General features: G+C 38.2%; 3 protein-coding genes across 3 annotated transcripts; 1 reads left to right on the forward strand and 2 right to left on the reverse strand.

The window, feature by feature from the left end:
- Nucleotides 1-1,011: 1,011 nt before the first annotated feature.
- Nucleotides 1,012-15,064, reverse strand: RIBC2 (RIB43A domain with coiled-coils 2). Its single transcript, XM_068402132.1, has 7 exons — nt 14,948-15,064; nt 11,224-11,305; nt 9,320-9,664; nt 8,533-8,651; nt 3,799-4,026; nt 2,078-2,244; nt 1,012-1,093 (listed from the first exon to the last, which is right to left on the reverse strand). Exons 1-7 carry the CDS (start codon nt 15,062-15,064, stop codon nt 1,012-1,014), a joined length of 1,140 nt encoding a protein of 379 aa, XP_068258233.1.
- A 378-nt stretch (nt 15,065-15,442) lies between these two features.
- On the forward strand, nt 15,443-53,391 carry SMC1B (structural maintenance of chromosomes 1B). The gene is made up of 25 exons (XM_068401480.1): nt 15,443-15,551; nt 17,376-17,564; nt 18,109-18,221; nt 19,389-19,592; nt 19,977-20,215; nt 20,673-20,931; nt 22,370-22,510; nt 24,731-24,813; nt 25,827-26,034; nt 29,247-29,432; nt 31,823-32,002; nt 33,031-33,177; nt 33,807-33,944; nt 34,443-34,559; nt 37,691-37,797; nt 39,504-39,645; nt 41,066-41,211; nt 42,449-42,602; nt 44,040-44,138; nt 45,058-45,214; nt 45,984-46,138; nt 48,651-48,802; nt 49,037-49,106; nt 52,890-53,000; nt 53,281-53,391. The coding sequence occupies exons 1-25, from the start codon at nt 15,443-15,445 to the stop codon at nt 53,389-53,391; spliced, it is 3,717 nt and encodes a 1,238-aa protein (XP_068257581.1).
- A 4,026-nt stretch (nt 53,392-57,417) lies between these two features.
- FAM118A (family with sequence similarity 118 member A) lies at nt 57,418-69,449 on the reverse strand. Its single transcript, XM_068401136.1, is given in 10 exon segments — nt 57,418-58,097; nt 59,504-59,536; nt 62,050-62,335; nt 63,080-63,208; nt 63,850-64,022; nt 64,025-64,067; nt 65,344-65,409; nt 65,411-65,597; nt 66,840-66,895; nt 69,350-69,449. Coding segments are annotated over 9 exon segments (1,062 nt in total). The 5' UTR covers nt 66,887-66,895; nt 69,350-69,449; the 3' UTR covers nt 57,418-57,999.
- Nucleotides 69,450-72,089: the final 2,640 nt, after the last annotated feature.

Consider the following 72,089-nt stretch of genomic DNA (forward strand, 5'->3'; position numbering starts at 1 on the left):
TGTATGTCATCTCTTTCCCTTCTGGATTTCATTTTCTGGTTATCTCCATCATCCGTTTCTCTTGTGCAGTTTGTTTCTTACATTGCTTCTATGTACTTCCTTCCCATGTGTTTCACTTGTCCATTTTTCAAATATCATTGCCTGGCTCTTCCATTGCTAAGTCAATTCTGTAACCATAGAGACAGGAAGCAAACTGTTTCCCTGAATTACCCTCACAAGCTGAAATTTTTCTCCTTGATTTTGTTTGGTGCATGCCTGCTTTTTCCCTCCTCTTCCATCACATCTGTAAACTCTCCCTACAATCTCCTTTAGAGGCACGCTGCCCTTAAATTTTCACCGTTATTTCTAATTAGTGACGGTGTATGTAGGAATACTTTCCCCCATACTTTTCCCCACTTACTGTAACACACATTCCATTTCTGTGTCATGCCTCAATGCTATAATCACCTCAGTAACTATCGAAATCTTCTCTTCTTATTCCTAATATTCAGGAAATAAAAGCAATATTTCTGACCCACTTGTCCATTTCTTCCTCTTTGCTTGCTTTTGTGTCTGGCTGCTTTTTTTGCTTAAAAAAAAAAAATAAAAATGCCTAGGTCATCTCTCTTCACTCCCATAGAATCTGCTAAGTGTGCATCACTCGTTGTCTATGTCAGGCAGCATTCCTCTCTGACCAAGTTGCATAAAGTAGCATTATATTTTAAATTGTGGTTCCCTTCCAGAAATTGATTTCTAAAGGCATGGATAATGTAAATATTACCGTTAAGCCTGAGACACAATAGTCAAACAACCTACTACTGAATCTACTTTTTAGAAAAACAAGTTTAAAAATTATTACAATGTTTTCCTCTTCTTAGAACAGATGTGGCCTAGCAAACTGTCCTTTAGTTTGAGTCCACTGTTTGAACAGAGTAGGGAACAGATAAACATAATAAAACATGGGACTGCTCAATTAAAGATTTTAATATGCCCACATACTTCTGTATATTTCAGGTTGATTTATCCAGAATGTCATCGGCTGGTTGTATTAAACTGTGCATAATACTGGCCTGTTGGAATATTTGAATATGCTTCTTCTTTAAGATAAATGTTCCTAGCAATAAATAAAAAAATGCAGTTAGTATATGTTTTCTCATTATAATACAGAAGTAACCTGAGAAACCTAAAGAAGATGTAATGCATAAACACTCATAAATGCTCAAAAAATTCAGAATTATTAGAAATTGAATTTAATATAACTAGATATTTTTCTCCAGAATGTCTGCCATCTCTCAATATAGCAGACTTTTTTTTTTATCCTAAAATAACCTTTCAAAAAATCTCATGGTGAAAAACTAAATTCACACAATTACAAATTTTTGCTTTCATAATACGACAGCATCAGGTACTGGAAATTCTTTTGCAAAATGTATGTATGCATGCATGATGGAAAAAAAAAAGAAAAAAAAAGAAAAGAAAAAGACTGGAAGAATAGAACACCAAATCACTTGGTTTGATTTTTTTTTTCCTTCACACATTATCTTCCTTCTTTCTCATTGGAGCAGACACAAGACCTGTCCACCAAGACATGTCCAGTGCTTTGCTAAAGAATCATCTAGTTTTGTCATACATAGTGGAAAAGCTCCGTTTGTGCCATTACCTTAACCCTGAGCTATCAGAAACTGGCAGTTCTGCTGATACCCATCCTTTTTTTGTTTCATAAAACTAAGGTAAATCAAAGAAATACATACTGGTTTACACCTGATAATATAATTCTCTGCATAGTTAATTACATTTATTCTCTATTTTGCTATATATATAAACTGTCTGTTGTCAGTGGAACACTTTTAAGAATTCCAGCTACTAATTCATACATGTAAGTCAGTAACAATCGTAAGCTACTCTTTGAAGGTTGTTTAAATAGTACTGAAAAACACACTTAAGCTGACTTGTTGCTTTTTTTTTTAAGTATAAACTTCTAACAAGTGTATTAGAAAAGTAACAAACAATACGAGTAAAAAAGCTATTTGAAAGCAAAGCTATTGTGTTAATGGCTAAGAATTTTATTTGAAAAGAAGAAAACTCTTTCGGTACTTACTTTGATTTCTGCTCCTGAGATAGCACTGCGTTTATGTTATCTAAAGCTTGGCGGCATTCCCGATTCTGTCGTTGTTGGTGCCGCTCTAAAACCAACTGTGCTCTTGCAGCCTGTATACTTTGCCTGTCCCATGCAGCATCTCTTTGGCGTTCTTCCTCTTTTAGTCTCTACAGGAGTGAAAAAAATGCTTAATTTTCTCTTTGTTCAAAGATGAAACAGTCTGTATAAATCTGATTGGTAAATTCATCCAAACAAACTTGCTTGCCTTTACTGAACACTAGGGGTAGCATTTGAAATAGGGAGAAAAAATAAGCACTTCCAAACTAGGCAGGAGCCCATGCATTAGGCAGAAGTAAGATACTGCGGATGAAAAAACTATCCTTTTCCAGGGAGAAAGACAGACTCCTACCACTGCACAAGGTAAGAAAATTAGGATCTGCTGCCTAGAAGAAGTAAACTAATCAGCAGATTATTATTTCTCTCTGACATATTAGCTCTCTCTAAAAAACCAGAGCAGCAAGACAGACATTTTTTTAAGCTCTTGTTAGCAAGATTTGTAACTTCTTGAGGTCAGAAGTTAGTAGACATCAGTATGGCTTATAATACAGCTAACTCAGTGTAATAACCAAGCCACCAACACCAGATGAGTAGACCCAAACTGTTTTTTCCTCTGCAACTGTTATACTATCACTTCCTCACTTCTTGTCTGATATCACATTGAACTGATTCAAGAAATCAGGCCTGCAAAAAAATCACTTTTCTTGGTAGGGCTCATTTTCTGCCAGCTTAACTACTCGAATGGGTTCACTTTAGGGTCATAAGAGAGACAGGAAAATGACAATTCTATCTTCAGCTTTAATAGCGGAAGATAAGACATAGTGTAGCATACGGTAGCATAGGGATTAAAAAATAAAATCCAACAGCTATTCATTAGCTGTTACGAATCCAACCTCCGAACTGAATGAGGTAAGTATCTTCCTACTTCACAATGCCTAGACCTGCACACTCGTGACTGCATAGGAAGGGTAGATGTCTTCATTTTGACTGCCTGCTTCCATATACCTTTAGAGCAGCAATTATTAGCAATATTTAGTTTTTCTATTGTAATTCTGTCCCAGAGCATGGCTCATAGTTGTGTGGGCCGGTAGAAAGGAAATTCTGCTGCACTCATGAACTTTTAAGACTATGAAATATCCATGAGCAGGATCACCGGACCTGCTTTATTTGTCCTGCTTGAGTACCCTTGAGCATGATAACACTGCTCCAGCCTGCCCTGCTTTCACCCTCAGCTCCTGGCTCTTCTTCCCCTATGGAGCAGCCCACTCCTGCTCATCCCTTGCAGGCAGCTCATGCAGTCTAAATTCCTAAACTGCACCATGAACTCTGGGTCTCGGGCTGTGCAGGACCTTGCTCCTCAGCTGGGCCACCATGGAACATACCCCAAGATTCCCCAGGCTCCTTGGCCCTGGGCTCCACAGCAACCTTCCTCCCAGCCCAATGCCAGGGCTCCAGCCCACTCCTGCTTCTCCATGACATTTCCCAGCTGCTTCAGAGACACTGTGTTCAGTTTGATTGATTAAAGTTTGGGTAAAATTCAGATCAATGGAAAACACAGTCTTATAACAGCATGTGCAGGGCAAACAATAATATTTTCTTCTACAAACACTGTCTATAATATTACTACAACCAGGAATACAGAATATGCATGTAAGCTTAAATACCAGTTTCTCCAGAACTTGTTGCTGTTGAGAGTGACGGATTGCCATCAGCTGATCCTGATTCATTCCCTTCCATCGATCTGTGATCACACGATGTCTACCAAAGGAACTGACTGCTTGTTCAGGGTTTTCTGAAAGTAAGTCTCCTTGAAGGAGGCTGGAAATTTCATCCATGTCATCTTTCATTTTTTGATACTTTTCCAACATCTTTCTCTCAGCTAGTTCAGCAGCCTAAATTCAGTGAAAGTAGAGAACTGGTAGTTTTTCCAAGAGAAAATTTTAACTAAGGGATGCAACAAAGTTAGTACATCATAACAGATTTCTTTCCAACTTGCAGACAGTTGTCAACAGCATCACAAATGAATACTATGATCATGGTCCTATTGGCTAAGATTGAAAATCTAATAGTATACATTTCTTTAATGTTGTCATATCACATAGAGCAAATAATTTGGGGAAAAATAATTTTGCATAAGAAAAGACAGAATTAAATAAAAAAATAATTTCAGATTTATCCACAAGCAAACACCAGTTGATATTTGGAGGCCAGACACAATATGGAAGAAATTTATGATAAAAATTTACAATCTTGAATCACTAGCCTTGTTATATATTACATATTAAATCTACTTGGAGAGCATGGTTAAGCACTCAAAACAAACAAACAAACATGAGATGCCTATGTTAAGCCTGAAGATGCAGCCTTGAATCTGTTCTCTTTGCTGATACAAAATGCAAACTTGAATCATATGTGAACATATCTGTAGTATTAGAAATCATAATATGCATTTCCTATGGAAATCACTGTTCCTAATGTCCACTATAAAGTCATAGTCTTCTATTCAGAGGAAATTTTCCCCTTATAAAACTCCAGAAAGCAAATATGATGATTTTACTTTTAAGTAATTACCTTCCAAAGAAGAATTAGACCAAGTAAACTAATTCCAAGTAGAATGATAATGCTATGCATCATCCATTTCTAATCCTGTCTCATTCTTCTGTAATGCATAACTAAACCATCTGGAACAATGCACAGTGCCGGCTTCCATCTGGACAGAGGACAGGTAATCTTCTCTTGCTAGGACACAAAGAGCGCAGGTTGCCAGACCTGTCTCTCGTATATGTAGCTTTACGCATATATCTTGACTGCAACAGACCACTGGAAACCTGTCTCTCCAGTTTGTCCAGGGTTGTCTCATGCTCTGTTCAAAAGTCACTGGCTTGAGAATATTCACTTTACGAACTAAATAGAACAGCTCTGTACTTTTCTTGCCAATTACCAGTTCACTGGTTGGCACACACACGTTTAGAAAGTGGATGAGGACAAATGAAAAATGAAGGGTTATGCATGAAGAAAGTCATAGCAGGTAAAATAGTCTTCTGTGGCATACAAGGTGAAGTTGAAAATTAGTAGGCAGAGTAACTAGAAGATATAAACAACTGAGAATTACAGGACTATGCTAGACACATGTATGGGAACCTGCTCCTTTGCAAATGTTATGGAGAAGAATCCTAACTCAGCAAGCACAGTGATCTATGCCACCAGAGGAGACTGCTAACCTGGATTTATCTCTACATTTATATTTATGGACTTCGAGTTTGAATGACAGCAGTTCTCCCAAGCATCAGGCCTGGAGACTGTCAAAAGAGCGACTTCTATTTGCTCCAAGCAAACACGCACAACAGCCTGTCAAGAGACTGGACAGAAGAAGAAATAACAAATAATACTAAGTACCATATCCTAGATTAATAAATTCCATGGCTGAAAACAGCCTTGTGGTTTCCATTAAAATAACAAAAGTATTTGATGTGCAAACAAACTAATAAAAGATAAATTCTTTTTTTTTTAGAATTATTAATTAGCTAAGCCACAATTCAACTTAGACGATGCAGAAAACCTTGTATTTAGAAGTACTTACCAGTCATCTAATAGGAACATACACTCTACAGTAGAAAAAGAAATGTCTACTTTTAGACAAATGGAAAAACTTAAGCAAATCAAATTTCACATGGCAAAGCATCAACTTCAGATCTAGTAATTACCGGCTCTGCCGCCATAACATGGAATAATACATTGGCAACTAAAGGCCACTTTTTCATCTCACTGAAGTCAGTGAGAACAATTTTTACCAGAAGTTTAAAGCAATTTTTTAAATCCAAAATGTGTTTCCCTGAAGTTTTTTTTTTTCTCCAGAAGAGTCAATAATAACTTGAGAGGAACTACGACATTACAATTTCCAAGTAAAAAAGAAAACAAAAAACCCAAAGATTTTCAATCATTTTATATTTTTGGGACACTGAACCAGAATATCTGGGTATGTACTTTTAGCTTATTAGTACTATGAATTATTTTAGTTCTGAAAATGCTCCAGAGTAAATCACATTTTGGATGGACCTCACATAATTACTGGCCTTGAAGCTTAAAATGTGTAATTTTTATTTAGATCACTTTATTAATGTCACTCCACTGTGATCTAGCAACAGATCCAAAAAAGGCACTTAGACCTTGAAACTGTAACCTTCTCAGTAAGAGGGAGAGCCTAAAATTTCTAAGTTGCCTGGGAATCTTACTGGAAGAAACTCCCAGCTCCATGCACAGCCGTGCATGTAGCACTAATATGCAGTGATTAATGACACTGCAAAATAAAGATTTTAAACTCAGAAAATGCATCAGATTTAACCTATCAAGTCAAATCTCTAACAAAACATAATTCATTGGTGCAGCATGGAAAAAAAAACAGATGCACAAATACATGCTCCTTCATTATTTTGATTTGTGATCCATCATTGTATATCTTCCCTACTACTAAATGCTTCCTTTTGCTGTTGATTCAAGTCATAAAGCAAAAGAAGAAATGCACATAGAAGCATTACAAGGCCAGGACTTCACATGCTTGAATAACACCAAGTCTCAAGTGCATGAGGAACTAACTGCTGCCAACACAGGACTAAAGGAATGCACAGCTTCTGAAGTCCTTATCACTAAGTCACAAATCTCACATATGACCAGAGTGACCTATCCAGGGTCTTAAGAACTTGTGAAAGAAGTATTATTAATCGGTATAGTAAATACAATTTCTTTATCTGTATCATACAGATACTTATCTCAAGTAGAGAACCGCACGTGAGCACATTCAAGCTAGGAACTTCTGCTAAGCAAGGTCTGTTAAAAATCAGTACATGCACTACGTTTCCTCATGCCTGAAAATGTGGTAAACTTCTGTGAAGTTCATTCTGAGGCTGAATGCCCTAGTTTTCTGTCTTGGGAAAAAGATGTATAGAAAATCCCTCTGTAACATAGCTTTCTCTTAAAGACAACATCACTGAAAGGCCTGGCAAACTGAAACCTCTTGCATGTTTAATAAAAGAAAAGCAGCAACTGTGCCAGCACATCATTGCAGGGGAAAGAAGAGCTTTTCTCAATCATTCAGGAAAAAAAAAAAAAGGAAAAGCTGAAAACAGTATCTAAAAAAGAAAAAAGTAAACTTAACTACCTACCTCAGAAAGAAAACAAAAGAGCTGCAAGCTGTAACTTCAAGCTATACAACATAGCAAGGGACAATAAGAACTAAGAGGACACTGTTACCCCAACGGCCATTATAATGCCCTTATGTTAGAAAAAAAACAAAGAGCAAGACTTTTTCATATATTTAATACACACCAGTTGAGTAGAATGTATATGCCCAAACACTAAAAACCACACCACACACAAACCTCCCACCCCATCCCCAAACCCTCTCACAAATTCAGGAATTTTTATGTGAAATCAAGTGGTCTGACAACAATTATTTGGGATACTACTGCTACCCTAAATGCACCAGCCACTTAGGGTACTTTTGTGGCTGTCCATATAAACTACTGTTCAGTAGCCATGACTTCAAGCAGCAAAAGCCCTTCAATTACCTTGGGCTATCTATAAACAAAATTATACGCCAAATGTGCCCTGAAAGGCTCAAGCGTCACTTACACACAGACTTGCACACTTCTATAATTAAACCAAAAGATACCATATATGATGTAGGTAATTTTAATGTAACTAAATAAATTTAAAGCTAAGTCACACCAAATATAGTTTAACCAAACTAATAGTGTCCAGGTAGTCCTTTGAGCTGTATGTATAAGCTGCACAGTAAAAAAAAACCTGTGCAGTAAGATGAAGAACTGGAGCATGACAAATAATGGTACTAAGATAGAGAAAGGTTCATGTCATGTTTCAATAGGTTCTAAAGCACGCTTGGTAAACGACCAAGAGACATACACAAATATCAAGGAAGCAGCCAAAGTGCCCAAAAAACAGTGGTTGTGGGGAATTAACATAAGCAATAAAGACAAAAAGCTGCTGGTAGCAATGTTTCCACACAAGCAAAAAGAAAAGCAGGCAGACACAGCTAAGGTTATCCAAGGACTGGTATAAAACCAGAAGGAAGCATGGGAGGCTTTTGTTGTACCCCAGTTCACAGTCCTTGAGAGACTGAGGAGTTGTTGCTGCCCTCTAGTCAGCAAGCTAAGAACCAGGAGGGAGAATTTTGACAGAGGGTAACAAGATAAAGGATAGCTAGATCCTTGGAGAGGACAAAGTGAATAAATTCTATTTTCCACTTACTGAAACAACCTTGGAAGTGAGCTGCTGAGAAACCTCTGTGAAAACATCATTGCTCATTCCACTTTTGTGCATCTTATTTTCCTTCTGTGTCTCCACTTTTTTTAAAAACAAACCAACCCAATATTAATTTATACCTGGGTTCTGTTGAAATCTTTAGTAGCTGTACAAACAGCACGCCTCTTTTCTTCTTCTTTTCGTTGTTGCTCCATAGTCTTTTGGTCAAGTTCAATCCTATTCTTGTCATAAAGATCATCTAAATGAGATTAAAATGAAACTTAGTCAATATTCATGGACATGATGTGCCATATGAGTAAGCCACTATAAGACAGACAGAGAGAGACAGACAGACAGACAGAGGAGCTACAGATACAGTAAGCTGAATTATATAACTATTTTCAAATCCTACCACCAAAGCTTTCCATCTTGGAATTTCAGGTTACTCATGAAATCAGTTTATTATGTAACCCATCTTGTCTTAACAGTTAAAGTTAAAATGAAAAAGTATGTTAAGTACTGCAGGAAAAATGTTTAATTGCAAGCTAGAACAGAAAAATCAGTATTAGTTTGTCTACTGTAGAACAGTAAAGACTGGACAATTAGGTCTGATGAAGTAAACATACCATCTAGCACACAAAACAGATGTTTTTTCAGAATGCTCTGATACTTCATTTGAGGCGTAAACCAAAAACGAAACCTAGGTAATATTACAATCATCACATGTTATTAAATATAGATTTCTTAAGTGAGATATTGAATACATTAGAGCTTGTAAACACTGCTGTAGAATTTCTAAAAGTTACATATTGAATCCACTGAAATACTGCTATGTCAAACTGACACAATAGGCTATACCATATTTTTGTCAGATACATCAGAATTTCAGAAAAAGCAGATGAAAACCTTATTATCTTCTTTTGTTACCTGCAAATTTTTGATCAGCTAATGCATTCTTCCAGTCTCTCTGTTGCTGAAGAGACCACTCTCTTAACTGCTCCTTTTGAAATTTCATCCTCTGATCATAGTTTAAGTCTTCACCCATAAACTTCTGCAAGCCGGAGACAGTACATTGAGGATCATTGTCTGAAAGTCGAGCAGGTCTATCCTTCTTTAGGGCTTGTGGATCAGACAGGTCAAATTCACGTCTTGTTTCTGGCTTCTGAAAATTCTTCTGAAATTCATTGATAGCCTTATTTATGTTTCTGATATCATTTTTCTGTCGTTGTTCTAACATACACATGATCTTGTCATTTTGCTTCATTTCATTAGCTAGAGAAAAATGAACACAACGAAAATACAACTCTTAGAAGTGCACATGCCATGGAAGTGCACATGTAAGATTGAAGATAAAATTTTGAAGAGGAATAAATAGAATATAAGTCTTCAAACTTTTACACCTTAGGACAGAGTATTTGATCTATGAGTACCAGCCCAGCAGACACTCTAATGTTAGTAATATTTACTTATAAAATACTTTGGTTTTTAGGTATCAATTTTCTTATTAATGTTACAATGAAATATATGCATGTGAAACAAAGACAATAATAAATACTTCTAGAACTATGAAGTTTCATTTGATTAAAACCTGCAATAACATATGAAATGTACTGTACACTAATTCTTCCCATTCACTCTTAGTTTACAGTTACACATTAAGTTGCTTATTAAGAAACAAAAAAAAAAAATCAGGCTCCCAATGAGAGGAACAGAGATAGTTGTTTCATAGTTCCAATGATTTTTCTAACCACAGCACTAAAATAATTGGCTTGCACTAATAGTTTTTGAAGACCTTAATAGCTCTTGCCCATGATTTAATCAAAATGCTGTAATTGATTTAGTTTTAAAGAAAAACAAACAAACAACAAAAAAACCCCACCCAAAACTAGCCATTTTAGCCATTTAAATATAATTTACAAGAAAAGATCATTTCCTCTGCTGCCAGAGTACACATTGCTTCTGGCAGTTTCCTAGGCATCATAGTCTGACAGGTATTCTGCCATGAAAATCACAAGGAGCTGTAGAAGCACAGCATGGAAGCTAGCAGCTTCATTCTACCTCTTCTTGAAACCCACAGAGGGCTCAGTCTGTGGGACCTTTCACATGATACCACAGGAAAGCATTCCAAACACAGAGAGCCACAAAGGGTTTTGAGGTCAGGGGACACAGATGAAGCATTTGTGTGGCTCTGTGTTCTGACTCAGCAATGGCTCCTACTTACAGCCCTACTTTAAGCTGTACATGACTCGTGCTTCTACCAATAATAATCTATACAGAATTCTATAGAATCTATATATTCTATTGAATAATGGCCAGACAGAACATGGGCTTACTCTAGAAGAAAGCAATCAAACAAATTTGCCACTACTATTCTGAAAGGCACAGTATTAAGTAATTAATTTTTTTTTAAAATGTTCCTGTGTCTTCAGGTCTCTAAACAATACTATTTGTCAACGTTTATTACAAGAAAACACTGAAAATTCTGGCCTATTAGGAAATGTATACCAGTTTAATCATGTCAATATAAATCTTCAGATACTGAGGAAAACACATACTGTACAGATGCAAGTGTATGAATATAAATAGGACTACACACTGTAGTATTCAGTTTGTATGTCTGAATTCAGAGAAAAGCCTACAGTTGTGCTTATATATATATCTTGATTAACAGATTTATATAGATAGAGCTATATAGCAAGATTCCAGGACACAGGCTCCATTTGGAAATAAATATGGCAGTTGGAAATACATGAAGGGTAAAAGAAAGCAGGAAACAGATGGTAAATTACATTTAACTCTTCACAGAAATATGATAGTATCTATGAATGTACCAAGTTCTTCATTTCGTGCTTTTTCAGATGCTTCTTGAATTTTCCTGTCCTTGACCTGGGTGTCCAATGCATCTTTATCAACCTATTAAAATGAAAAAAACCCAGCTCTTTAAGAGACACTGTGTTTGAACAATTAAAAACAGGCATTGTCAAGCTACATTGATTCATGGTTGTGCAAGGTAGATATAAAACCACTACCAACAGAGTATATACACATCGCTATTTAATGTAGGTAACATAAAAAGAAAATCCAGAAACAGCAATATTTGTGCTTGTTTCCTTCGTTTTAATAACGATAGGTATACTCTTGCACCAAATCACAACAAAGCACCACATTTACATGATATATAGAGCTATAAATATAAACATTTTAAGCTGCATTACACAGAATATGTTTTCCCCATTATAGCTAGCACTTTTACTTAGTTTTTCTGGTTTTTTTCTGCTTTCATTTATAAAGTGGGTAAGTATTTTGACAGTCAAGATGACAGGAAGTTGTAATAGTTCAGATTTGAAAAAAATATAGGTGGTTCACTAAAAGTACATTGAAGAAATAATGGGGAATGGAATGAAATTTTCCTGTCTTATCTGATAGAGAGTGGGATTCATGTAGTTGCCAAAATGCAATATTGGGTGCCACTTGGGATACATGCAGACACCTACAAAGAGCTGATACATACGATAACAGACTATTCACATCCCTGGAAATGGTAGCTGAGCAAAGCATAATACCCTAAGGCACATCATCAAATGGTAGCAGCCACCCACATTTTAGGCAAGAGTCAGGTCCCATATTTGTTGACAGAAGGTGGCAAATTAATAGGCAGAAACCTGGATTTTATTTCTTCTTTTTTTTTTTTTTTTTACTAGTCAAGTCACTTAATGTCTTTAAAAGATTTATCAAAAAACAATGACAATTCTTCAAGAATCCGGTAAACTATTTTGATGGTCTTTGCCTAAAAACTATTCAGATCGAGATACAAAGACCTAAACAGATCATAGCTAAAAAAATACACATTGTTAATGCTGTAAAGGACTACTGACTATACAAATCAGGCAACAAGATAAATCTGTAAGCAAAGGTGAAACCATAAAGAATTCTACAGATTATCATTGTCCAAAAACAATGGCGTTGTGGGCGTTAAATATCAACTCATTTAGAGGTCTCATTGGGGAAACCAAGCTTTCAGTGTAACTATAGGAAACACTGTTAAGAGAAATTAAATACGACTTCATTAGTAGTTTCTGGCAATAATACAGGTAAGTCAATGTATTGAATTGTGTGTGCATATTCAGTTACGCTATCAGCTCTCTCCCATTTGAACAGCTTTCACTTGACAAGAATACATCCCTACAACAACCATTCCTAGTCACATAAAGCTACAGGTTTAACTTTTAAGCATTAAAATAACAAATTCTTACTATGACCAGTTTGAAGCAGTTAAGTTCTAATCTACTTGTATTTATGTATAATAGTTCATATCTAAATGGAAAGTAATTTTTCTTTTGGGCTACTCATCTGAACTCTTCTGGGCAATTACTGATTTTACTGAGGATAAAATCTTGAATTGTAAGTGAAGAGAGCAGAATCTTACTTTTCCATTACTCAGATGAAGAAACACATACAGAAGTCAAAGCAATAATAAAACTGGTAATAATCAAGAAAAGAAAATTAAAATCTCTGTTCCTATTCTGCTTTCGAGTCAGCATATTACCTCCATGTTTTTAAACTACTCAATCCCTGCTTAAGGATTTGTGGTGTCTAAGTCAAATATCACCTCGATTTTTTAATTTTCTCAGAGACAGCTGCTCAGCTACACTGGTGAGAGAGAGAGAGAGAAAGCAAAGACTCTAAAACCACATCAGAAATACTGATATAGTATATCTCTGTACAGAGTTGTTGACTCTACATGCTTTGGACTTGGCCTAACTTCAAAGTACAAGTATAGCCCCTTCTGTCAGCAGTCATTGTTTAGCCAATGAATAAGGTACATTGAATGTTGTTAATCAAAATATTTACAAAATTCCTCCAGTGGGCTCTCCTTCATTTTAGATGTTTGTCTCATGTAAATGGATCTATCAAAACCTGTCTGATAAGTTATTTCTGCGAAAGTATTTGGGAAAGACTTTCAGATGGTGTACTTCAGTATTGCTCAATAAAGTACACCGAGATACACTATTTCATTCTCAGCTATTTCATTAGCTGAGAATTTATGGTTTACATTCCATTTTTAAGGCTCTAGAAAAGCCATCTTGCAGAGAAATTATGTGTTTCCAGATGAAGAAAGTTGAACTTATTGTACCCATCCCACTTCTGTTAAAAAAAGGTTATTAGCTCCTTCCATTTAAGTATATTGTTGGCTGCTGTGTCAGGATGCTTTATCAGGTGGACAACATGTCCTGTTTGTTAAGTGGGAACTGCTACTTTGCTGTGCAACTACGATGACTCTTGTGTAAGAGGGACAAGAATAAATCCAAGGCACTGTCAGAGATAAAGTGAAGATATCCTTACACTGACTTGAGACACATTTCCATACCTGAGACAAGATGGATCAAATTGACGTCAGCTGCAATTCTAACAGTCCAGTGAAGTCAACAGATTGGACTTATTTTCAGCAATTCTAAATTTGGTTCTATGCTAGTTAATGCTACAGCACATACACATGATATATGCATCAGCATAGAGCACTCAAAATACTTTACAAGCAAAATTTAAATTAACTTCACCTCATGGCACTCTTCCCTCCATGCACACAGAATCTTAAAGAGTGCCTTTGGACGTGATATACGGAATTTAAATGAACTACTGCAACCAAAATTTAAACAGGTATAAAATACAACATCATTTCCTGACATTCAGGGTGCAAACTGCATAGATGACTCTAGAGAAAACCCACCAGACTGAAGCTAACATCCCCACAAATCTTCACAGACCGAAGGGTGTTCGCATTCTGACATTCACTCCAAGAGAAACCAGACATGACAATTAATTCCATATGCATAAAGATGGCCTGATGGATCTGTCTTATTTTGCCTGATGCAAAATAGGGACCAGCTGCAGGATCCCTTTCAGCAATAAATCTCTCTCAGCACCGATTCTAGTGAGAATCAAACAGGTGAGGGAAGCATCAGCACAGCAGAGAGGTAAAAACCACTTATTTGTTTATGCCACATTGTGTGAGCTGACTTTGCAAAGTTTCTGGCTTACCCCAAAGTAAAGCGTACTACATTAAGTTAGCTCCTACACAGATACAGAAACACAGGGCTTGGTCTTTTTGTCAAGGAAAAATGAAATCTTGCCCTGGAACCCTACAGCAGTGAGACACAAGTCCCCCTCAGACTCTCTCTCACCCACACCCCGTCCCCCCCCGCGACAGCTGCCAAAAGTAACTGTTGACGATGCCTAGAAAGCACCAACTCGCTTTCACCAGCAACTTCTTAAAAGCGCCTCAGCCCTCTAAAAGACGCAATAGGGAGTTTTCTCCCCGTTTCCCCCCTACCTGGGAACCAGCTCGCAGACACTGAGGAGGCGCTGAGGGGGCGCACGCTCCCGGCAGCCATTGGGGCGGCCGCCTCCCGCCCTCCCCCAGAGCCGGGCTCCCGACCCTCGCCCGCCCAGACCGGCCTGGCTACCCCCCGCCCCCGGCCTGCCCCAGGGATCGCCCCCGCTTTAGACCGGTCCCCTCAGAACACATGGGAGCAGGGGGAGCGCCGCCGCCCTCACCCCTATGGTCCGGACTCGCGCGTTGAAGATGCGGCTCTGCCGCTGCAGCTCCCGCTGCCGCCGCCGCTCCAGGGCGGCAGCCTCCCGCAGGTCTCGCTCCAGCCCCAGCCTGCTCATGGCGCCCAGAGGGGAACCTGCCGCCGGGGCTGCGCGGGAGGACGGCCAGGAGCGGAGCGCGGCGGGAACAGCTGCCCGCCAGGGGAACAACACACGGGGTCGCCGTGGGAACGGGAGCCCCGCCCCCTCCGCGCGCCGTCACCGCCCAACGTGGCCAGGCTGCGTGGCCGCAAGCACGAGGCGGGCGGCCATTGAGGGCGCGGCGGCGCCTGTCGCCTGCTGAGGGGGGGCCGGCCGGGCGCACGCGGAGGGGGTCTGCCCTCTCTCAGAAGACAAACTAGTAAAATATACTCGTTGGTTATTTAAATCCTGTGGGGAGGAGCGGGAAGTTCCCGGGCTAACGGCCTCAGCTGCTCCTCGCCTGCTGCTGCAGCAGCAATGGGTTACCTGAAGCTGCTGGTGATGAAGGACTTCAAGTCGTGGCGGGGGCTGCAGGTTATCGGCCCCTTCATGAGGTTCAACTGCATCATCGGGCCCAATGGATCAGGTAGCAGGCTGGGGGGTGGGGGAGGTCTGTGGGCAGCTGGTGGCCCTGCTTCTCCACGGTAGCTGTTAGGATTGGGGTTTGTTTTGGGGTCTGCCAGGTCTTTTCTGTGAACACCACAGGCCTGACGGGGAGGAAAGAGCAGCAGGGCAGGTGCAGGCCCAGGAATAGGGCCAGCATGGCTGCACTGAATGGGTGAGGATGTTGATAGCTTGCCTGTTGAGGAGTGGAGTTGCAGGGCTTTGCAGAGGGGAAGTAAAGACTCTTAGGGGCCTGCTTAAGGTCTCTTCATATGCACCAGAGGGGGTGGCAGCACAAGTAAAAGTTTTGGAGGCTCCTGATCTGCCATCGCATCTTTAACTGGAAGTACCGATTTTCTTCCATCATGGAAGGACAGAGGTGGGGTGGTTGAAGGAATTTTCATTTCTAGTTGTCTTCTCTATCCAGCCATTGTACAAGTGGTTTGCAAACAACACACCTGGCCTTTGCCACTCCAGTTTGTAGCTCAGCTTACTAAGGTCACATAAAGATATTTTTAATTTAATACTCCAGGTTGTAAACTGTATTAATGGAAAGCTGCTTCTTGATTTGAGTCTGTGGTCTTTACCATATGAGTAAATGCCTCTGGGAAAGAGTAGCTTTGTGGGATGGTAACTGCTTTGTAGTTCAGCCCACAAGAGCCTTCGTTTGTAGATGTGACTCAGCATTGTTATGCTGTGGGTGCTGGAACTTCTTAAAATTTGATGCACTTCTTCTGAAAGTTCCATTCAACAAATGGGATTTTATCTTTTATTTGCCAGAGAACAATATGATAGTAGGTGAGGGCTGCCCTAACAAAGAGCCCCAAGGATGGACTTAGCATTTGGTCCTAGTTTCCCCAGTCTGTTAATGATTTAGTCTATGGTTTAGATTTTTAGATCCTGTTGTTTCTTCACTTATCTAATTGAAATGAGATCTATGAATGTAAATACTATTTAGCATTATTATAATATTCTTTATCATTCTATCCCTACTGTTCCATATTGGAAAGATTGAAAATTGTGGATACTTGTTCCAAGTACTCTTCCAGTTAAATCTGAATACATTTTATAGTTGAATCCAGGGAGAAGAATTGTGAATATTGTGAATTTTAAAAATTGTGAATAACCTCTCTGAATTGAGGTTTTTATTTATCTATTTTCCCCCCAGTATTCTTCCTTTTCTGATATTTTATTGAATAAGTCAAAATATTGCTAAAGTAGCAAGGTTGAAGGCAGAAAATAATTAAGGTGTCAACAGAAATGCTCAAGACTAAAGGGGAAAAGCAAACAGAGGATTCAATTAAGAGAATTTTTGTCTAAGGAGCATGATCAGAGAACTTTGTTGCTGTAGTGAATGGATCTGGGAAAGTACTTGTGTTCTTTATAACACTGGAGTTCTAGTGGAAAAGTTCTAATTATGTGATAGAGTGCTTACGCAGCAAACCTCACTGACTGCATTATATAAAGGAAATTACCAAGTAAGGATTATGATGTTACTCGGTTTAAGTAATGACCTCTAGAGGTGCCTGTGTAATGAAAATTTGTTCAACAAGGCTTATCAAATAACAAGTCAGTTTTGTGATATTTTTGTTACAGACAGGCTTATTATCTGCTGCCAGTGTGTTACATCTTAGAAATGTATTTCTTTATTATGTGCAATATTTTTTCCTCAATGAAATATGGAATTAGAAATAGAATTAATAAAGATTTTTGCATTTAGGCATATATGTTTTAGTTAATTGTTAATCAGCTGCCTCCTTGCATTTCTGCCATATCAAACCAATTTATTTATTTTTTTTTTTTTAAGGAAAATCTAACATAATGGATGCTGTTAGTTTTGTGATGTGTGAAAAGATATCTAATTTGCGAGTTAAAAGCATTCGAGAACTTATTCATGGAGCACATGTTGGAAAACCAGTTTCTACTACAGCTAGTGTGAAGATAATATATTGTGAAGAAGATGGGGAGGAAAAAACATTTTCAAGAGTTATCCGTGGTAGGTGGTAGATTCTGTTGCATGTACTTTCTCTCATCTGATTTCTAAAAAATGGAGACCAAGAATATTCAACTTTGAATTTCAGGTGCCTGATATTCTTTCATATGTGAGTGGATTAATCCCATGAGTATTGCAATACTTCTTATAGTCCTTCAGTAGCATTTTGATAGCAGAGTGTTATAATTGGAAAAACATACTGAGGCAAAGTTAAAAATTAAACAAGTGATTAATGTATGTTCTTTGCTTCGTACTTTTATCAGTAGATTTTCACTTGGAATTTGTAAATGTTGTAGGCTCTAGAAAATGGGGTCTGACACCTTGCTGCAGCCGCAAGCACTTAAGCATCTGTCAGTACCTTTTGGAAGTATGCAGCTAGAATTTTCATACAGAAAAATGAAATAATTGAAATTACTAAGGGGATAATTAAACTCTGTTCTGTTCTTTGAGGAAATGCTCAGTTAAATTGTTCCACTAGTTTTGTTCTTTTCCTATGGATTTTGTGTTTTAGCCATTTTAAAGTAATTTTTTTTCTTTCCTCCTTTAGGTAATTGTTCTGAATTTCTTTTCAATGATAAATCTGTCAGCCGATCTACTTACATATCTGAGCTTGAAAAAATAGACATACTTGTCAAAGTTAGCAATTGTCTTATTTTTCAGGTGAGCATTTAAGGTACTTGGTAAAGAAAATAAAAGCTTCTGAGATTATTTCATAGCAGTACAGAGTTATCTGTTTGATGGAAAAGAGGGCACCCTTAGCTAATTTCAAGCCAATACATTTTTTTCCTGACCTCAGCCAAGAATTACAAGACTGCAGAATGGAAATAATGGGGTTTATGTGTACATGAGTGCACTGGTAAGAAAGAAGCTAATCTGGAAGAAATTGAGTATTTGTGTTATTCAGAGTATATAAGATGGGTCTCTATTTATATGTGGGTCTCTATTTATATGTTTAGTGGATTAAATTCTATGAGTATTACCAAGAGGAAAAGATAATTTCATCTTAAAACACTCCTATTAGCCAAGATGCATGTAAATTTATAGGATTTTTTGTTAAGACTGAGGGATTGAAAATCCTACTGGGTTATTAGTTCACAGGTATTTAGCGATGTAGGTCAGAAATGTCATGTACTTATGATGAATGTATTTCACAGGACTGTCTTCCTTACAGTTGCTGAGGAAAACTCCCAAGGAAGAACTTTTTCCCTTCATAGAAACCCTATATATGGATTCTTATTGTGATATTAGTTTCTGTGATGAGGGCATTTACCCACTATACAAATAGAATAAAATCACAAAACTTATTTACTGCGCTTTACTGAAAATGGTAATTCATTCAGATCAGTGAGGATTTGAGTAGCTAATGCATGGACAAAAGCTGTGCACCCATTAACTTTGGGAGTTATGTAGTCTTCTGGTGCATTGGTTTCAGCTGTTTTGAAATACTAGGGAGGGTGTTAGTTAATTTTTCATTCAAAATGAGTTTCAGTTCAAGAGGCTAAGATCTAATTTTGTCAGAAGATGCTGCTCACTGATTTGTGCAGGTTGATTTAGTTTGAAGGTGCTTTTCATAAACCGTATATGACATTCTAAGATTTGTAGTGATGTTGTTTAATTAAGGTGAGGTGGCTAGGTGATACTTCTTTTGGTACTAAACTTGTCCTTGGATTTGAATCTAAAAGTATTTCCATCCAATTCTGTTAACCATATAAATCTGTACTATATGCTCTTAGAGAGGAAATTCATCATTAGACAACAAAATGATCTACAGTGCTGCTTGCTTTTTGGTTTTTGTTTTTGGGGGTTTTTTTTCCAATTTTGTTTTAGGGAACAGTAGAATCAATTGCAATGAAGAAGCCAAAGGAGAGAACTCAACTTTTTGAAAAAATCAGTAATTCGTGGAAATACGCTGAAGAATATGAACGAAAAAAGAAAAGAATGCAGCAAGCAGAAGAAGATGCGCAGTTTAATTATAACAAGAAAAAAAGTGTTGCTGCAGAACGCAAACACGCAAAGATGGAGAAAGAGGAGGTAACTCAGAGTTATTCCTTTTTGCATGTTAAAATATCAGATTTTGCATCTTTTATGAACTTAAATACAGGTTTTCTTAAAAAAAAACCAAACAACTTCTGTCTTCCATCAAGTATGTTTTTCAGTATGGTATAGTATATAATAATTTAGTATAATGTAAAATGATAGGGGAATACGTATAATAAAATCTAAATAAATGAAAGTGTAGATTTGGCAGTATAGTTAATGTACGTGTTGACTTACATGTTTGAGTTTTATGATTAGCGCACATTACTGGAATTATAGCTGCTGGTACATCATCTTGTATCACTTTGTCTTGAAATTAGACTGCTAGTGATTAAAAATCCTTTTTATAAACCATAAATAAAATTCTAATGTTGGTAGGCAGAACATTACCAGATGCTTCTCAAAGAACTGGATGAAGAAAGGATACAGCTGCAGCTTTTCCGGCTTTATCACAACGAAAAAAACATAGACTTTGTGAAAAAAAATTTGGATGAAAAGAATTTGGAGGCTCGTATCAAGAAAGGCTCTCTTTCTACAGCAGAAGATGCGTTTAGAGCCAAGAAAAAAGTGCTTGGTGTACTAAACAGAGACCAACAGCACATGGAAAGAGAAATGAAGTAAGTTTTCCAATCAGATTCCCTGATAGTTGAGTTAAAGCATAGTCTGCACTGGGAATTGCTTCGCAGACGTGCATTTCCTGTTAAAGTAGTTGGGGGATATCCCAGTGCTATGGAAATCAGTTCGCAGCAGTTTACTGAAGTAATATCTAGACATTGATTTCACCTCCACCACCATGCCCAGGCTGTCAGTAATTTCATTATATAAATACTTGTTTGCTATCAAATTTTTTAGAAGGTTATGCTTCACTTCTTAAATTTCTATTTTCAATGGATATTAAAAAAATCACCTGTGGGTATGTAAACTTGCAGATGCCAACTGATTTATTTGTTTCCATGTGTGGTTGGGAGGAGGTTGTTCTTTTTTCTTTTGGTGTGGTTTTATTCTTTTGGATGTGTTGTGTGGTTGTTGGTTGGGGTTTTTGTTTGTTTTGAGTTTGTTTGGGGTTTTTTTTAGGACTCTGGAAGCATCACTGATTCAGCAGAGACCCCTCTATATAAAAGCAAAGGAAAACACTTCCTACCAAATCAAGAAAGTAGAAATGTCTAAAAAATCTCTAAGGGACAAGGAGAAATCCTGTGATAAGGAAAAGCAGAACATAAAAGAACTAGAGATAGAACTGAGTGATATTGAGAAGGCATGGAGAGCATTTGAGAAGAAAGCTGAAGAGGAGATACTGCAGAAGGCAGCACGTATTGAGCTGAGAGAAAATCAGGTGAATTGGGAGGCCAAAAAGTACTGTTTACTAGTGAAGTCCAAAAATCACCACTGATGACAGAGAAACCATTGTTTCACCAATAACCTGTAATTACTAATGATCTTTTTGCTGTTAAGCTCAAACAAAACCAAAATTGTAACTTTTGTTTAACGACCGTTTCATTGGATGAAAAGAAATGATGATGCAGCCTCTTGGGGGAGTGGGCTGTCATCTTTCTGGGAGGGGGGATGAGGGGGAAAGTCAGATCTCGTAGGACTTCTAAATGTGCAACACTTCTAGGAAGTAAATCTAAGTTGCATAGAGATTTAGAAATTTACCATTGTGAGATTGGAAATGGTAAGCATCTCTCGTAAGGTATGAAGTACATCTTCTAAGCAAGATGAGAAGATACCTGACTAGAGGAAGCAGTGAATTTTCAGTGAACAAGAAGTTGAGAAGAGTTTGATGGAAACGAGAAGGGTTGTACACAGGGACTGTCATCTGTGGATTAGGATTACAGCTACACGTAATTATCCATGGTTAGCTTGTTCTCTCTGGTTTGGTTTTTTACCCCCCTTCATCACGGAAGCCCACGTGGCACATTGTCGGAGGGTAGGATAGAAAACATCCAGTGGAGTCTCGGGGTGAGAGGGTAATTTTTGAGAAGTGGCTTGTCAGCTGAGGTACAGAAATATGTCTTCAATTAGGAAAAAACAAGAAGACAACAAAAATGCGAACAAGACTTGGTAGTATACGTACCATCTACTGTGGGTCAGAATCTAAAACTGAGGTAGCTCGCTTGTGAGCAATTTTAACTTGTTTTAGAAGGACTGCATGACTTCACAGTAAATTCCCATTTGAAGAAGCTGTTTGCAACCATGTGGCCAGAAACACTTTTAAAACTAAGTGCTGGCTTCTTCTCTCCTCTGTCTCTTCCTTAAAATAATGTCTGATCAAATAATGGAGAACCTGTAGTGTTGTTCGTTTAGTTTGTGAATCTTCCTACTCTGCACTTTAGAGGCATTTGGTCAGTTAGTCATGACTTTGCAGGATTGTTTAAAATGTTGTTTTATATGTTCACCTTAAAAATTTGTTTGATAACATGAGAATGCTGTAATTACAAATACCAAAACTTGCACTGATTTTGGGCTGTGCAAAAACATAGTGTTAACCTTCAGATTAACTGTGAAGTACTGTAAACTATAAACTTACCTGAAACATAAGTCATTAGAAGTCTAAAACAGGACCATAGGCAGGAACTATTAAGTGTAAGCTTTGGGTTGAATCTTTAATAAAATATAACTTCTGTAATGCAATTAGTAGCTAGAAAGGTCTTTTGGAGAATTGGGTGGTTTTCGTAATCTTAATTATGATAAAGTAGCAATTACTAATTGAGGCTGTAACAATATGAGTCCTTCCACTTCCAGTGGAGTGAATTTTTTTGTTATTTGTCCAGTTGGAGCGCTATAAAGAGCTAAAGGAAATAGCAAGAAAGAAAGTAGCTACACTAACCCAGCAGCTAGAAAAACTTCGTTGGGAGGAAAAAGCAGATCAAGAAAGGCTGAAACTTAACTGGAGGAAGAAAAAAGAAGTTGAGGTATTTGTATCAAGCTAGAATTATTTTTTTAAGGAGAAGAATGTTTCTCTACCCCTCCCTCTGGTATAAATGTCTGTATAAAAGTGTTAAATGCTTTGACATAAATCCTCAGCAAAGGAGATACATTGCGAGTGTTAGTTCACTTTTCATGCTGCAACAGATTTAGCAAAATGGCTTCTAAATTTGTTGAGAGAATGGTTACGTGGGCCCACACTGAGGATTTGGTTTTGAAAGCTTTGGCTCTAATAATTTTACACTTACTTAGAACATATGCTTAACTGTAATCAGTTCCAGTTTTTATAACTATAGTTTTTCTTTCTGAGATGTCCTGCTGCTGTTGTATATCTGTATGATACTCACACCCTTTAAAGGTTGATTTTGATCACGGCTACCTTTTTGCTGAGATGTCTTTACGGTCAGTTGTTTGTATTAGTGTGGTATAGTCAGAATGATCTCCTTGGTGTCCACTCTTCTATGGCACTTCAGAGGCAGAGTGTTTGGTGTGAATACAGACCATTGCTGTTAGTTTGTTTCTGATTTCTTTTATCATTGTAGGTCCAAACATGTAATCACAAAATACCTACATTTTTCACTATGACTTGGTCACTATGCCTGATGTTCTCTTTCAGAAAAAATTATTTCCCAACTCATTGTTCAACTTTGCATGGCTTCTGATAGAAGTAGAAAGGACAGAAGCTCAGCTGATGATCTGTCTTTTGCTAGAAGCCTTGCCCTGTTAGGTGTTTTGGTTTTTTACCTTTTTTTTTTTTTGCTCTCCGAACTATGCTAACCTTGCTGTTTTGTCACATACTAAGAGCCAGAGAGGCAACATGCATTTCTTCACCATTTAGTTACAGAGTCAAGGTTTGGAGGAGACTGTTCGTGTTCAGAAGACTTAAAAATCCATCAGATGAGACTTCACCAGTTCTGGAGTTCCTAACACCTCATTCTTGTACATTAAACTTGCTTGTATGGAAAAGTCTGTATTTTACTGTATATCTGTGGGGATGTAAAGTCATCCTTCCCACTACTTTTTCTTTTTGAAGGACTAGTTACCATGAAAACCTAGTCGTTATCTAGAAGTGAATTAAATTCTGTTGCTTGTGCTTCTAAAACTCTGCAAGTCATATTTTACTGTTGAGAAGGAAATAAGGGATACTTGAGAGTTCATAAAATGCATGTCTGGCCATTCAGATTTGGCATTACTTATCTGTACTACTGACATTTGGTGATGACTCCTCACAATTCAGCATGTATGTGACCACATCTAGCATGCTCTGTCCAGTTCTGGGCTCCCCAGTACAAGAAAGATACTGGCATCCTGGAGTGAGTCCAGCAGAGAGCCACCAAGCTGGCTGGGGCTGGAGCACCTGGCTTATGAGGAGGAGCTGAGAGAACTGGATCTGTTCAGCCTGGAGGAAGGGTGAAGGGGAGACCTTACTGCTGTCTGCAGTTACCTAATGGGAGGGTATGAATAAGATAGAGCCACGGTCTTTCTAGAGGTGCACAGTGATAGGATGAGAGACAACAGGCACAACTTAGAACACAGGAAACACCAAATAGCTGTTAGGTAAACTATTTCATCTCAAGGATAGTGAGACAATGAAGCGGCTGCGCAAAGGGCTTGTGGACTCCCCATCCCTAGAGCTATTCAAAAGGTCACAAGGATTTCAGAAGTTAAATTAAGGCTTAATAAAATGTGTAGGTAACTTTTTTTTTCTTTCATTTTCTTTAGTTAATGTATTTTTATTCCATTTGAGTAATTGAAAACACTTCTTTCACTGTTGGTTTGGTATTTAGTACAATGCTTTTGTATCAGGCTGGAACCTCTATGTCAACTTCTTCATCTGTCCTTTAGGCCCACTATTAATCTTGGGCCAAGAAAAGCATCTTTTTTGTTTTAATAACTATAATTTACTAACACTATGTTTTTATTTGATGTTGTCATGATTCTTTGTGCTAAAGAGGCTTTCTTTGAACCGTAGCTGAACATGAAAAATCCAGTAATGGCCTTGGTAAAATAGTTTTCCTTTATTATTCATGATGTAATTTGACATCTACTATTGAAAAAGAGATGCTGTTACTTCAGCATGAAATACCAACAAGGCAGAAAAGATCTGTCTCAGTACTTGTTCTGAATTAAGAGCTTTATATGTTGCTATAAAACTGTTGTTTTCCTCTGGGTTTCTTTTTTAATACATTCTATTTGTGATTGCATAGGCAAACATAAAACAGACTGTGGAACAGATAGAAGAGCATAAAAAACGAATAGAGAAGTTGGAAGAATATGCCAAGATATGCACGTATGTTTTAAAAAATTAAAAGTTAATTGGATTTCTTGCGTATTTATGTATTTTCAAATTAACATAGCAGGTTTACAATTCTTTTAATTCTTTTCTATTCCTTCAAATTTTAATATTAATTAGAATTAGTAAGAATTCTAATTATTTCTTCAGTTACTTTAGCTGTCAAAGTAGGAAGTATGATGACTCATTCATATTTTGTTTGAAACCAGTTTTGTAACTGCTTCTAATTTCTTGTGCAAATTATGACACTACAGGTAGGGTATGGGTGTATTAGTGTATAAATTCTGTGGGTGAGAGAACAGGGCAGTTCTGTAGTTGTGCTGCTCTAGGAAGCAGTTAATAATTACACTGAGTATCAGGAGCACAGTTTGGTTCTTGCCTGCTTGGTCTTGTCCTCTACCTGATTTTTACTCTTTGTGAAATGAGCCCTTCATTGAGCAACCTGAACTAACTTTGACATTAGCCTGTGTTTTGTGCAGGAGGTCAGAGCTGGTGATCTCCAGAGACTTTGTTCCCAACCTATCTTTTCCTGTGCATCTGTAATGTATGCTTTGGCTTAATGCTGTCTGTGTACTGAAAAAAGTTCTGCCACGGACAGGGAGCAGCAGGCCTCTCTGTGATTGGTGTGATGCAAATTTATTTTAATTAAGTAGTTGTGGTAGAGTGTGGTAGAGCCTTAGCGACTTTGGCAAGTGTGTAAAGCGAGTCATAATTTTGCATGAGAATTCTCAGTCCTTAGTTGTACAGTATCAGACCTTTTCTTGATGGAGGATAAAACAGTAAAGGTGTGTGTTAAACAGGCAAAAACTCTCACTTGAACTCAATTTTGAAACCTCAAAAATAGCTTATACTATAGAATGCAACTTGTATAAGAAGTAGCTTCTTGTAGATATGTAAAATCTGTAATGACTTTCATAGTCTGTGACCATAGAATGACTTTAATTTTACAAGCTAAAAGCTTGTATAAATGAAATAGTAAATTGCTTTCCTATTTTTGTTTCTGTTCAAAGTGAGTCGTTAGCAGAGAAAAAACAGCAAGAGGAAGTGCTAACTAAGGAAATTGAGAATTCAACAACACGAATGGCTGAAGTAAATGAAGAATTGAAGAAAATAGTTGGTGAACTGCAGAATGCCAAAATTGATTACCATGAAGGAAGGCGTCAGCAAATGAGAGCAGAGATCCTGGAAAGTCTCAAAAGACTATATCCGGATTATGTGGTAATTGAATGGCCTCATTTAAATGTCTGATTTCATAATTAAGATTTAAGAGTTCTGCCTTAGACTGAGTAAACAGCTAGGGTAAATTGGACTGTCTTGAATATTATTTTAAACTTTATGCTTGCTTGAGTGTACTTGCTGAAATAGTGTTACTGAAAGAGTAGTAGCATATACTGTCACTATTTTTCACAGTTTCAAGAAATAGACAGATTACTGCTTACATCAAAGAATAATTTTGATCTCTTGTGTGATTTTGTGGTGTTTGGTTTATTTACTTCTTGGTTTTGTTTTCTTCTGTCCTCAAACATATTTTTGACTTACGTATTTTGAACAAATGAATGGGAAGTTTAGCTGTGAGACCATTTATTCCAGAAAGAATACTTCTTCCAAAGGACAATTTTTCTTAGGTGCGTCAGATTTTTGTTACCAAATGTCTGTCTTTGCTTATCAGTTACCATATTTTACTTAAATTACTCTTCAGTAATGCCGTTAAGTGTTTTATGTATTGATTCTGAATTGTCAGCAGACATTCACAGAATCACACAGAATCAATCAGGTTGGAAGAGACCTCGGGGATCATAGAGTCCAACCATTGCCCTGACACCACCCAGTCAACTAGACCATGGCACTAAGTGCCATGTCCAGTCTTTTCTTAAACACATCTAGAGATGGTGACTCCACCACCTCCCTGGGCAGCCCATTCCAATGTCTAATAACCCTTTCTGAAAAGAAATTCTTCCTGATGTCCAACCTGAACCTCCCCTGGCAAAGCTTGAGGCTGTGTCCTCTTGTCCTATCGCTAGTTGCCCGGGAGAAGAGGCCAACTCCCACTTCACTACAACCTCCCTTCAGGTAGTTGTAGACTGCAGATTGATGTAGACATTGATTGTTTTATGAGGCTTATTTACACCTTTTTATTGACGCTTGAAAATATTTACTCCCAGCATTGAAAGCCATTCCAAGTAAGAACTTTTTAACAAAATCCAATTAATTGAATGGTTGGTCTCCACGTATGTCTCAGTATAGTCAATCCTTTTTGATTTACACAGTCAGATGAGATGTACAAGCTGGGAATCTTTTTTAATGTTTAGAAGGTGATGTATCTCTGCTTCTGAGTGCTGCCGTAAGAACATAAAAAATGTTTTCAGTTGTTCTTTGCTGCTTCATCTTTTACAGAACCTTCTCAGAATCTGGCAAGTGTCTGATCCTGTTGTTTTTTCCGGATATTAAGAAATTAGCTTTTCAGCTGTTCTTTAGAATTTTTTCATCCGTGTTAACAAGATGTTCCAAAAAATCAAAGAGATGATTGGTATATCTCTTTTTCCTCACTCTTTGCATTGTATCCTTATTTGAAAAGAACTGGATCAGGCTGGTGATACCTTGCTGGCTTAGGGGAGAGCTGGTGTTCAGGATGTTCTCTGTCATTTTCCTTCAGTAGCTGCAAATTTAAGAGTATTTACAGATGTGATGGCTTCTAACAAATAAAAACTAGATAAGTCAAATTGGTTACGTAAATCATCCCATTACAGAAAGTCTTAATGATACCTGCTTCAGTTACCCTTATTCCTGCAATAGTTTTCCCGACACTAGCATATGAGGCAACAGAGTTGCTTCTGAGCTGCTCCTTATGCTCTGGTGTACTAATTCCAGGTTACTGAAAACAATCCAAGTTAGTCTTGGGATGGAAGGGTCGTGACACATTTCATCTTCTGGTAGTCCACTAAGTACTCAGGCAGAACTGGAGGAAATCTTGGTGTCCGTCTTCTGGATATCATAGGCAAAAAATGGCATACTGCTTCTAAACATTTACTTCTTATGTCCATTTTAGAGCTTCTGTTTTTCTGTTAAAACATTCTTGTAATGGTTGGTGAACATTCCAGGTACTGGAATAGCCATGCAGCAATGTGATTGCAGCTGTGTGAGTGATGTGTGTGTTTTCCTGGATTTCTCTGATCAACAAAGTGAATTTTGCAGCTGATTAGAGTTTTTACAACTTAATTTTCAAAACTGCATTCCTACAGTGGTAGTTTTAATTGGCAGGATTGCTATTGTTACAGATTCAGTTGGGCTGTCAGTATTTGTTTTCACAGAAATCTCGCATTCTATCTGGAGTTAAATGCCTGTGTCTGAAGCGTATAGGTCCTCTGTATAATTTTGCGTGTCTGAGCTGCAGATGGAAACATCCAACTAGATGATACTGGGTGAGAAAAACAGGAAACTAAATAACACCCACCACCACAAAGGTCTTTATCCTTGCTTCTACTGTTTTTCAGAAAAGGGAGAACATTTGTCAAGAGAAGCATAGGAAAGTAGATAATAGTAGGCCGTGATTTGATCTGCTGGAAATTCTCAGTTATATCATCCATGAGATAATACTGTGGATGACCTATCAGATACAACTCTTACCCATTGTCTTCCTGTTCTCGTTTGTTGAAATTTGATAGGATAAAACTGTCAATATGCAAGAGGAGAGCAGTAGCTATATGTCAACAAGCAGAAAAATAGTTCTTGCATAAATTTACAGGTTGTAATGTTCAGAATGTGCATTAGTAGCTTTAATCATTCAGGGAAAGGTCAACTGTACCTACAATTATAGAAATGGAACAGAAGATCTTTAGGGAGCATGTACAGCAAAGAACTGATTAATTTTATCTGTGGAGGTGTTATTTCAATATATGGCAAAACAGGCTTGATTATTTGGACTATGCAGTACAAGAAAAGCAATTTTTATTCTTTTCATGCTACTAAAGTAAGCAGATACTTCTTTTTTTTGGTTGAAACTGGAATACTGCCTCTCTTGCTACCATTTGCCAGTTAACAGTTCTATTTATTTCAAACCTTACTGTCATTCAAAGATCTTATTGTGTGTTAGATAGTTACTTTCTCTCCAAAAAAGATGCTTAGCTAACTTCGCTATTGTCACTTTGTCATACTTCTAGAAGTGTATGCTAGAGATTGTGAGTAAAACACTGAGAATGTAACTGTAACCTCAGGGAAAAAATTTAATCACTTCAGATTTTGGAGGCATACGTTGACGTTTGGATTGATGACAGCTGCAATTTCAATTTTTTCTGATGTACAGCCATTGTAAGAGAGTGCAGCTGGTAGATATATAACACTCTTTCCTCTTACTACTTCAGTATCTTGTATGCAGAAATTTTATTTGATATATAAAATACCATATTACTATTGCTCTATATTTCTATCTTCAGTTTGGAAGACTACTCGACCTGTGTCATCCTATTCATAAAAAATACCAGCTTGCTGTTACCAAGGTATTTAGCAAATACATGACAGCTATTGTTGTTGCCACTGAAAAAACAGCAAGAGATTGCATTCGGTTCCTAAAACAAGAACGAGCTGAACCTGAAACTTTTCTTGCTTTGGATTACCTTGATGTAAGTACATTTTTCTTTTTCTTGTCATCAGCAAGTTAATACACTTGTAAATTTTGATAATGGCTCATCTAAGCTTAACTAAAATAGGCTTAAGTGTTAAGGCAAAGCACTTATGAGGTCAACTTCATGAAGTTCCTGTCGGCCCATTTCTCTAGCATGCTGAGGTTTGTCTGGATGGCAGCATGACCATCTGGCATATCAGCCATTCCTCCCAGTTTTGTGTCATCAGCAAACTTGCTGAGGGTACTCTGTGCCCCATCACCCAGATAATTAATGAAAATGTTAAACAGGATTGGTCCCAGTATTGATATGGCTAATTACTGGCCTCCAGCTGGACTTTGTGCCACCAGTCACCACCCTGTGGGCCTGTCTGATCAGCCAGTTTTCAGTCCACTTCACTGTCTGTTCATCCAGTGCATATTTCATCAGCTTCTCTATGAGGATCTTATGGGAGACACTGTTGAAAGACTTTCTGAAGTCTACGTAGACAATATCCACTGCTCTCCCCTTGTCTACCGGGCCAGTCATTTCATTATAGAAGGCTATCAGGTTGGTCAAGCATGACCAGCTTGGTGAATCCATGCTGACTGCTCCTCGTAAGACTTTCTTCTTGTTATGTGCCTCAAAATGGTTTCTAGGATTAGTTGCTCTGTCACTTTCCCAGGGTTCAAGGTGAGGCTGACTGTCCTGTAGTTCTGGGTCCTCTTTCTTGCCCCCTTTTGAAGACAGGAGTGACACTTATTTTTCTCCAGTCCTTAGGCACTTAGGATCTTTCAGTTGCCATGATCATTCAAAGATTGAGAGTTGCCTTGCAATGGCATCAGCCAGCTCCGTCAGCATAGGTGGTTGCATCGCATCAGGGCCCATGCATTTATGTATGTGCAGTTTGCTTAAGCATTCCCTGACCTGATCCTGTTCCACGAAGGGTACGTCTTCCTTGTTCCAGACTTTCCCCCTGGTCTCTGGAACCTGGGATTCCTCGAAGCCAGTCTTGCTAGTAAAGACTAAGGTGCAGAAGGTATTCAGTACCTCAGTCTCTTCCGTATCCTGTGTTAGCAGGTGCCCTGCCTCATTCAGCAGCAGACCCACATTTTCCTTAGTCTTCCTTTTATTGCCTATGTACTTACAGAAGCCATTTCTTTGACATCCCTTGCCAGATTCAGCTCTAGTTGGGCTTTGGCTTTCCTAACCCCGTATCTGCATGCTTGGACAGTGCCTTTATATTTCTCCCAGGTTACCTATCCCTGCTTCCACCTTTGGTATACTTCCTTTTTGTGTTTGAGTTTTGCCAGGAGCTCCTTGTTTATCCATGCAGGCCTCCTGGCATTTTTGCCTGACTTCCTGCTCATTGGGATGATAGCTCTTAAGGCTGGAGGAGGTGATCCTTGAATATTAACCAGCATTCTTGGGCCCCTCTTTGTTCTGGGGCCTTATCCCATGGGACTCTGCTGAGCAGATGTTTGAAGAGGCCAAAGTCTGTTCTCCTGAAGTCCAGGGTTGTGAACTTGCCTTTTGCACTCCTCCCTACTCTCAGGATCCAGATTTCTGCTATCTCACGCTCGCTGCAGCCAGGGCTGCCTTTGACCTTCCCATCCCCAGCAAGCCTCTCCTTGTTGGTGAGTATGAGGTCCAGCAGAGCACCTCTCCTCATTGGCTTCTCTGTCACTTGAGTGAGGAAGTTGTCATCGATGCTTTCCAGGAGCTGCCTGGGATTGCTTATGCCTTGCTATGTTGTCCCTGTAGCAGATATCAGGGTGGTTCAAGTCTCTTGTGAGGACTAGGCCCTGTGAATGTGGTGCTGCTTGTAGCTGTCTGTAGAAGGCCTCTTCTGCTTGTTCTTCCTGGTCAGGCAGCCTGTAGCAGACACCCAGTACAATGTTACCTTCACCTGTTCTTTCTTCAGTCCTTACCCATGAAATCGCAGTTGGCTCATCATCCTTCCCCAGACAGAGCTCCATGCAGTCCAGCAGTTCTCTCACACAAGGGCAACTCCACCTCCTCATCTTCCTCTCCTGTCCTTCCTGAAGAGCCTCTGTCCCGCCATTGCAACACTCCAGTTGTGGGAGCCATCCCACCATGTCTCTGTGATCCCAAGATTGTAGCCCTGCACCCGCACACAGACCTTGAACTCATCTTGTTAATTCTCCATGCTACATGCATTAGTGTGCTTGTATTTCACGCACAGTGAAATAGGTTATACAGGTTTAAGGGCTATAGTATACACAGAGTATGAAAACCAGATCTGTTCCTAGTCTTGTAGCGACTGAGACTGCCGTTCTGTTGATTTGTACATCATGTGCCCAGACCTCTCATGCTGGACACATGGACAAAGCTCGGACATGCTTTGCTATTACAACATGGATTCTAAACACTGCTTACTTGCTTTGCAGGTTAAACCAATTAACGAAAAGTTGAGAGAGATAAAAGGAGCTAAAATGCTGGTGGATGTTGTACAAACTCCATTTGCTCCACTGAAAAAAGTGATTCAGTTTGTGAGTGGAAACGGCTTGGTCTGTGAAACAGTTAAAGAAGCAAAACAGATAGCATTTGATGGACCAGTGAGGTTGAAGGTAAGCGGCTGAATTTTGTTGCAAATGTTTTTAATTGCAGTTATGTATTTGATGCTATTTAAATAATTCTTCTATAAACACCCCACGAGGTATTGCAGATAAACACAGAATGGTACTACACTGTCTAGTCCATTCCTGCACAAATAAACCCCTGGATATTTCACATGGTTATAGTTTCCTCTTTGTGGGAGTATGTTTAAGTGATTTCCTGGGAAAAGGAGGCAAATTAGAGGATAGTTAGTGTCTGAATATGTTTCTTGTTATGGTCCTCTTGATGAAGAGGAGGAGGAGGAAGGGAAGGATAATCCTGTTCTTAAAACTGGCTGATTTAAAAATAAAAACTTTATCTTACGAGCTTTTCTATGAAGAAATACTTTCAAAAATTCTTTAAAATATCTGATGGTCTCTTAGTTGTAGATGTAGACTGTGTTGAGGACTGGAAGCTTCTCTGTCTCTTCCTGCAGTTCTTTCTTCCTATCCATATCTCTATTACCGTCACAGTCTATATAGCCCTTTTATGCACTTAGTAAACCTTTTACAATCCTGATGAAAACAGCTTTAAGTTGAAGGTGAGTGTGAAATTGTATTTACTTGGAATTCATTTAAGTCACAAAAACACCCATGTTCTTTACTAAAATTTACACTTCCCATTTACAAACAAATTGTTTTCCTTCACTTGATTATCACATTGCTTGGTTTGCTCTACTGAGCTAGACATAACCTTCTAAGTTGCCGTGTATACACGAATGTCTCATAGTAATTTCCTAAATACAAGGAAATTACACAATTTCACTTCTTTTCCTGATCAGTTGCAGTAATACCAAAATGTGACTAGTGCGAAGAAACAATAGACTTTTTTTGTGGCTTCGTGTATCTCATTTTAGCAGTTTTGAAATGGGAAAAAAAAACAAGTCCAACTAAAATGTGGTTGTCGCTTGTTTAACTGCCATATCTTGGTGCACTAGCTCATGGGATATTTTGGCTTCTTTGTGTTCAGATTTATTTGGTTTTAATTTTTTTTTTTCCAGACAGTGGCTCTTGATGGAACTTTATTTTTGAAATCTGGAGTGATTTCTGGAGGATCAAGTGATTTAAGATTTAAAGCTAGATGTTGGGATGATAAAGAAATGAATAAAATGAAAGAAAGAAGAGATAGCTTGATTCATGAGTTAAAGGTGGGTCTCTTCAAAAGCGCTTAACTGCAAAAGGCATAAAGGAGTAAAACTTGTGTCTAATTTAATTCAGCTATGGGAAGATGATTTTCTAAAAAGGTGATTTTTTCCAAAACTTCTAGAAGATGCAGGTAGAACATAGTAGCTATTTATCCTCTCCTAGTTAATAGTAATCAGCTCTGGGTCTCTGTCCTTAGCTGTTGGGTTGCTGCATATATCACAGAGGAAGAGAACCAGGACAACACTGTTCATACAAGTTCCTTCAAGGAAAAAGAGCTGTTGTTCAAAGTACCTGAAGGCTTCTGGTGAAAAAGATGATACATTCTGTCAACATTAAAATATTTGCACAGACCAAAACCTGTCAGTGTAAAACAATTTGTCGTACCTCTATTTATTTTGGAGGAGGGATAGAGTAGGAATTTAGGAATTTGCAAGCCTGTGCTTTCTTTTGAGAAATAAGTCTGTTATAAAATGACTATTGAATATGACCAGTGCTATTGGCATTTACCTTGAACGGGGCCTATGTCAGTGAGGCTGGCTTTATGGAGTGCATGAATCTGAAAAATGAGTAATTTCCAAATAAGTCACCTTTTGTTTAAAATGCTTTTTCTCCCATTGTAATATTTTTCTAGAACTTAATGAAGATCAAACGTAAGGAGACTGACTTGAAGCAGTTGTATGCTCAATGCCATGGAATTCAGACACGACTTAAATATTCACAGAGTGAATTAGAGGTTATTAAAAAGAAACATCTTGCTAATCTCTACACGGTATAGTACTAAGCCTTTATAATTTTCATGTTTAATAATTATATTTTTTTACCTAAGCTGTAATTACCGGTGAAGGAAATACTACTTCCTTATGTAGTTTTTTTAAATTCAATTTAAGTTTTACATACAGCAATTATGACTGAGGAATCAAATATAAAAAATAAGATTACAAAGTAACTTACATGATGCTTTTTCTATTTTAAGTTTCAAATTTGAATTTCTGGTAAGCTTGATTTATCATTTAGTAACCCTCAGAAGTCTATAAGTCAAATTGCACTTTAAATGATAATGCAGTTTGCTTTTCTGCATATTAAAACTGCAATCATTGCATGCAAATCAGCAATAGTAGTGGGTAAGTGGCATTTGAGAAGAAAATATTTAATGTTTTTAATCAGAAAAATAAATTAATCTGGAACAGAACTATCTAACTGTCTCTTAATTTCTAGGAAGTTGACCATCCTATTAAGAAAAATTACCATCTTTTTCCTTTCTATCTAGGAAAAATCAAAACTTGAAAGTGAACTGGTAAATATTGAATCTCAACATGATATGCTGAATGAAGGAATAGCACAAAGAAAAGAAAAAATGGAAGAATTTCAGAAAAAAATTAATGAGGTAATGCCTTCTGTCAGAGTTGTATATAACAGCTTATGCTGTTGTACTACAGAAACTTCTTTCTGTTCCTGCTGACTTTTAGAACTTGGACAACTTTTAACTTTGTAAACTACTCTGTCGACAAGGGTTATAAGTTACTGCATCAATCTTCCCCCATTCTCTACCTTTCTTACCAAGGCAGTTGTGAACAGAAATACACTTGGATGTTAGTATATGTGTATCACAGCTTTGCAAACCAATTTCCTTAAAATTTATGTGCCAAACACAAACCAAACCAACCAAATCCATCTACTTCTTTTGAATATTGGGTGAAGCTTTACTTAATATATACAGTCATTTCATTTGGCATAGGAGAAAATTTTCGAGTTTGAAGAAGATGGGTTGGTTTTCCCCCCACCTCTTCTTGCTCTGCTGATAAATATGATTTACTCTTTGTAGTATTGAGCAGGGACAATCCATCAGAGTTCACAGCTTCAGAGCTCTCAGTGCAAACTCTCACCATAGATCAAATCCCAGAAAAATTCTCTCCAGGTCTTTCATGGCCTGAGGGTGAAATTTGAGAAGTCTCAGCTTATTCTTTTTCAGACTAACATCCAAGTTCTTCATAAGATGCTGTAGTTACAGGATGTTTCCTTTTTGTGGAATTATGCAGCGTGACTGCATGACTAGACTGTAACTTTCTTTTGGTGTGAAGCGTTCCTGGCTGATGTGGATCTGTGACAGCATGTACATGCACTAAACTCTATATGCACCCACAAGATTTGCCGATCTCTCAGTAATCAGTGCACCCACTAGGTAGACAGTCTCTGCATGGGTGAGTATCCTGAAAATCATTCTCACTGCAGTCATAGCAGGACCCGTTCAGTGGATACATGAAAATGATCTATCAACATCTTTTCATCTGGAGAAGAAAAGATCCACCACTTCTGCAACCCACAGGCAGATAGATCAGGCACACTTATGCCATTAGGAGGGAGCTCTGTATCAGTTTTCTAGTGCTGAGAATAGTTCTCAGCACTGCTAGAGCGCTTTGTCCTGAACTCTACAGGTGTCATGTCTAGGTGATAATCTGTTACACCACTACATACTAGAAAAGCAGATAAAGAGCAGCATAGTGTGAAGATTCCTTTCTCTTGGGAAGTAGCCAATATCTGTGCTGTATTTTCTGTGTGCTCTGATTACCCTGGGAGAATGGTTGAGGTGTGCATGATTTCAGCAAATTCCTTATTCCACTGTTTTGTTTTGGTTTTTTTTGTTTGTTTGTTTGGGTGGGGTTTTTTTTTTGGGGGGGGGGGGGGTGGTGTTTTGGGTTTGTTGAGTTTTTTTAGATATTGTGGTTTTACAGTTTGTTTTGGATTTTTTTGGTTTGGGTTGGATTTTTTTAAGACTATTGTATGCCTATGTTCATTTCGAGTCCGGTTCATGGAAGATGGAGCTAGCCCATGATATAACTGAGTCTTCTTTGCTTTCCCTCTTTTTTGAGGGGTAGCTGATGCAGAGCTTAGGGACCTTGTGCTATCCCCACCTGTCCAAATTCATTATCCGTTATGGTACTAAACAGCTTTTGTCATTAGAACCTGCTCCTGTCTGCTTTCTGTCAGCAACAGGAAAAGTTCTCTATATGTGATCCAGCAGTTAGGTTTCCCAGCTGCTTTTAATGTAGACTGTTCTGCTGTCTTATACCTCAGTTTCCCTACCATTATCTAATCTTCAGATGATCCCCTGAACAGTTTGTGCAGACAGCTGACATTCAAAAGCATGGCTGTTGTGAAGAGACTGAAGACATTCAGTGAAGTGAATAGTAAAGCCTTATCTGATACCAAGAGGGGTTTCGTACTGTGTTCTACTAGAGTAGAAAATAACTCTGGCCTCCCTGAGAAATAAGCACCTCATCTCTACTTCTCAAGCTGCCTTGTTCCTACTCTTGCCAAACAGAAGAATCTGATATAAACTATGGAAAAGTGGTGCAGCAGTTTTATCTGGAAAATTCACAGCCCTGCACATAGATGCTTGTGATTGATGTAGATTCTTAGGGAAGGAGAGATTCCTGACTACTGTCTGGAGTTACTTGAGGTGTGTAGTATGTATGTAACTTAGTTCCTGGCCTCTGACCCATTCTGATCAGTCTTTCTTGGATTAATCTGTGACTAGAATTCTGCATGTAAGAAGAAGCCAAAACTGCTGCATGTTCTCTGTCTTGCTTGTGGTCAGGCATGAGGGAGTGCAGATGTTTGTCATCTGCAAACACTGAGAAAGTTATTGATGTTTAGGCCATAAGAATTCCACATCCAGGGAACTTTTCTTTTCCTTGTTCTGCAAAAAAAAACCCAGATGGAGGCTGGTTATCAGTTTCCGAAAAATAGTGCTGCTTGAATAGTACAATTTGATTTGATGTAGTATTTAACATCTGGTTAAACAAGCCTGCATACCAAAACAATATAAACAAGAGTGAGTTTTGACCTGTAAAGTTCTCTTAAAATTTTGTTCAGTCCATTGAGTTTCCTTTTAAATGCTTTAGGCTGTTGCTGTTTCTTCGTTCAGTCCTGCCATATACACTACACCTACTATTTGCCTGCTTAAATTTTTCATTAAAATTTTAGGAGTGGTTTTGGCTGAAGCTTTTGTTCGTATATACTGTATAATTAGGAAATGAGAAATTCTGTGCTGTGGCTCTGCTATAAATGAAACATAGTAATTAATATTTATGGATCACTTGAAAAGATTAAAATGAAGAACTGAACTACACCAAGAAACCTGTTGTATCTGATTAGTGTCCTGTATACCATTCAGCTTTCTCTTCCTCAATTGTCTGGGAACCGAACCACAGGCAAAACGAGGGAAGTTGGTTACACTGTGATGACTTCAATTGTCTTTGGAATGACCAGGTGCTGTCAAGAAGAGCTTAGATCAGAGTTACCTTTTTCAGATCATAATGCCTTGTATCTGGCGTTTGTACTGAAAGTGTTATTTGAAAATGTCAAGTACAGATTATTTGTCAGTAATTCTATTTGCTGTTTCTTAAAGTACCTTGAAAATCCAGTCTGTAGCATGAAGTGATTGTCTAAATGTTTTACTTCCGTGAGTGCCAGAATAGTATAAACATCTTTTGCTCCATTTCTCTTTATTCAAAGGATGAAGATGCTGTTTTCCAGGAATTCTGTGAAGAAATTGGTATAGAAAATATTCGTGTGTATGAACAAGTACATCTGAGACAGCAAGAGGAGATTGATAAGAGAAGGTGGTATTTGTAATTGAAATGTAAAAAAGTGGTTTGTATTAGATTGCGCACACTGGTAAATGAGTAACTCTGTCACAAGAAATACCACAAAAATCTAGAAGACTGTAAAAGGTGGTGTTATCACTGCAAGGAATTTGTTAGCAATTACACTGCTATGGTTTGGGTTTATTGGACAGTTTATAGTCAGTGACACTTTGCTACAAACTTGAAAGGTGAAATTTACTATTTTGGTAGTGCGAGTGGAGCAAAACAAAGCAAGGAATAGTTTTCTAAAATCCACATTGAAAAACTGCTCTAACACAAATTGAGGATGACATGAAGGTTCACTCATGTATCAAAAAATCTTAAAGGAGAACTGTGCGTAAGATGCAGTGATTTGGTATAGGAACATACTGTTAAGAAAAACAGAATCTTGATTTTTCTCACAGGCAACTTTGACTGGTATTCCCCTCAAACAGGCATGTGTCATGGGACCACAAATTTATATCTTAAAGAATGAAAATGTTAAAATGAACCAACTCCTTGTATTACGGGCATTTTCAGGCAGATGAGAGTTTGTGCATTTCCCGACTTTATAGAAAATACACCTTTTCTATGTGACTAGTGTAATGGCTAGCACTGAACTCCATTTTCTTTTCAGCTACCTCTTCAGCTGCTAAGAGACTCTCTGACCAGTTTTCAGAAACTGGTCCAAACGTATGTTTTTGGCTAGGGCTGCAGTGAGGTGGTAGTGCAGTGCATTCAGTTGCAGTTGAAGCACCTGCTGGCTGAAGTGATTTGATCATTTATTTATGTTTGCAAGAACTGAAGTGTGGTAAAGTGTAAGAAGTTAGTAATAGAACAATGAAAAGAGGAGCTTTTTGCATAGCCTTACGCTACACTGCGCACACAGCCTTGGCCTTGGTTGTGCCCTGACTTGCCATCATTAGTCCTGTAAGCCTGTGCTATGGTGCCGAATTGCCCAGGTCTAAAGAGGCTGGAGCTGGTGTTGTGCTAGCTCTTTTGCCTGAACAACAGATGCAGCACTAGTAGTAAATCATCTGGGAAGCTCAAAGCTCAGAGGCAGATAGTAACAGCTGAGACGAGAGCTTTCTGTAAACAGCCAGTTAGTTTTACTTCAGTCCTTGCTCACAGCAGCATGGGAAGAAGTTTCTGCCATTGTATCACTATAAACAAATACAGGTCTCAATTGAGAGATCATAAGCAAGGCTGAACATGGCTTAAAAAGCTCTGGTCTCATGCTTCTTAATTACTATCTCCCAGGTGAGATAGGTTCTTTAAAATGTTCAGATAAGCATGCATGCCAGCTGACTAGGAGGCTTACAGAGGCTGAGCAGGTAGCGTTGGCATTGGATAAATACACAGCATCAGTGCAGCTTTTGCCCAGCTCATATCTGCATCATTTACAGGTACATCATTCATCCTGAGATACTTGAACTTTTAGTGTTACATTCCATACTGAATGTGACCATACTGTAGCTTTATATTTGAACTATTATCACTGTATTTTTGTAACTTCCAGTATATCCACAGGATATGGTGTAGTGGAATCGATGATCCAAATATATGCAAATTTTTGTGTTCAAGTAGAAGACATAAAAATGCTATCTAAGTAGTGAAAGTGAAAATGTGTCTTGTAATAACTTAAAATCACAGTTACTAGCCTGCTTTGTAAGTGTTGGTTTGAAATACTGTGCTTTGACTAGACTGGAGTTTGAAAATCAGAAGACACAATTAAACATTCAACTGGAATATAATCGTGATCATCTACAAAAACTAACAAACGCAGCCAGCAAGTTGAGGGAAACCATTCGTAAAGATGAAGCTGAGATTACCGGGCTACAGAAGGTAACTAATATATATCTCTCTCTATATGGGGCTGAGAGGAAAGACTGCATTGAATTACAATTTTGAATAAATGTAGTTGATGCTGTTGAGTAATTCCTCTAGGGCTTAATTCAGTGTTGACTTTGTAAATGTTAAAAAAATGCAGTTGCATATTGTCATTTTAACCTTGGAATAACCTACCATATTAGGGTACTCACTAAAAATGAAATTTGGGATTATTGTATGTACAGTGTTATATTGTGTTTAGTTTATATGAAAAGGCAGCATATATCTACAGATAAAACTAGCAGTGTGTGGCTTTAGAAGATTTTACAAGTAATAGTAAACTGGTGCTTTGCATCTTAGCACTAATAGGCTTAAAATAATTGTATGGAAACTAATTTAGATTTTTAGTTGAAGTAATATGTATGGAGCCCTCCTTCATAGTGTTCTTTATTCATAAGTAATTTTTTTGTTGTGTTAACATTGCGTGTTAAATAAACTGTGCTTGTGGTACACTGGAAAGTGAAGGAGAAAAGATGTGTAATAGTACTTTGAATAAAAAACAAAAGTGAAATGTAAAACTGCCCCAAAGTGAGCAGAAAACCCCCACATGCATGATTTGAACTCTGTATTTTAACATTAGAAGACATGTCTTTCTGGTACTGAGGAAAAACAATAGACCCTTAGTCATGCACAAAAACATTTCTGACTTCATGCCTGTGTGTATAATTCTTCTGAAATACGACTTCAGGCAAATTCAGATGTTTTTGTCCTGGAGAAGGACTGTGTGTGTTAAATTCTGAAGGTGCTCTGTTCTGATACTGCACAACAGTAAGTCTTGATTAAGTTGCCATAGTATTAGTCTCTTAAGGACCATGTCTTCATGCATGTAGCATTAGGTTTACTATATTCTAGCACCTCATTTCTAGCAATTTAGCACTGGTATGGGTTATATAGGGGAAGACTCTTCCAGATGACCTCCACAGATTGTTTGTTCTCTGCAGATTACCTCAGGATTTATCTTTAATGAACAATACTTTTTAAAGGATTTCAGGTTACCTTAGGTGTTGCTAAATCTGTTATGGATGTACAGCAGATGGGATCCTTCTTGCAGGGCTAAGTCAGTAACTGAGGAAAGGGGAGTAGCCTACAGATTGTAGGCGTCCTAGGATCCTTGCGTTGTTTGGCTTTATAGTTTAGTCCGGTACAGTCACAAATCTGGAGCTGGCTGTGCCTATGTATACAAAATATCTGGATCTTCCTATGTATAAGACAGGCTGTTTTCCCAGTGCCTTTCACATTTTTTGCTGTAACACATTTGAATATATTGCAACAGATTTAAACTTTAACTCTTTTTTTTTTTTTTTTTTTTGTATAATAAAAGGTTCCATATCAAGGTTTTTAGTGAAAGGTTAAAAATGTAAATATTTCTGTGCAGGATGAGGAAAAGCTGCTAAAAAAAGTGAATGAAATTGTGGAGGAGCAGCAGCATCTTAAGGATAGATTAAGGGCTCATAAATCTGAGGTTATGAAAACCCAAAACGAAGTTGAAGAGCTCAGAAGGACGGTGTTAACTCTTAATAGGTAATTACTAATTGTACTCCTGGAAAAATGATTAATGCGATAATATTTAGAAGAGTTTTATTGATCAGATGTTTGAATTTCTCTTGTTCAGTTTTCTTGTGAAAGATTAATTAGAGACATGATAATTTACATTTACAGTATGCATTAGTTAAAAAGTGTTTCCAGTTCAGTATGTGGTTCCCAAAACTAATGTGAACCAAATTATTTCATGAGAGGCATGAACCATAAACCATATAGAGTAACATTATCTTATTATCTGCCTAGTGTTGGGTCTCGTGATTTCTGATAAATATGTAGTGACTTCTGATAAGTATGTATTAGCTTACAGCTTGATGATGAGGGCATATTAAGTTTGCTTGTAGTTTCATATTTTTTTTTCTGTTGTACAGTTGGTTCAATTAATATTTTTTTTTTTTCTGATTTCAGTGTTCTCATTTTCTCCAGGCTTTTCAAGTGTTGGCTACCTTAAACTAATATTAATTTTAGCTCACTATTTTGTCTTTACTGTTCTTTTAAATCAACTGCTTTGGGGACTGTTTATACTTCAGTTTTCTTATGCTTGCTTATGAGTGATGTGTTTAATGTCTCTTAATCAGGAGTCTTCTTTATGTTTAAAAAGCCCGACATGTTGGCACAGTATGGCTCGGTAAATTTGTGTAATTTTATATAAACTCACAGATTGTATGCCTAGTAATTCATTTTATAGTGTGTAATTTTAACAATGTAAGACTGTTATGTATCTGCCTTATTTAGCAGCTTGATACTATCAAAGGAATTTGTTGCCAAGAATCAAAATGTATTTCAAGTAGAGTGATGATAAAAGATACTTGATTAAATTTTAAAAGGATCAGATGTCCACACGTGTTCAGCAGAGCTGAACAGAACAGAGTTTAGCTGTAGTTAGGAAAGGTGGATATTTGAACATGCTATAGTGTGAACTTGCAATATATTGAAACTATGTCCGTGCTACAAACATTTACCTTGTGATAGAGTTAAGAGTTAGTACAGAATAGCAGAGTGTTAGCTTGTGTGCTAGAATAGTGTGTGGTTCCCAGCTCCCTCTTGAGTAATTTAGGAGAATGAAGGGGATGGAAGAAATGCCTTTATGTTTGATGGGGCTTATAGAGGAAAAAGCCCTCTTTGTGCTTGGTGACTGTTTTTCATGTTGTATGGCTGTAGATGTTACTGGCAGCGATGCTTCAGCTCTTTAATTGCTTTGTGCCTTTTGTGTATGTAGGGAAGCTACAAAATTACAAAAGGAAGCTACAGCTATAGAAACCTCTCTGGAAGAGAAAAGATTAAGACGACATAATATGCTTCTTGAATGCAAAGTGCAGGACTTGAAAATAAAGCTCCTGTCTGGATCACTGGATGACATCAGTGAAGTGGAGGTATTTAAAATGTTTAAAGAAGATAGACATCATGAAGGAGCAATTATTCAGCCTTGAATTTAAAGATATTTATTTTTTACGTACAGGACTGTTTGTCTTACATAGTAATGTTAAAATAAGTACATTGTTTTCACGTGATCAGGCCTCATCCATTCAAGAGAAAGATTTTTCTTTATTTTTTGTAGACAGAAATATTGTTTGCCAGTATTATTGCTTGTGCTTGAAGTGTATTCCTGTGAAATACATAAAATCACTGTGGTACAAGAAAATTCATATGAAGGAGTATTTTAGATATACATCTGTAAGAGGACACACAGGGGTCAGTTCAGAACTGGAAATAAATATGGCATGTATGTGGATTGAGATAATATTTGGTTAATCATCCATAGTATAAATGCTGTCTAAAATCATCCCTTTGTCTTCAGTAGATGTAGGTACTCACAGAAATAGGGGATAGGCTAAAAGAGAAATAATATTGAGGGATTAACCCTCATTATTTTTTTCAGTCTTTCCTCCTTTTTCCAGCATATCTTTTGTAAGGAGAAATTAAAACTTTCTCCAGTGTTACAAAAGAAAAGAGCTATGGGTTTTGAAGGACTTGAAACAATTCTGTGAATTTGGAAGCAGTCTTGTTGAACGTATTCCTTAGAAAAGTACTTTTGTTGGAGGAATAGGTATGAATGAGTGGGTCAGAAGACAAAATGAAGGCAGTGAGGTAGGCAGTCTTTGAAGGGAAAGGACACGAACTGCTCATCGTCAGAGTATGTAGGCAGCTCGGTTCTCGCTGTTTATGCATAAGGAAGAGATGAAACCAAGGAGGTGGGCAGTCGCAGTAACAACTGTAATTCCTAATTAATGTCACTGAGGAGGCAATAAGATTTGGTTCTGAGAGAGAATCTTGGTAGGAAAGGGACTGATAACGACATGCAGCACGTGTTTCATTCAAGGGAAAGTAGCTGTTTGAAATCCAGGCTTACAATGTCAAGAAGATACGCTGCTTATGTCGTACAGAACTGAAGCTGCTCATGTCTTCTGAGGCCATCTGAGTGGAAGAAACGCCTCGACTTACACACTTCAGAGCCTTTCCTTGAAAGGGGAATGAATTATTCTGGGAACATAAATCCTTTCCAATCAGGAGATATACAGTATGCACATTGTTCTAAATATATTACAAATAAGTTACTGCTGCTTTCTTAGCTTCAAACTGAAATTAGCAGATGTTTTCATCTTCATATAAAAGTGCATTTTTTAATTAGATTCATAGGATCTTAACTAACTGTTAACTCCATTTTGGCTAGGGGAGAAGCAATGGAATAAGTTTACCTCATACCATGTTAGCACTGTCTCCTCATTTTATGTCCTTTTAATGTATTGTTTTAACAGTTTAGAAGTTAACTATGCCATATTTCTGAACTGGAATGTCCTTTATATTTATAGCTAGGAACTGAAACAGAAGGCACTCAGACTGCATCAAGCATCTATGAAACAGAAGCGGCAATTCAGATAGACTACAGCAGCCTAGCAGAAGACCTGAAGGTAAGCTTTTTGTTTGAAATTTAAATTAGAGAACAAGTTTTTTATTTTTATTTAAAATATTTTATTTGTTGAAATTATTTACTCTTCATGCTAGTCTTTAAATGAAACTTATTAAAAACACTGTTAAGCTTAAGTGTATGTGTGTGTGTATTTTGGTTTTGCAATCATACATAGCACTAATATATGTGATTTCTGGACAGGTCAGTTTCCCATATAAATAAATTTAATTTAAAGCTTACCTAAACCATAAAAACAGAATGGAGAAATAGTAAATATAACTCTGATTTTTCCTTCCTCCTTTATCTTCTGCCTTTAAGTTCCAGCACTACAGGTTACAACTCAGAACTCTAGAAACCAATGATTGGCTGCTGGGGAGGTTGTACCACTTCTCTCTGTAGCATTTTCAGAGAGTGAGGCTTACCATACTTCCTTCTGTAATACTCCATTAGGTCACGTTTTCTCAGCAGGTTTTTTTTTTAATATTTTTTTTTTTTTTCCTTTTTAATCATAAGGAAAATAATTAAATGTCAGAGGCTGGGTACAGAGCAAGGGACAAATCTGTCATCAGCAGAACTTGTCTCAAAAAACTCATCAAGAAGCTGTCTTCAAAAGTTTTCTTAACAAATAAAGTAGTTAAGTCAGTTAATCCTCCTGCTCTGTTGTATTTTAACCTAGACTTCTAGGCTGAAGGGAATTTCTTGTCTGTTTTAAAAGGTCTTGTGGAACAATGCTTAGGACCTACTAAATTTATTCTGAGAACTAAGACTCTGGGTGGAGTTTTTTGTTCTGTTGTGTTTCCAGTTAAAGCTGTTAGATGAGTGGGGTACTTCTTCCAGAAACCATGAGCGCTTGCCTTATGTGTTGAAATGTCTTGGCCTAAAAGCAAATTTTATTGCTCTAGTATTTTTTTTTTCTTTAGGACCTAGAGTCTCATAAAGATATAGAGAATCAGCTGAACCAGATGCAGCAGGAAATAAAATATAAAGAGAATACTTTAATGACGACAGCTGCTCCAAACCTGAGGGCAGGAGAGAAATTACAGATGGTGCGGGACAAGTTCCAAGAGTCAATAGATGGTAACACTGAGTTTTGCATATTAATCTTTTTTTTTTTTTTGTGATGGTGAGAGTTTTTCACCCTAATGGAAATTCCTCTTTCTGAGGTTGTTCTCGCTGTCTTTGCTTCTTTCAGATATTAAGGGATTTTTTGTGCTCAAGTGTTTATCCTCAGTTGTCTTTTTAATTATATATAAACAATTTATTGACATATGCTTTACTCTGCAGTAGTTTATTGAAATACAGTTTGAATGACTGGAAAGATACTTTGTTGGCCAAATGACATCATGAAGTATTTTAACTTATTTTCTAAAAATTACTGACTTTAATCATAAAATTCTTTAAATTTTTCTTAAATAATTGAAGGAACATGTATGTTGTCCAGAACTTGGATGTGAGCATTACTACAAAATTATTGGTATCCTCAAAGAGCATTGCAGACGTTAACATATTAAGAAAAGCAAGGAGTTCTGAAGATGTAACAGGTAAATGCTGGTGCTGCTTAAGGCTACCCAGCTTACAGAAGGAATTAGGAGAAGAATTTTGTGAATTGCTCCAGACGAACGTGGCATAGAGCAGGTTGAATACATCCCAGCTTTTCAGTTTTTGGGGCCTCCATTTGAAATCTGGAAGGAAAACTCAAAATATTGGTATGCTCCTTGTATGCGCATTAGAACCTTTTTCTGCAATAAATATTTTCCTTGATGCTTGTTATGGTACACAATATATATTGTTCTGTGTATTTGCTTAGAGGCTTATTATGGAGTAATTTCAATAATTTTTTTCATAGCTTTTGAGACCAGCAGAAAGGAGGCCCGAACATGCAAGCAAGAATTTGAACAGGTGAAAAAAAGGAGATACCAGCTTTTTAGCCCGTGCTTTGAGCATGCCTCCGTAGCTATTGATCAGATCTACAAGAAACTTTGCAGAAACAGTAGTGCTCAGGTGTGTCATGTTCTTAGGTGCTTGGCTTAGAAGGCCTACTTGATGCTTTGTTACCTAGAATAAGAGAACTTAGTAACACTATTAGTTTCTGAAGACAGTTTCAGTCCTGAAGAAGAAAATTACACAAATAATAAAGACTTCAGAATTTTAGGGTCAGAGGAGGAATAGGTAATATGCCAAAGTGTGCTTGACATTAGACAGAGAAATGTGATCTAAAGTGTTAACAAAATTGGGAACTACTTAGTTTGGGTTAGTTTTACTCTTTGTATTTAACAGACTTGTAAATTATCATGACACAAATGTGAAATATATTTGAGTACTTCATTTAAAAATAACATTGGTTTACAGATCTAGTGATGCCAATAATTAATTTTAAAAGCTTAATCATTAGTATAGATAAATCTAAAAATCATAAATCACTATTTCAGTGCTTTGTATGAGGTTTTGAAGCTCCTTATACCTTACTTAAATATTTTTAAAAGATAGATTTAATATGTTGGCAACTTCTAAGAAACCTGTAGAAAAAATTGTGTCGCAATTGTATTAATCTTTGACAGTGTTCCAGTATTATGCGGAAAGTAAAGAGGAAACTCCCAAATGCTTTGGTTACGTCGAGTTCTGTAGATGGTTGAATGTTTAAAGGGCTCAGGCTTGAACTCTTGTCTGTTTCAGACTTCAAATTTTGCGTTTTACCTCAGAGTCAGATATTCAGTGAACACCTTAAATATCTTTAAATATATCCTTTCTGCTTCTAGGTTGGACAGGGTAATAAAGCATTTCTTTCTTCATGATTACTGGGCAAATACCGTCTCCCTTAGACTAAACATTAGGCAGGTCTTGACTTTGCATCACTCTGAAACAACCAGTATTTTCCAGAACCATTGCCAAAAAAAAGTAGCTAGGTGCTTTCTTTGAGGTCTGTGATGCTGTGCCTTGATTTAAGCCAGAGTGGTAACCTGGCCAAGAGATTATCCTGTGATTAGCGGGGAGACTAAAACTACACACTAGATACTAACATAGTAGCTGAATGAACACGGTCTAATTGCATTGGAAGATAAATGATTGCTCCATGTGTGACAGTTTGCTCTGGTTAGCTCTAAGTTTTGCCATCAGAGGAGGTGGCCTAGGTTGCAGCTTGAACAGATGATGATTTTTAAGCAACCTTAACAATTTTTAACATGAACATTTCTTAGTACTAAAATAAGTATTTCTTAAGCATTATTAATCAATGTTATTAATATAATAATATTAACTATCCAGTCAAAAAAAAAGAGAAGCTTTGATAGATTGAATTAATGTCCAGAGATTGTGAACTCAGAACATTCATGCACTGAATATATTGCTCAGTAAAATATATTTCATCAGCACGTTGTATGTTAGAAGTACTTTAAAAGGAACTCCTGCCTAAGAAATTGTACATACACAGATGGACTGCTGGGTTCGCAGTAGTTCTCTTCCATTCTTCTGCTGTGGGGAGAGAAACATCGTTCCTTTCATATGTTGATGGGCAAGGAGGAATTATGTACACTAGTAATCTACAAGATAATTTTTGCTAACAGTGTCCATACATCTGAAAACTTCCTCTTGCATAGATATATGCAGTGGCATAGAACTGGGAGTTGCATTGCAAGATATTTGACATGTTTACAGCCTGAAGAACATTGTAATAATAATGACAGGCATTCTCTCAGCAGAGAAAAAGAGGAAAATATGCATTCTTCCAACAAAACAAAGATACTATTTACCACAAAAATTATTTTAAATCAAAGCACATGTAGTATTTTGGTTTTCTTCCACTGTATCTATGATCTGAGAGGAGCCATTTGAAATGAGTGTCAACTATGGAAATTTTTCTTTTTATCTGTATCTACTTGTGCAGAGGGGAAGAGACTATTATTTTATTCTCTCTTCTATTTAATGGGAAAAATAAGCCAGGTAGTAATTAGCTTATCCATCATACTTCTTAATGGTTTGGTAAAATGGCCATTCGTTTAAAATAATACTTGTAATTTTTGGACTTGGGAACCAGGATACAAAGTATAGAGAAAGCCTACCTATATTAAAATCTTTCTCCAGCTCAAAGCTAGATTTTGTAAAACCAACCTTTCACAAAAAAGTGTAATTTTGGAAGTATATTTACTTCCAAACAAAAAAGAAAACTGCTTTTGACGTCTAAAATTTTAATAATTGAAAAAAAAAATTAAAACAATTACATAAAAAGTGATAAAATAAAGTTTATTTAGTAGTTGAAAGTTTGTAAATAATAAGTATGTGGAGCCATTACCAGAATGGTTTTGTTAATTAGCCTTCTAGCTCATGGTTCGTTAACAAATGCGTATTCCCTGGGAAATTCTACAGTGCTGCTCTTCAGTACAGATGAACAGGTGTTTCCTACAAATGAAGCGAACTTACCAGTTTCAACACTAGCTCAGGCAGTATTTAAACCTAAAAAATATCCATCTTAATAATTTTATAAATTTCACTATTAATAATGAAATGTATGCTTTTCCAGGCATTCCTTAGTCCTGAAAATCCTGAGGAGCCTTATCTGGAAGGCATTGGCTTTAACTGCGTGGCTCCAGGAAAACGCTTTATGCCAATGGACAGTTTGTCAGGAGGTGAAAAATCAGTGGCAGCTCTGGCTCTTGTGTTTGCTATACACAGGTAAAAAATATTATGATACTACCCAAGTATGTGGCTAACTGACAGGAAGATACAGTGTTACACTTACAAACATGTTAAAAAAATCTAATAGAGTATTCAAAGGTTACTAAAGTCCTTTACCTGTCATTACTTCTTATCAAAATGTTATGATAGAGTAAGTGAATCTCTAAAGTAATTAGAATGTTTATTAACATTTTTGCATCTAAATGCAAAATACTGTCTTGTCTTCTACAGTTTTCGGCCAGCACCTTTTTTTATTTTAGACGAGATAGATGCTGCCCTGGATAACACAAACATTGATAAAGTAAGTAGGTCCCTTTCACCTTTCCTTTTATTGACAATATAACGGTATCTTTTGTGGAAGGCTGCCTGCTTTTCATTACAGGTTGTTGGGATACAGAGATAGATTACACTGTCGTGTTTTAAAATACATTGGGTTTAGGACTAAAATAATGGTTGTATGAGATGTTAGACTAGAGGTAGGTTTAAATTCATCAATCTAAGTGTGTTTTAATCACACTCTGTGTTTTAAATTGAGAAAAATAGGTCAGGAATGTGAAAGTGTGCCACATGACCATGTGTGGTACAATGGGACTTGAAGGTCACTGGTGAATTGCTGGTTGGGTTTGTTTGGTTGGAATTTTTAAGGCCTTTGAGTTCCCTTACCTCTAAGAAGCAGAAAGGAGTGTATCTGCATGTTGAAAATCAAGTCATTCTATCACTGGAGTATTTATTTTATATAATTGGCCTACCAAATGTTTTTATATTAACACCAATTAAGGGCTGTCACTCCCATCATTTTAGTCACATGAATTCTTGCTTGATGAAAATAGCTTCCTGTCCTCCTCTCAATTTCTCTTCCTCTTTTTGCTAATAACTATTCACTATAACAAAAACTTACGATAGAATACAAACAGTAAAGATTGTCAACTGTAGATGTGAGTCTCTGGGAGGAGGAGACTCAATACAAGGAGACTGTATGTAGGAGAGGAATCAAAAAGATGTCCATATGTGCCTGGATTTTCTTCTGTGGAAACACATTCCTTCCACATAAAGTATGACAAAGTTATATTTCTACTTGCGTTAATAGTGATGTCAGTCTTGATAGAGCCTAACAAACAAAAGCAGTTTTATAAATGCCAAACTTTTTTTTCTGTTTTCTTTTTTTTCTTTCAATTTCCTAATGGAGTTAGCTATGATGTGCCAGATATACCAGAGTTTCCTTGCAGGGTACCTCTATAGTAAACAGCTGGGGAAGCTCCACTACTTGTGCCTGCCAGATAAAATTCCTTCTCAGAGATTACTGATTCCATGTAGCATTGTGAGAAGTGTCTTCCTGAACCCAAGTTCCTTAAACATTCCTTGGGATACAAGTCCATGAGAGATATACCCATCATCCACTACTTCTGAGCAGATGATGTGTCCTGAGTTTGTTTTAACTCAGTCCAGTGTGTCTCAGCAACACCAGATTAGACCCGATGGGACTGTAATGAAAATAACTAAGCGAGCCTTATGGTTTGGCTCTCAGTGACATGATTAGAAACAAGATTACACATCAAGTGATCACAAAACACCTCTGTGATCTAAGCTTTTTAACAGGATACTTTTCTAGTTATTAGTCTTTCACTCAGGACCACTATGACTTGATGTAACAGTTGAAGATCACGTATTCTGGTTAAATACCGGTATTGTGTTTTCTGGATATTATTCTTAATTCTGGAGTCTAATGTACCATGGCTGATGACTTAAGAGTTACCCAGGCTGCCTCCAGGTTCTCCTTTACTGTCTTCCTTGTCTGCTATTACACTATTTAATGCTAAAAAATTTCACATTTTTGCCTTTCATCAAAGCTGCAGTGTATTAGGTGACAAGTACTTCCTATCTCTGCAGACTGCTGAGGTGGTCTTTTGGATACAAATGTAAAATTCTCCATGGTTCTGTCTGGAGCTGGGCAGGGGTCCCAGATGATGCCCAACAAAATTGCTGGTCGTTACCCGGATGACTTTAGTTTATCCGCATAAGTTCCTGTTGCAGTTGTTACAGATGCACCAGTTGTCAATTACGTACACATTCCATGAAGTTCATGATGTCTGGTATGTTACCAGCTTTCCATAGAGACCACAAATGATGCATGGACACCACTGCTGAGAGACACACACAGTCATGAGGCCCTTTGCTGCAGTTTGCCTTTCTGAGTAGGCTCATTCTGACACGTCTCACAGAATCGGTATCCACTTTAGACCTAAGAATATGCTAAACGCCATTCTTCAGAACACGATAAACAAAGAATAGCTGATTTTTTTTTTTTTTTTATGCAACTGGGTTTCTTAATTCAAACATATTTCAAATCTGACTGGTTTACTTTTCTTCAGGTAAAAATCACATTCATAGCCCGCCAAGTGTTTTCAAAAGACAGTCCTATTAACAGTTGTTAGCCAAATGGTTCCTAGGCTTAGAACCTTCAATTGATATCATATTTCATCTGACACATCAGCAACAATAGCGTATGTTTTTAAGAAGCGTAATCAAGAAAATAAAGAACATTAATGCAGAGAGTTTAAGTATTGTAAGTTCTGGTCTAATGTATATTTATAAAAATAACATCCATAAATACCACTTTATGGCCAATTAAACTTGGATTATACTATACATTAGGGTTAACCCTGAAATTGCCTTCATAGTCTGCATTAAGCCTTCGGTTGAGTCCTTGGGGCCCATCTAATCTGAGTGGGAAGTTATGCTGAGCTTCCTGCTTTGAAGTTGAATTGGGCTTCTACCCATTCTGTAACCTTCATGGCTAGAGATGCCCGTCTCCCGTAAGGCTGGGGCGTACGGCCTGTGTGGCCCCTGGTCAGAACGTCCCATTGGGCTCGCTGCCTTTCTGCTGTCCCTTTACTGCCTGCTGCTCCCGTAAGGAGATGCAGTGTGGAGGGGTTGGGGGAGGATTACTCAAAGGGCTGCTCTTCTCACATAGGCAGCATGAGGCAGGCAGCCTGCGGTACAGGCTGGGATGTATGATATGGAGACCAGCTGCCCATGTAATGCAGAAAGAGGGTGACAAAATACTGGTTTCCTAGAAGATTCTTTTAATTGGCTTCAACATCTGTCTAGGTATTGTTATAAGAGGAGTTAGATGATGATTATTTAAGCATGGCTGAAGTGTGTCTTAAATTGCAGAGTGAACAAAAGCAAAATTGCAGTGATCTGCAAGTGTAATTCACTGAATATTTCCCTGCTCCCTCTTATCTCTTTCCTTATCTGTAAGTTGCTGCTGTTACTGGAAAGCACCAAAACCTTCAGACAGAGGAATTAAATATTGCAAGTGAGCAAAAATTATATATGGAAAATTATATGTTGCTAGTACTCACTGGTATCCAGGTTCTATGCTTAGAACAAAGTCTCTTTTATTTAGTCCTTTCAGTTTAAGGAGATCTCCAAGCAGATCTCCAATAATTTACTTGTAATTATACTGTAAAATGAATGTAAATTATTTAACTCACTAAAGGCAGTTTTTCCATTAAGAAAATGACTTCTATATCTTGTAACTGTGCAAACAAAAGTCTAATTAAACATGTACTGGTTTTCCTTTATTCAGCATTTAATTTCTATTGTGAGCTACTGCCTTATTCAGTCACCAATTATAACTTAATATTTGTACCTTTATTTTGCAGACCACTGAAAAAAATGTTGCTTTCTGCAGCAAACTACATATTTAAGATCTTAGTATACAGCCAGTAACCACCTTTTCGCACTTTTTTTCCCTTATTCAGGAACTTCCACCTTCCTTTGTAGTTATATTAAGTAAAATATTTTTCATTGGCATTGGCCTTTCTAACTTTGTTAACTGGAGTGAATGATTATTTTCTTACATGTTTTCAAAAAGCAGCAAATCTGAGGGGTTGTCTTAAGAACGTGCAAAGTATGTCTTAAGACCGTTTTATTTCTCATTTTATCCTGCTTATTTCATAACTGAATTACTGAATTCTGCAGCTAAGGTAGTTCAGTTCTTTCCTCATCATTCCCTAATTACAGCATAGTTTAAGTCTGCCAGAACTAACTTATTGAAGTATTTGGCTTCTTTCCAAAGGTGTCCAGTTTCATTAGAGAACAGGCGCATGAACAGCTTCAAATGATAGTTATTTCTCTAAAGGAAGAGTTTTATTCCAAAGCAGATGCCTTGATTGGAGTGTGTCCAGAGGTAACAATTAATTATTACCAAGTTCTGTTAAATAATACACGCTGGTTTTTTTTTTGAAGTACTTACTGATTTACACCACAAATGTTACTACGGTGAATCACGTACATAATTGTGTTGCTGGATTCCAGCTACTGTGTGTTCAGAAATAACTGCAGGTACTGGCTCGATGAAAAGATCATTTTGGTAACTCAAGCTCATTATTGTATCTCATAGTCATTTATAAAATGCTTATTTCAAATAGCAGAAATGTTTTAAATTGTGTGATCCTTCCTCTTCTCAGCGTGATGACTTTATGTTCAGTCGAGTACTGACTTTGGATCTTACTGAGTATCCAGACACTGATGAGCAGGAAAGAACAGAGAAGCACAAAGGCAGTTCTGTTTCAGAATAAAGCATGGATGATTTCAGGGCTAGGTGACAAGAACAACAACTGTGTTTACAGCTGACTGTTACAAATCTGAGTTTGAATGTTGCTATTTAGAGGTTGATAATGTTTACCTTTCAAATGAAGCAGTTTTCTAAAATATTGAAGGAAGAAACTGTTATTCATTGATACAGTTTTGTTAACAAACAAGTAAGAGATAGCCAGAGGTTGTTACTGAAGTGTGTGCATTCTGGTAAGCAAAGCTTTCTCTTGAGATGTTTGAAGGGGTGGGGGGTTGCCTTCAGATGAAGGATTACAGGTACAGATAAGCATGCTATTACAAAGAATAAGCCTCTTGCTTTTCTTATGAAAAGTAATGGGTTTAGCTGTATCTCCACTTGCACTGTTTAGATGCATGCTACCGCTGGGCAAGACCTCTACAATCTCTCTCTTCTGTGTTGCAGCTGCATCTGTTTGCCTTCAGATAGGATTATTTCCTGTTTTTTAAAACAACAAGATATTGGAATCTGGCTGTTATCTTATCTGACTTCAGTCTTCCATTGCAACCTTATGAAAATATTAGTTACCTTTACAAAAGCTCATGATAATGTATCTCTATATACATACACTCTATGGTCTCGTGTAACTTGGAAAAATTTCACCTTTGAGGTGTTCTGCCCCACACAAAAGTGGAAAGAATAAAACATGTGTGAGTCAGGTACCATACAGGTAGCAGCCTTAGAAAAAAATTATATTGGTTTGCAGTTGAGATTGTTATTACATAGCTGTCCCAGTAAAGTCAAGTTTATTGTGATGGCCATGCTTCATCTAAGAAGCACAGTTAATTAAGTTGCTTACAGAACACTGTGTGAGAGAGCTTGAATCACTTCATCTGGCTTTTGTTTCACCTCGGTGTATGCTGAAGAGCTTTATTTGGTTTATGGTTGTTCATAATAGTTATATCTTCTTATGTTCATATACTAGCTTACTTCTGTCTACCATGCTGCTTATACACATCTACCTTGTAATGCATTGCACACACCTGAAAATGTCTGGACATGTGGGGTTACAGCCTAAGGAAGGAATGACATGTGAGCAGTAGATAATGTGTTCCTATGGGATCATTTCAACAACATAAATGTGTCCACTTATACTGTACACAGATGTTTTTCACATACTTCTATTTAATAAAGTGTGGCAGCAACCTAAGTATTTACTCTGAGTGTGAGTCATGAGTTAGCATCAGTCCCTTAATTCAGAATCCAGTGACAGATGTGGAAATACTTAAGAGCAGTGTGAAGGATGAATAGAAGATCACCTTTAATGATTTTCAGACTTCTTTGACCCACATCAGTCTGGCTATTGCAAATTTTTGTTTTGGTTTGTGTGTTTTAACCATTTGCTAGGAAGAGTTGGTTGAAATAGAAAAATACAGTAAAGAATTAACTGAACAGGCTGAAGAATGGTGAAAGCTACATGTTTTAGCTACTACACAAGAATGGTCTATTTGGCTTTAAATATTTTATTAGAAGAGTGTATGCCATCATCAGAGATGTCGTATGAACTTCATTACACAGCTTGAGCAGAACAGCATAATCAATGGTCAAAAGTTTTTCAGTAAATATCTTACTCCCATTTAAAAATTAAAAATATGAATGAAGTAGAAAAAGAGCCATCTATGGTAGAATTGGCAAACATTCAACATGCCAGTTTGTAAGGTTGGTTCTTTCGTGGTACTCGGGTAATAATTTGAACAAGGCCTTAAACAAGTTACTCTTTCACTTAACAGACAAATGGAACAGACAAGTTTCAGGTTCTGTCCCTTTTGACTGTATTTTAAACCCTGAGGTAGCTGCAAGGCAATCCAATTCCTAAAATGACTAAAATATATTCTTTGATGGGGGGGCAGGGAAACAAAACCAAACCCAGGCCTTTCCACCTCCTTACTATGTATGTTAGGAATTAAAATAACCCCTTCCTTCCTTATCTGCTTTTCAGGATACAAATAAATGGCACTTGAGTCAGGTTGCGGTTCAGCAGCATCTACAAAATGGAAGAATCACCAGTGCTAGGTGTAAGCTGATCCCTACCAAAGGGAGGGCATGTGATTTCCTCATGTGGATGTGACTTCAGGCACAAGATAAGGAGTTACATGACTTTAGGGTTGGGCTTAAATAATTGCAGTAATCAATCAGGGTCATAAATAGCTCAGCTCATCCAATTAATTTTGCTGCAGCTTGAAGCTACAACTTAAGTGGTCTAAGCAGAGAGATCAGCACCCAAAATAGCAGGACTGATCACTTTTCAAAATAGCCAATTCATGCTGCCTAGAGAAGAAAATTTTAGAGGTTAGAGTCTTACAGATAATGCTATATGTGATGCTAAAAGACTTACTTAATTTTCAAAAGTGATGTATGCATAAATACAATCTCTCAAAGGGAGAGGATGAGTATGGTTTATAGTCAGGCTCGTTTTGCTTTTGATTTTTACCTTTTTAAAAACACAGCTGAAACCTTGAGAACTGACACTTGAGGTCCTTAGCAATCATATCACACGCTAAAACCCGTGTGGTTTCCAGACTGTCAGTTACGAGAGACAACTGGGTGTTTTCTTCTGGGGTGGAAGAGACAAGAGTCAGTGTGCACGCATTGGTTAACATTGCTTTTCTAGGCAAAATGTCTTGAGATGTTTACCTATTTCAGAACAGGGACAAACACTTCCCCACCACAGAAACTCTACCCCTCTCAGTAGCTATTAGTCTGGAAAGAAGCATGCACCTCACCTTTAAGCCTTTCATTTTGCACACATACATACTAGAGAACAAGCAGAAGTTGTTTTTGTGACATGGGAGTAAAGAGTTGACATACCACAATATAGACTGAAAGGTCATCTGACAGACCTATCACTTCCATTCCCTGTAAAACCTCATTATAGTGTGATGTGATCTCAGAAGGCGTAACAGATCAAATCCACCAGGAACATAAGCAGAGGAACCTGACTGAAGCAACCCTCCAGGACTGCCAGATACAAATGTGCTGGTATCAGAACAAAGAATGATCTGGAACATGCTCTCCTGCAGACACTGAGGTGAGAGGCAGCTGACTAGACAATTTCAGAAGATAACCAGTGGTAGCAACTGGACTGGTAATTATGTCAGTTTAGTGCCAAGACAACTCAGTGGTAGGTGAAGTAACACGTCAGAAAAAAAAAAAACAACAGTTAATGCAGTGCCTAACCTTAATCATTTGAGTAGTTCAACTGAAGTCAAACTTGTACACTACAAATTATCTACAGCTACATAATTAGATACTAACTGGTTTTAATTCTGTTGCATTAAGACTATCCATTTTCTGCTTTCAGAGATAACTGGCAGCATACTCTGTGATTTAAACAACAGTATTTAAAATATTTCCATAGAAAATACACTGCAAATAAGTCAGTAAGGCCCTATGTACATACGGTATGTCCTTGCTGATACATGACAGTTACATCCTTTTCTCCCCGTGTGATCTCATGCCTTAACAGACTGACAAATAAAAACTTGCTCATGCTAAAAATGTAAAATAGGCAGGTTATCATGATGCGGGTTCTATAAACATAAAACAATTCCTGTTCCTAACAGCTTAGGGATCTGAATCTGAGGTTTGCAAGCAGCCTTGTGCTGACAGACTCCTGAGGAGTTCAGCCTCCAGCAGCCTAACTGCAGTTCAGCTAATGAGAAAAATAGAAAATCCTTTGTTTTAAAGGCAACCAACAGCTAGTTGCAGGTATGCCAAAAGTAATTTTTGACAAGCATTACCTCTGTTGTGGCTTCACCTTTGTAAGAGCTTGGTCTGACTGGCTTGAAGCGTGGGCAGAGACAATCACAGAATCACAGAATGTTAGGGATTGGAAGGGACCTCGAAAGATCATCTAGTCCAATCCCCCTGCCGGAGCAGGATTACCTAGATCATATCACACAGGAACGCGTCCAGGCGGGTTTTGAATGTCTCCAGAGAAGGAGACTCCACAACCTCTCTGGGCAGCCTGTTCCAGTGTTTGGTCACCCTCACCATAAAGAAGTTTTTTCTCATATTTATGTGGAACCTCCTGTGTTCCAGCTTGCACCCATTGCCCCTTGTCCTGTCAAGGGATGTCACTGAGAAGAGCCTGGCTCCATCCTCATGACACTTGCCCTTAACCTATTGATAAACATTAATGAGGTCACCCCTCAGTCTCCTTTTCTCCAAGCTAAAGAGACCCAGCTCCCTCAGCCTCTCCTCATAAGGGAGATGTTCCACCCCCTTAATCATCTTCGTGGCTCTGCGCTGGACTCTCTCTAGCAGTTCCCTGTCCTTCTTGAACTGAGGGGCCCAGAACTGGACACAAACAGAACTTGTACCTGCTTCTAAACGACCCTGCAGATATGGTTGTAGTCATATGGAAGTGCCTGAAGAGTGACTAGAATGACCCTCAAGCTTTACATAGATGACACATTTACAGCTCTAGAAAAAAAAAAAGGCTAAGATGCACTATTTTTATTCCACTTAACACCATGGAAATACTCAGCTCAAAACTTTCCATGCAGCAGGTGTGAAACACCTACTGTTAAAAAGCTTCTGGGTTGGGTTTTGGGTTTGTGGGGTTTTTTCTTCATTAAATACTGGGTATATCGTTATCTGACTGCTTGATTCTCTTAGGACAGTCAGCGCCATTTTCCAACTTCCTTTTAGCACAGTCCATACATGAAGTTCCTGGGGAGGGGGAAAAAAATTAATGATGTTGTTACATACATGTGCTTTGTATACTTTTTAGATAAACAAAATACTAGTTTAGATAAACACAATACTGGTCCACTGAGGTTCTTGTATTTGGATTCTGAATTGTAACACTAACCCTACTGGAAGTCTGCCCCAGTTCAGTGATCACGAGCTCTTCCCCAACACTGTGCTCTGGTACTAACATGTAAAACAGGAAGTAGCTAATTATACAGTTGCCTTTTGAAGAAAATAATTCTTGATTTTGTGTGATAATGCCTGTGGAGTTCACAGGTGGGAAGCTGCTTTAAGAAGTCTGGATCCCTTATTCAGAGGAAAAAAAATTCTTGGTGTGAGCTACTGTTGAAAGTATAAACAGCACAGCTGGAGAGTAAAAATGAATGGAAGGGAAATTCCTTCAAAATGAGGACCTCCATCACTTAAAACTCTAGATAATACTTTTTGCAGGGTATTATACAAATCTGTGTTAAGGAATAATTATCTTTTTTTCCCCACATGCTATGTATTCCAAAATACAAGTAAATGGGTACTAAAATTACCTGGAAGGAGGATGCTAGTAAGTTAGTAAAGGAGTAAATTGTGCTCAAGTTTTTGGTTTCTTCTCCACTGATGCCTAATTGTACTGAAAAAGGGATTTATGAACTCATCTGAAAGACAGATGGGCTTAAAATCTACTTGGAAGTACAAAAGTAATCTCTGACTTTACACATGCCCACAAGGATCTTTGACCTTGTGTACTTTTTGATTGTGAAAAAATGGGGCTTTTTTAATCTCCTGCAATGCCAAAGACCCTTATATGCAATAATGAAATGATACTTTTATACAATTTTGATATTATTTGCAGCAGCAGCACGAATGTCTTAGAAGTGTAATCTTTTTAAGTGTAAATGTTGTTTCAAAGGAAGTTGTGCTGTTTTATACCATAAATTGCAATGTATTATTCCTCTGCTTATTCACAGAAGTATCACAAAGATACCTGAACAACGCTTAGCCAAAAATTTACCTTCAGTACTACATGCTTAAGCTTGAGATTCACTCTTCTAGACCTTCTTAAGGCAGGCATTCAAAATAGCCAAACCTATGTTTGGAAATTTAAGCCAAAACCTCATGGATGTTTCTATTATCTTCGAATACTCTGATCAGCATTAATAATTTTTTATATACATTTTCTGGAGCTTTTCCATTCTATCATTTGTCATTTTATTGACAGCTGAAAGCCAGCAGTTATCTGCTGTACAAAGAAAATAAGAGGGTAAAAAGAGAAACTGTTAAGCAGGCTTTCAGAGCACTGCACAATAATCATTTAATTACTTTGTAAATAAGAGACTTATTTTTCTCTCTCTGACAATTATGGAACTTTTTGTGAAAGTAACATTACTTACCCAACAGCGTTGTGCTGTCCACTCGATCAGCATCTACAGAAGTGTAAGAGAGAGCAACAGCACAAGTTAGCATCCAAAAAGTTTATATACTTATATGCAACATCCCAAAACAGCAAGGTTGTATTTAGAGCCATAGCATGGTTTGGGTTGGAAGGGACCTTAAAAATCATCTAGTTCCAACCCCCCCCTGCCATGGGCAGGGACACCTTCCACTAGACCAGGTTGCTCAAAGCCCCATCCAACCTGGCCTTGAGCACTGCCAGGGAGGGTGCAGCCACAGCTTCTCTGGGCAACCTGTTCCAGTGTCTCACCACCCTCACAGTCAAGAATTTCTTCCTAATATCTAATCTAAATCCACCCTGTTTCAGTTTAAAACCGTTCCCCCTCGTCCTATCACTACTTGCCCTTGTAAAAAGTCCCTCTCCAGCTTTCCTGTAGGCCCCCTTCAGGTACTGGAAAGCTGCTAGAAGGTCTCCCCGGAGCCTTCTCTTCTCCAGGCTGAACAGCCCCAACTCTCTCAGCCTCTCTTCATAGCAGAGGTGCTCCAGCCCTCTTTGTGGCCCTCCTCTGGACTCGCTCCAACAAGTGTTTCCTATGTTAGGGGCCCCAGAGCTGAAAGCAGTACTCCAGGTGGGGTCTCATGAGAGCAGAGCAGAGGAGGAGAATCACCTCCCTCGACTTGCTGGCCATGCTGCTTTTGATGCAGCCCAGGATACGGCTGGCTTTCTGGGCTGCAAGCACATATTACTGGCTCATGTTGAGCTTCTTGTCAACCATCACCCCCAAGTTCTTCTCTGCAGGGCTGCTGTCAATCCATTCTCTGCCCAGCCTGTATTTGTGCTTGGGATTGCCCTGACCCATGTGCAGGACCTTGCACTTGGCCTTGTTGCACTTCATGTGGTTCACATGGGCCCGCCTCTCAAGCCTGTCAAGGTCCCTCTGGATGGCATCCAGTTTCATATAACCCTTTTAACAAACAACTGCTATTTTTTAAAAGACAGTATGTAAATAAACATGAAAAAAATGAAATATGACAGTTTGGTAAAGAGCAGTTAAGCACATTTGAAAACAGTTTTGTTTGGAATCTTGAGTTGTAAATGAGATGAACAACATTTTAAAGTCAGAGTAATGTCCTTCTTCTTGCAAGTGTTACACCAATCAATAATTCCACTGAATGAAAAGGGGAGCATTATAGTCTGATCTTGCAGTCATTTCCATTCAGAGCTTACGTAAATCTATCTCCCACCCTGTTTTGATATCAAAGGCTTTGCAATAAATTGGATACTCTGGACTCAACAGGCTCTAGACAGTGCTCAGACTATGAAAAGTATGTCCATCACATCCATCAACAGGAGTACATCAAAGAACAAACTAGCAGGCTGAGGCTAGTTCAGTGTCTGAAATTGCATCCCAACTTACTTTTAGGTGTCTACACTGCAGACAAACTTCCTGAAACCTAGATGCTGTTCTAAATATTTTTTCTAGTCTTCATGGAAAGAAAAATCTAATCCAGTCTAAATGTAGTACTCATGCAGTCACAAAAACCATTACATAATTTGGACATACACCTACAATTTTCTTTTAGGGAGGGCGAGGGGAAGGTTTCTGCTATGTACCACTTGGGAATAATTTTAGACAAAAGTTTCACTGACATAATAAATAAAAAGAGCTGTGAAACAGTATTCTTCCCAAGATCATTTACTCTAGTTACTTTCCTCAATTCTCTGGATAAGCCATAGCAGAACTATCCTTGTTTGGAAAAAAAGAAATCTTCCTTCAACATACAGTTGTTGTTTTTCCCTGGTTTTGTATTAAAGGCTCTTTATTGTTACAGCTAAGGAATGTTATGAGTTGAGAGACAACACAATAGAAGAAGGCAGGGAGGGGAGTAGGTAAATGGACCTAGTTAGTAAAATTTAGCTCCCTGTCTGTGCAGGACTGTTATCTTTAGCAAAGGTATCGAGTTATTTCCCATTTTAGCGTTAAACGCCCTCTACAGAATGCCATTCACTGTCACAAATGGAGTATTATTCCATAACCTCTTCTATTTTATTGTCACAAAACATTATCTTCACACTCAGATTTTCTCCCCATTCGCCCTAACTGTGTTAAGCCAAACACTGTTGGATGTACTGACTTGATTTCCCATTCTATGCTTAATCAGATATTCTGGCTCAACCAGCTTATCCCACCAGTTAACTCCTTCAGTTCTTTTAGTCTCTTTTACTGACATCATATTTCATATCTGTAGTAGTTCAGGCCAAAAAAAACCCACAAAGTAAACATCTTAACCAAATGCTAACAACAAGAAGACAAATTCAGAATTAAAAGATTAAACTTGCAAGAATCCACAGACGTTACAGAAAGAAATTTGGTTACAATTTTGTCACGTTCCAACTCTGCACGCTGTTCATAAGCAAAGATGCTGCACAGGCCTACCGCCAGCTACACACAAGGTCAACACCTCAGACCAACTGCTGATTGTTCAGACATGGCATCCTGCTATGTACCTACTCAAAATTTTCTTATTAAAGAGGATACATTACCTGGGCTTCTCTGCTTGCAGATTTGAGCAGTCAGATCTTGTACGTAATCTGGGAACTGCTTAAAACAGTCCCCATAGGACACTACTTTTATTCCATGAAGAAGCATATCTGCCTGGAGCTTAAAAAAGTGGTCTTCATTTTCTTCAAGCACCAACATATAATGTTCTAAATCCACTTTATTCTTTACAGTATAAAGAAAGAGAGCTTGGAATATCTGATCACGCAGAGTCTCTCTGCAGCCCAAAAACAAAAAAGACTTGGTTCGATACAAATTGTGAAGAACCTCCTGTTAAGAAATATAAACCCACCAGAGCTACATTTACTTCAGCAGTCAAAAGGCCAAGGTAAGAACTTTTAAAATATGTCAGACTTAGAAAAAGAAGCAGAGCAGGCATCACTATTGAACTGAATTAAGCATATATTCTAGGATCAGGGCAAACTGACATTTCATAAGCACTGTTTCTACAAAAAAATGTATAATCAAAATCAAAGTTACCATACAAAATTAAGTATACATGTAAAGATTTCCACTAAGGGAATTTTATATTGAAATAATTATGACAGAATATTGGGCTCCCATTAGGTCTATCTGTAAATAAGGAAAATTAATAGTCTTGACCAAATGTTTGACTTTTCAAAATACCTAAGATATGACATTAAGTCCAGGATCCAGAGGTGGTAACAGCTTAAGCCCCTAAAAAATTAATCCAAGCAATCAGATGGTGATGAATCCTTGTTCTAGTGTCTAGTATTTTGGGCCTAATGTTCTTTCATGAGATAAATAGAGAGAACTCTCAAACTATGGCATACAGCTGAGGGTTTTGATTGTGATTTACAAAGAAGCAGTACACAAGAGCATACACTGCCCTAGCAACATAGCTGGCTTTCTGAATAATGCTACCACTTTTCTGGGCCCCAATTATTTAATCTGTATGATCTGACAAAACCCTAGCCTTAGGTAATGTGCATGCAGTGATTACAATAACATAGTTTGGCAAAACATAGTAAAAATTTTAAAGATCACACGAACCATGACTTCAGGATCTTGGGTAACATCCTTATATCCCGAGGGACCTAGCACCATTCCACAGGGATCTGTATATAAGCCGTGAATATGAAGAACTCCATATTTTATATGACCTCTCGCCCACTGAAGAACCTAAAGCAAATCACACAAGTTACATTCTTTTTGTTATACTATAATAACTAAGATCCTGCAAAAATATACAGCTGTCTCTAACTTATAAAACCACTTAAAGCAGAAATAATTTCTTTTGCACTCTTCTGCAGCAAGAGAAAATTTTAATTACTAATTACCCAGCTTACTTTAAATTATAATAAAGAGGTGATTGCTGATACTGAAGATATTTCTGGCTTTTTAGTCTAAACAAGTATTCAACCAAGCAGCAAGTTCCAGCAATGCTGACAGAAACAATATGAACAGCAAATTAACTACCAGCTAGGTGAAATCATATTTGTGATTGTAACAATTACTTCACGTAAGTTAACTAAGTTAGTAGTTTTTTTTCCCAAGGAGGAAATGGTTAATAAATGGCGGGGCAGGGGGCTACTGGTTAATAAATGTGTCACTGAAATTCTCTTTGGTAACCATTACCAGATTATTTGGAATAAAAAGATACGGAAAATAAATGTCTGTGTATCTGCTGTTAGCTTATAGACATGATTTACTAATTAAGAAGTTTTAGCCTTGAGTGTCTTTGAAGAGGAAAACATCTTTCAATCAAGCTTACAAGCTCCCTTCTCTTACAGCAACTAAAAATTTTACTGCTCTCATCATACCTTATCCTTATCTTTCAAGTCTAAAGATTCCATAGGTTTTCCCTGTTGTTGACCAAATATTTCAAGTAAATTATCATAGTTTGTAGTCAGGACCATTGTGCCTCTCTCCATGAGTCTCAGGATCAACTGCAGAACAACAGGATTCTGAATGTGTTGTTCTAAGTTATCAAACACATTAAGCAATCCTGGAAGAAGTTGGGCTTCGTATCCCCAGTACGCTGAAGAAAGAAAAAGATGAACACTTTATAAGTAAGTACCACATGCACCATTATTAAATTGCCTCCAATAGAAAACCCCCATCATCTGTCTACTTAACGCCAAAGCATTTCTTTAAAAGAGGGCTTTCATAGCATATAAAGCGTAAAGGTCTGAATGTACAAAACAGTCAAAAACAATCTCCAATTTTGGGTGCTCTTGCCTCCACAATGTAGCTCAAAATAATAGTCTTGTTTTCTCAAGGAAGCTCGTAATGCAGATGCAATAAAACAAAACCATTTTGCTACAGTTAAATCCTCACCCATCACTTCTAAACAAACATGACTCTACACTTTCCTAAAAGCGTAGGCTGCATTTGCCCAGAGCATCTGCTAGGACTGACAGGAACATGTAACAATTCTATAAAATTTACAGGCTTCTGATTCAATACATTGTATTACACACAGAACAAATGTCTGTTTATAAGCCCAACAGTGTTACTGGCCTAACTATATGGAAACCTCACCTTTCTCAGTACGCTTTTACTGCTTTGAAAATCAGTCAGTGTACTAAAATTATCATTCCCTGGATTCAGAGTCTGGGATACACTAATAAAGGGGTTTTTTTCTTTTCTTTTTTTTTTTCTTCGTCCTGGTTGAGAAAAATATACTAATCATTAAATCTGCTACAAAGCCTACCCATACATGCAGACTCCTCCCAGAAGAGAGAGGTGGTTATTGCGCTTTGCCTGTAGAGAAGCACCACATGTTGCAAAACACTCAACATATCCTACAACATAGCAGTATGTATGTCACCCTAATTATTTCAACTAGAAGACTTGGCAAACCTACTAACACACTTCGAAAATCTCTAGAACCTCAGATGAACAGCTGAGAAGCTGGGCATGTACAAAATGTCTTCAGTGAAGTGTGAGCCGCAGCGGTGGTTAACTCTGTGTGATCTAAGGCTATCAGTAGGGTCAAGGTCTACCTGTATTTTCAGGGTATCTCTAGTTTTAGCCAGCAGAGCTATAAATTCCTCTGTCAGTTCCAAGAAACATTATGGCAAATATTTAATAGTCAGGACTCTTGCTTGCATGAATTACGACAAAAGCTTACACTAAAAACAAGGATTTTTTAGCCTTTCCAAAAGGTACAGAGTACTATATGATTACCATCAGAATATCGATTTTTACCAGGAAAATTTCAAGTTTCAGAAAGCTGAAAAGAATTTTTGTTGATAACAAAATAAAAGTATATAATAATTTTAGGAATCAATGTAAGTTAGAAACATACTCACTGGTGACATTTTCCTGATGAGATCACGTGCAACCACAAGCAGGTCTCTGTCTTTGATGACTTTTTTTACGAAATTCAGCAACATCTCCCGGATGAAGCACCTCCAGCTGTTCAGCTGCTTCAATTACAGTCTCAATGCAGCTTCTCCAGGAGCAGAGCGCTGGGATTCCTGGTGCTACCGCCGCACTTACCCCAGTTCCAATTACAAGAAGGAGGTCCCGAGGCTGCTTTCTTATCAGACTTCTTAAGAATTTTCTTTAAAACAGAAAACAAAAATCTTCATTTTTTACAGTGCATTTTCTAACTTGTCTGAAGATCTCATGACTGACTCAAGAAGTCCATATGAACTATTAACGCTTGTGCAAAATACTAACTCACCAAATGGAACAGAGTTCTCCATTTCTACACGGAAGAAATGGTACTGGCAGCAGTTCACAGCCTTCCCCAAACCGACAGTGTACTTTAAGTCTTTTTGTCATTTTAGACAAGTAAGTGTGCATAATTAATTTAAGCCAAAAAATGGCAACAACTTCAAATCACTAATGTCTTTGAGATCCAAACTGACAATTACCAATTTTCAGTCCCCTGGGCTAGCCAAACACCATTTCAAGTGAAATTTTGAAAAAAGTAGTCAAAGGACTGTCCAATGACATACTTAATACACGCCTGATAGAAAGTAAGTAGAACTATTTCAAAGAGACAAGTCACAATATTTCAAAGAAACAGATTTTTATTTTTCTGGGAAAAAGCAGTATTTTTATTCTCATTTATTTTCCCTTTAGGATACAGGAACATAAGAACAGTCACACTTGTTCAGATCAAGGGTTCATCTAGCCCACTACTCAGCTGTAACTAAGCAGATTACTCTCAAAGGCGTATTTGGTTCTACGTCAGTACTCACTGCACAAGCCAGCACATGAAACTGTCGAGAAAGTCTGGCTTTCTTTCTGGCTTTCTTCTTTACTTTGCAAAGAAGTGAAAATGCATTTAAATCATACAGTGAAATCACTGTATACAAACAAGGATTTTGGTAATACAGAACCTTAGAATTCCCTTGACTTTCAAAACTACCTTTATAGATTTTTAATTCCAGTTAACCTGGTAATATGGATGTTTAACATCTCTTATTTCACAACCATCTGAAACAATCTAGCTAAAACTATGTTTAACTTGAAATGGCCTCAGGCAAAGCAATTAATAAACATATAGATAAGGTGGCTAGCTAATGCCTACAAAGAATATGTTGCTGATAATCCCCATGTCTTCCTGCTACATTCAGCCCAAATTGTTTCCTCTCAGCAAGTATATTATTTATTCCTCGCGTACAGCTTAACTGAGTATGAAGCACTCGGTCAGTGGAGAAACTAGTTTCTGGCATAATTTCAAATTTTCAAGCATGATGTTGTTCTCGTATCCAATTTTCAGTAATGTATTTCCACCGTGTTTTCAGATTTTCCTTAAGAGACAGTTTTGCATAACCTTTGCAACACAAGTTACCTGGATTTCTGCTCACTTCTAATTGTTGATCGTTCTGATGAATCCATCTCTGAGCCCTAAGTAAAAAAAAAAAAAAGTAAAATGATTCTTAATGCTTCTACCTTAAAAAAGGCCAAAATTAAAACCAGATGTATTTCTGTTAGCATTTTCTATTTGTTCTTATCAAGTATTTTAAAATCAAGACTCCGTATGTCACATCCCAGTTGAGCAATGCTGATAGAAACAAAGCTGACATAGTATGAGTGCATAAACCTACCAGGGCGACATTTTGAAGCTAATGGAGATACGGCTATTCATGCAGCTGGAAAATACTTGTGGCTAAATTAAAGATAAAATTTATCACACCTACTAAAATGTTAAATCATCTCAAGTAAATGAATGCATTTCTTGAATTTTTTTTCCATAATAATCAGTTGATTCAACCAAGTTTGTGGAAACCAGACTTCTGCAACACATAATGATTGAGAGAGGCCCTCTCCTAGCCACCTGCCTACTCTGCCAGACCATATAACATGAAAGGTTGCTCAGCAAGTATTTTAAATAAAAACTTATTTCTGTATCATCGATATTGTCTTACATCTAAAGCATAAGAAGGACTGCATCTTGGCAAGGGAATTTGGCTACAGTATCGTCACTTAGAAATCCCCAAGTTTCATTACATTAATTCTTGAGTTTGTTTTTATAAGAATGTATTTTTTGTTTGGTTTTGGAACACATCTTAGTCTGTGGTTGTGGAGATTGCAGACCGCAGACCTTAGTCCCTCAAATAAACATTCTGCCAGATGCTATGGCTCATAAGGCTACTTGCCAGCCCTCAGGTTCACATGCTGGAAGCTACTTTGGAAGCAAGAGGCCTAAGTTTGGAGATCATTTGACAAAAAAAAACCCAACCAACCAAACAACAAACAAATAAAAGAACAAAACCAAAATACTGCGACCCTATGATAAGAGGGACATCATCAGCATTTCTGAGGAAAACAAACAGCTCTCTTCTGCAAATGCACCCAAGGTGTCTTTTTAAGTAGCAAAATTTTTCTGATTGTAATATCTATTTTCTCCATGCTCCCTTCCTTCACTGACAGTATCCTACAAAGATGCCACACTATCACCTGAAGAACGTCAGCACATTCAATCAGACTAATAACCCACCTAGAGCGAAACACTTCAAAATCTAGAGAACAAGATTCTTTTATATGTAAAAGTTATGAGTTCACAATGCAAAAACAACACATGAAGGAACTGCAACTTACATATTCTGAAAAAGATTGTATTATTTTATAACCCCATTCAGTGACATATTTGGGAAAGAATCCCCAAGAAGGCTTTAATAATTACATTTGTAACTTATCAAGATTACTAAAATAAGCACCTCACCACAGGATGCTGTCACTACCAACATTTTAGACCTCATTGTTTCCTTTTATCCCTTAAAGTTGCTTCCTGGAAGTAGAAGCTGTGCAAACAAGTGGCAGCAATTATCACCAACCCATAATAGCTAAATGGCTGCAAACGATAAAGTTCAAATTGCTCCATGCCTTTTGAATACTGCGTGACTGTGACTAGTCTTGAATATTCTCTTATTAGATGCAATGAACACTTCCTCAATGAGCATACCTAGAAAAACAAGAGGACCTGGGCACCCGCATTCAACACTGCTTTACTTTTAAGAAGACACACTGGACTAACCAAAGGCGTCCGCAGCTGCTTTCCAACAACGTTTCCTCACAGCAGCCTGGAAATCGGACCCCACTATAATCCCGATATGCCTGAAAGCTCTGAATGGGAGCTGGGTCTCTACTCCAAACACGAGGTGGGCTCATCAGAACAAATCCTAATTTTATATTTTCTTCCTGTTCAAGAAAGTAAGTTTTATTTAAGGATCCACCCATGAAATAAGAGCTCTATTCACTGTCTGAAACTTCAAGTCAACGGTTTGAGTGAGCCAAACGATTTTTCCAGGCACTTTAATATATGAAAACAGCCTAAAATGCTCAACACAAAGGAAGCACCGGGCCAAGGAAGCCTCTTTCCCCTAACCACCCCCTGTGCCCGCTGATTCTCTCTGGAGAAAAAGACCCAGGAGCATCGGGCTGGGCAGGACAGCAGGTTCTGCTGAGATAAATTCCCCGTCTCCCTCCAGTAACTGAACCGGCGTTACGCGGCGCGGCGAGCGGGCACGGCAAGACCCCTCCGGACCGCCCTCCGGCACTCCTCCTCCCTCACCTGCCAGCGAAGAGGAGCCGCTCCCCTGGCAACGCTGCCGGCGCCGGCCTCCCCCGGCCCGGCCTGTGCCTGAGGCCCTGCTGCCGCCTGACCTGCCCCGCAACAGCAGCCGGGGCGGCGGTTCAGCTCAGCAGCCCTGCGGCCACCCCCCGGCGCCGCCGGGCCCTGTCTTGTCACCTCAGGGGAGATGGCCCTGGAGGTGGGAGGGAGGATAGCGGCGGCGACACTCAACGCGGCCCCGAGCAGTGACACCGGTGTCGTGTGCTCCCCCCCCGCGGCGCCCTTACCTCATGGAAGCGGCCTCGCTCTGCCCCGCCCCCGCCGCTCTCCGCCAGGGAGGGGCCCGCGGCACGAGGTTCCCCCCGCGCCGACCGCCGCCCTCGCCGGCGGGGCCGTCCCCTCCCCAAAGCTTTCCCCGCCGGCTGGGAAACAGCCGCCCCTGGAACAAGATTCCGCCCGAGAACGGTTCCCGGCCGGCGCCGGCGGGCGGCGTGCAGCCAGCCCCAGGGGACAGCGCTCGCCCCGGTAAAATCCGCTGGAAAAATGCGAACCGTTTCAGTCACAGCTGTGCCGTGGCTGAGCGGCAGCGGAGCTGAGCAGATCGGCACCCCGCGGCAGGCCCGGGGGTGCTGGGCGAGGCGGTGCGCGCTCCTGCGCCTTGCCTGGTTCGTAAAATGGGGATGGGTGACGTTCACGCACCCCTAAAAACACCTGAAACTCTTTACAGGCAAACCCACAAACTGGCAGTCTACGAGTCTGTATGAGATAAAAGAATCACTTATCAGTTACAGGAGAAAAGGAACTGTTAAACTTGAAGATTAACGGGATTGGTGCTACGAAAAATTTAGAGATGATAGAAGTATTAAAGATGAAAAGTATGAGGGTGATGAGAAAGCAAAACAACAACAAAAAAGCAGCCCAGAGAGATTGCAGAGTCACCTGCCGTGGCCCTGCTGACGGGCAAGCGTGACTGGCGGCGTTCACTGATGCGTAATGAGGTGGAGTACCGAGATGTGTGAGCAGCAGGCGGCGGGGTTACCTGCAGCCCTGGCAAAGCAGCCTGGCACTCACGCACAGCCGCCTTGCTTCAGCTGCTCCCGTTGGAAAGCCAAGAGCCAAAACTCTCCTTCTTTCCTTCTTTCCTTCTTTTCCTTTTCCTTTTCCTTTTCCGTTTCCTTTTCCTTTTCCTTTTCTTCTTTCCTTTCCTTCCTTTTTCTCTTTTCCCTTTCCTTTCCCCTTTCCTCCTTTCCTTTTCCTCCTTTCCTTTCCTTTCCTTTCCTTTCCTTTCCTTTCCTTTCCTTTCCTTTCCTTTCCTTTCCTTTCCTTTCCTTTCCTTTCCTTTCCTTTCCTTTCCTTTCCTTTCCTTCTTTTCCTTCCCTTTTTCCTCTCCTTCTTTCCTCTCCTTCTTTCCTCTCCTTCTTTCCTCTCCTTCTTTCCTCTCCTTCTTTCCTCTCCTTCTTTCCTTCCCTTCTTTCCTTTCCTCTCTTAAACCCAAACCACAAACAAAGACTCTTTACCGTGGCTTATTAATGCATTTGATTACCAACATTTAGCTCACTGCCACCGTATTTCTAACAGCAGCGCCCAGCATTCTTTGCCACGCCGTGGGTTTAGTGAGACCACCTCACGAGCGGACTCAGCTAGGCATGAAAAGTGAGTTCCATCCCATGGGCAGTGGGATGCTCAAGGCTGCTAATCATGCCCAAGGGTACTATTGCAGAACTGTACCCCCGAATTCCAGTTGCAAAACTGTTGAAAATGTGTCATTGTCCCATTTGAATTCCCTAACTGGGGTTTTCAAAACTACTCATGGTACCATTTCACAGACTTCTGAAGACTTTAAGTACTTGTTGACATAAGCTTCCCAAACATAAATCTTAAAAGATTTACTTTGTTTCTCTAGTCAGTCACTTCTGTTGGTTTGGGGTACAATCAGGATTCACAGGTTTTGCATGCCTGTGGGATAGATTTGAACATTCTCTTTTGTTCATTAAATGTCGGTGTTGTGTTGATATTCTGGTATAGTTTTAGGATTTTGGTAAGGATGGCCAGTTTTACAGATGAAACATAAACCCACTGTTTTTACTCCATGTCCTGTGTTACTTTTGGCAAGAACAGTTGTGTTGACCGCGTTGACTTCACTAACTTTCAATTTGCATAAGAACATTGTGTCCTTGTGAACTGCCCATGTAATATTCCCTAGACATCACTTCTCACTTTGTCATTTTTTTATATTACTGTATCGCAGTGTCCCTAGAAAGGCTTAACAAACATTTGGAGGATCATATTTGTAGTGGTGCGGAAGATGGAGGATAGGATCAGAGAGAACAGGAAGGCAGAAGAAAGAATGTAACTACAGTCTTCACCTGAAAATTGAAGTTTGATTGAGTTAGAGCAGCTCTGCAATGCTTCTAGCTCTTTGCCTTTCACCCTTCACTACTGCCAGTCAGTCAGCAAGGTATTTTATAACATGCTGATATTTACAGTTCAGTAACCCTGAAGGTCAAAGATCTTGTCTTTTAAAAGAACCAGGTGATACTCTGCTCCCTAAACCCCAGTAACTGTGTGGAAATCCAGCTTGGAATGCCACTTGACACGGCATTGTAATAACATTGGAATGTATTACTAAATACTTTGCTGAATATCTTAGAATATTTTGTCAACTACAGACAGGAGTCACAAAGACTTGCTAAATATTTTCCTGAGCTTGAGACTCAAGGTCGGACCCATCGTGTAGATTCACAATACCTGCTATTCTTCTTTGTTTCACATTAATTTAAAAAGTAATCTGAAAGGAAATATTTGTGAAGAAAGGCCCTTGAAAGCTTTTCCATTTTTCAGTCTGAATCAATTCACCTGATGAATGTTATTACCTTTTCCTGTAAGTCTTGCTCCTTTTATATGCTTAGACTACAATAACTATTATTTAAAAACCCCAACAGTACTCACAGCAATAATAAATTATGTAAGCTTTGGATTCCCTTGCAAGGGGTTAGGAAAGTCACTAAGGACAAAGAATATCAATAG

Source organism: Nyctibius grandis, chromosome 5 (assembly GCF_013368605.1).
Source record: "Nyctibius grandis isolate bNycGra1 chromosome 5, bNycGra1.pri, whole genome shotgun sequence".
Classification (NCBI taxonomy): Eukaryota; Metazoa; Chordata; class Aves; order Nyctibiiformes; family Nyctibiidae; genus Nyctibius; species Nyctibius grandis.

Excerpts from the sequence above, each read along its gene's own strand:
- SMC1B (XM_068401480.1), top strand. The coding sequence starts at position 15,443 with ATGGGTTACCTGAAGCTGCTGGTGATGAAGGACTTCAAGTCGTGGCGG. Across the intron at positions 33,945-34,442 it reads ATCTTGCTAATCTCTACACG|GAAAAATCAAAACTTGAAAG; the intron begins GTATAGTACTAA and ends CTTTCTATCTAG. Across the intron at positions 45,215-45,983 it reads GTTCCAAGAGTCAATAGATG|CTTTTGAGACCAGCAGAAAG; the intron begins GTAACACTGAGT and ends TTTTTTTCATAG.
- RIBC2 (XM_068402132.1), bottom strand. The coding sequence starts at position 15,064 with ATGAGCAGGCTGGGGCTGGAGCGAGACCTGCGGGAGGCTGCCGCCCTG. Across the intron at positions 11,306-14,947 it reads CGCGAGTCCGGACCATAGGG|GTTGATAAAGATGCATTGGA; the intron begins GTGAGGGCGGCG and ends TCATTTTAATAG. Across the intron at positions 4,027-8,532 it reads AAGATTTCAACAGAACCCAG|GCTGCTGAACTAGCTGAGAG; the intron begins GTATAAATTAAT and ends CACTGAATTTAG.